Below are 72,089 nucleotides of genomic sequence, written 5' to 3'. Positions count from 1 at the left end.
ACTTATAATTCACGCGACAGCGGGTTATGAGTAATTTCGTGTCTTGGGTTAATAATCGGGAATCGTAACTTGCATGATAGAGGTTTAATTGGGTGTTGAATTATCGCATAGGGGGAAGATAAAATCCTAGATCCGTTCTTATATTGATACTTTTTCGTATTTATTTGCTTTCATATTTAGTTTAATTATTTAGTTGAATAATTTGACAACCTTGCATAGGCTGGATAAAAATCGTAATTGTTAGAATTTGGTACTTAGGATTAGGTAATTTGAGTATTCCCTGTGGGATCGACATCCGACTCTCACGAGTCCACTTTACTACTTGTTTACGATACGTGCACTTGCGTGTTAGGTATTTAGCCCACAGTCGGCCACTTGAAACGCAACAAATTATATATAGCCTCCTTTGTTGCCAACAAAGTGGTGGGGCTGAAAGACATCTTCGTTTTATCAAAATTGATCTCCTGGCCCGAGATCCGTGCATACCGGCCAAGTATAGTCTTCAAAGTATTGGCATCCCATTATGTGGCGCGACAAAATTGGAGAATATCATCCTCAAAGCAAAGATTCGATATAATCGGAGCTGTGGACTCCCGTCTTCCACGCCCGTTGTATCATGGTAATAATAATCTATGCACAAAAGATAAATAGATATGGGGATAGGAGATCGCGTTGCCGCAAGCCTCTAGTCGGCTCCAAAGAGCCAAACTGTGAACCATTGAACAAAAAGGAGTAAGAGACGGATGATACACAAAGCATAATCATTTCAAAAAACTCAGGAATGAAGCCAAAAGGGGTAAGATTTTTTCTCAAAAGAAACCATTCGCTTTGACTTTTGCTTTGCTAATTAATATCAAGTTTTACCGCCATGAAGTTTTTTCGACTACAGGTACTTGTTTTAATTGAATGGTTAATTTCGAATGCAACTAAGACATTAGGCGTCTCGGAGCAAAAGAGGATTGAGTTGGAGATATGACATTATTTAAGAATTATTTAAGGCGGTTAACTTACATAGGCTTAGTGGCGACGTCAATATTTTACCATTGGGGGGCCAAAAATGTATTAAAATATAACGTAACAAATTTTAATGAAAACAATGATTATTCCAACACCAGTGAATTTAAGATGTTGCTATATAGCGGACTTAATTTTTTGGGGGTTCGGGGGTAGCGCCCCTGAAAAAAAATCGGATTTTCTTTTAAAAACCCAGAAGAAAGGAAAAGAAGAACCTAATACTTTTTTCTTTTTTTTTTTTTTTTTTTTTTTTTTTTTTTGGACTTTAGGTGCACTAAATAATAAAAAAAAATGGTGGACTTAATATGTATAGAGGCGTAATTAGGGATGGCAGCGGAGCGGGTACCCTCGAAAAAGTACAATACCAGAACCATTACCATTTAATATAGCTCAAACCATGACCATACCAAACCCTTTTAATAAGTTAACGGAAATACCAGAACCATTACCATGAATATCCGGGTACCCACGGGTACCCATTTACCATTTAAATTATGGTAATAAAAAATAATTTTAGGTCCGATAATGTTTTAGTGACTCTCAGAAAAGAGGAAAAAAAAAAAAAATAAATAAATAAATAAATAAATTATACAAATATATCCTCCCTAAATTATTTAATACTTTCTTTAAAATTTTGCCAATTTTTTTTATTCAAATTGTTGAATATATATATATATATATATATATATATATATTTATATATATATATATATATATATATATATATATATATATATATATATATATATATATATATATATATATATATATTAAATGGTCGGGTACCCATGACCGTAGAGGTAAAACCAGAACCATACCAAAACCATGACGGTTTTCTTTTTTTTTACCAAAACCATTACCAAACCCTAATGGTTTCGGTGACGGATTTTAAACGGAGCGGATACCCGCGGATAGCTAGTGGTTCGGGTTTTTTTGCCATCCCTAGGCGTAATAGAGTGGAGTTTTTACAATTGAGGATGACTTGAGTCCATTACTTCCCAACGGTGGACTTGTCCTTAGTTCCAAGTCACAATTTGTTTTACAGGAGGACAATGCAACGACAAAAAACTATACATACACATATAAGTAATAAAAAAAAAAATTTGAATTTTGAGGGGGCCGGCCCTCTCTGGCCCTACACTGGCTTCCCCACTGCATAGGCTAATGTAACACTAACCTCTTAAACCTATATCTGTACATCTTGTGGTTGAGCATGTGCCTATTAATCGAGTCAATTTGAATTTTGATCCGGTTATTTATATATGAACTATTTTTGGGCCTGGGCCAAATTTAAGATTTCAAATTGATACCCATTGGTCTGAAGCTATTTGTGCATTTCAATGGAATTATGATCCAAAACTGGAACCCAGTTTATTAGATTATCACCGGAGATCAATTGAAACATTAAGATTATCCGACCAACGATCGCCGATTTTTTTTTATTTTTTTTTGGGGGGGGGGAGGGGTCGTATTTCCGTCACGATGATAAGTTTTATCGATCTCGATTCATCGCCGATGGCATATTCAGTCGAAACACTGCATTTTCATCCGGTGTTAACCAACCCTTTTTGCCACTATCCCTTGTTCGAAGCTCGGTAAGTTCCATTTACTCGTATTTTGATCAGTATTCACAAATCACAGTTTCAATGGCGGCATCATGTTATTAACTCCTGATCATTGTCTGTGTTTTTCCCCCTTTTTTTCTTTTGATTCATGGAACTCGGAGTCTAAAAGATTTGATTTTTTTGGTTGTATTCGGAATTGCTTGATGACGTCATTTTAGCTAATTAATTCTTAGAATTAGATTAGGGCTTCCTTATTATAATAAGAGTCTGCAAAGAGTAAAACTCAATGCCATTTGTTTGCTTTTGTTGGTATTGTTTTCCCCTAATTTAGTCACAGTAATTCGTACCTTAGAACTTAGTTTTTCGAATGTGTTTTATGGATGCATCCTAATATCAGTTCTTGAGAGGTTTGGGACAATGCTGCAGTTTAATTGGTTCAAAGACGACGGATTCTATTCAATAAAAGTTGTAAAATCGGGCATAGATTTTATAGTGGAACTTCTTACCTCAGTTATTCCGGAAAGATGCCTATTCGTAAAAGAGGAATGGTATATTCAGTGGCGTCGATATTCGATGATTTCCTTTATATATGCTTTCATTTGTTTATTATCTCTCTTTCGAACGGGTATTGGAATAACGAGATATTTCAAAAAGAAAATTTATTTTTATTTTTTTGGTCCTTGTAACGTAGATTACAAATTCAATCTGGTCACTGGTTAATTTTAATTTCATTTAAATTGCAGGCAAGAAACATGAATCTCGACGCCTTATTAGGAGTTCATATCGTTCATGTATGCCAGGTGTGTGCTCGTATTTGAATTTTTACGAACCGGTTGTTGCTTCGACCATCTTTACGAAAGATTCTCTAAACGTGTCGTCATATTACAATATGTAATAAAGTTGACCTCATCTTATTTCTAACGTACTCGACATTCTTATCTGGCATTGACGCAATTTTATTATCCTAATAAATGAAACGAGATTTTGCCTATATCATCATGGATTTCTAGATTGCTCCGCTGCTGCTTTTTTTTTCTTTGGTATTTATTCGGTGAATGTGTACTAAATTAGGTCAAGAGGGTCAGCTTATAATCTATAAGCAATCACTTCTTATTTACTCTTTCCTGAGGGGCAGCCGGAACGTTTCCATCGCAGACTCGTCCTGAAGATCTCTGGTAATTAATTAGCCTATAGATCTATTTTTGATAAATCCTGTCGTTTTTTTTTACCAGCACAGCTAAAATTCAAGTATGATTTAATCGTTCCTTCCGATTTCAGATCTGTTTGACATAAATAAAGCATTTGTTTTCAGCGTGAATATATTAAAAAGTTTTTATCTTTGTTTATCTTGGAATGGTTTATGATGTGGTAATGGGATGATTATTTCATATAGTTTTTGCATTTTTTCAGTAAAAGCGAACGATCTGTACGAGCATTTCTTTGTGTCAATACTTACGGATCTGCGGAGATTTGTTTTTTTGGAGGTTAAAAATAACTTTCGATTGTGTTTTGGATCTAAAAATTTATTTTAATTCCAAAAGCTTCAAAAAATTCGGAAAGTTATTTTTAGATTTTTTGGAATTTGTTTTGGAAATATTTGATTTTGTTTCGTAAAATTATAGTCTAAATTCTTTATGGTCTAAATTTTAAAACAATAATAATAGAAACAAATATTCAAGTATTTTGTGGAAAATATAATTTGAATTCGGTTCCAAAATCGGAATCTCCAGAATTTGTTTTATTAACTCTGATTGACCGATTCTTGATTTCTTATCCAAAACAATTCAAAAAATAATTAAAATAAAAATCAGAATTGGAAATTTCAAAGCTGGAACTTTTGGATCAGAATTGGAGGAATTCGGAAATTCCGTTTCGATTTCTACACCTTGTTATGATGCAAACTGAATTTTTTATAGGAAACCTCTGTGCGTCAGGTTCTTCAGTTATGAGAGGTTTGTCCATTTGGAAAGTGATTTTGTGAGTAATTCCTTAGAAAGTAGTGTTTCGAAAAGGAAAATGAAACGGAGTTGAAGAGATATTTGGATTTAGCCTATTGTGGTATATCTGTTCTCTCTCTCTATAATTACACGAACAACCAGGTATTGTTGTATCATGCAATAATCATGATTCTAATTTTCAGCTGTATCCATTTACAGATGGTACCCATGGCTGATTTAATTTCCGAGATTGAGAAGCGGATTAACTTGCTGTCAGAGTGGCTTCAAGTTGAGAAAGAATGCGATGAAGCTGAGGTGCGTCATTGCATTGAATTATATCTAACAATGATCTATGTAGTTGCTGAATTGTCTGAGTAATTAATTTTACATCTACGAATAACTTTTCGCCTTCTCATTTGCGTTTCCATTCTTTCCATAATCTCGGAAAATTTACACACAAGTCCCTCAAAGATGTAAAAAAAACATTTAGATCCTCAACATAAATGTTGTTTTTGCCTTGTCAATTCTATACATTTAGAATCCAACATGACTGACACGGAGTGACAACATTTGGGAAAATTACAACCACCTCCCTGAGCTAACGTGTAATTACAAAAAAAACCCTTTTTTGAGAAATTATATCCAGTCCCTTGCAGTTTGTAAATTTCTTACATCCCCCACAGAAGAGTGTTAATGTAAGTAATCTACAAATTTGCAGGGATGATGGATGTAATTATGGAAAACTGAGGGTTTTTTTTCGTAAATAGACATTACCTCAGGGGGGCGGTTGTAATTTACCCTTGTTTCAAAACATAGTTGATATTTGATAACATAGTACACTCATGGAACTATATATGTAGATATGACATTGCTCTATGGATTCATAGTACTTATCGGAGAATCTGAATTTCAATTTCCTTTTGATTTCTATCTGCAGGCGGAGTTGAAACAGATGGTTAAGGAAAAAGAGCATATGTATGCCGTTCTTGCTGAAGAAATAATAACATATGAGATTCGGAAAGCCAATTCAAGAGCTGAATTGATAAAACTGCGCCAAAAAGTGGAGATCGATACTCAGGTACTAAGGGACGACTGTCGAAGACTTGAAGACGAGTTGTCCCGTCTCCTCATCGCTCGGCAAACGCCAGATGTGCCACCGCAGAGTGGAGATTCCTCGTGCGATAAAGCCGAAGCAACATCTTCAGAACCGAGTGCTGTTGTTGAATCCTCCAAGAGAAGGGTTGCGCACTGGATATGCATGATGTGCTTGGAGAACGAAGTGTGTATGGTTTATTTGCCTTGCAAGCATCATGTTGTTTGCTTTCCTTGTCACGAAAGGAACTTGAATATAGTCGGAGCAAAGTGCCCGGCTTGCCATGTTGGAATTGAAGAAAGCCTCAAAGTGTTTGGTCGAAGCTCCTAAAAGACTCGGGAATTTTCAGGCATGGAAAATTGGTGTGGAATTTCATTTATTTTGCTGTTTAAAAGTATTGAAGATGGAGATGGAGTGGCCGTGTTTCGGACAAAAATGAAAAAGCTCGATTATTGGTTCACTTTCTTGGCTTATATTTAAAGACAAATATATAGTAACTGTTTTTACAGTCTAAAAAAGAAGCTACTGGGACCTGAAAATTCAGTAGCTATGGTGTTGCTACTGCGTAAGTTTATGTATTTTTTTTCAATTAATTTGTCGAATTTGTCCTTGAAAATTAGTTGAGTCAACATATTTCAGGCGTTTGTCTCTCTGTCCCTCTCTCTCGTCTAACCAAAAAAATCAGCCCAGTCAATCAAGTAATTTAATTTGAGTCAACTAAGGCGAGCGAATAAGGCGAGCGAATAAGGCGAGCATATAAACATTTATTGGTGGCGAATTCATAGTGAATTCAAAGTCGCAGTTTACCCCTTGAATGGTCGTGGTCTTTCTCTTCACCCAACTCATCGTGGATACATAATCAGTAGGTGGAGCGGGAAAAGGCTATTCCAGCCGGCCCCGCTGGCTCCACGACCGTAGTCTGGGCTACCCCAGCCACGGGAATCGAACTAACTTCTTGTTCTCCACAGTTTGAGTCGTACATAGAAAAAAATTGAAACAAATACGAGAGATTTTAATCGAAATAAAAAAAAGAAACTAAAAAAATGTTCATTGCCTCAAACTATTGTGCCTGAACGGTCGTTTTTGGAAGTGCTTGATAGAGCAGCTGGCTTGTTTGTATCTGAATACGGTGAGTGAACATTTTAACTAACTAATTTTGAGAAATTATATTGAATGGGTTAATTACAGTTTTCATCATTTATACTTGTCACCTATAATTTTGGTCCTCATACTTTCACCTCCATGAATTTAGTCTTCAAACTTATCAATTTTTGACACTTTTGGTTCGGCCGTCAAGTTTCTCAGTTAAGTTGAACGGAATTTTCATATGTGGCAGTCAAATCGAGCTAGAACACAGTCCCAATCCATTAGGCACAGTCTAAACATGAGGTGGAGTGACACCTCCTCTCCTCCTCTTTTATCCCCAAATCCTTAATTCCCTCTTATACATGATCCTCATGTGTGGCTCGTAAAATACCCCTAAATTAGATCATTCGCCGCAAAACTTCTGGAGCTGGCCCACCATATTGAAAAAGGGGCTATATGCCAAACACCCTTCATTGGGATTTTAATTCTTGATAAATCCTTTATTTATAAATGATATTTGAGATAAATCCAATGGGGCAGAAAAAACATATATGCCCCCACTAATTATTAGTTAGTATAATTATTTAATTTAAAAAAGAATTATACCCATAATCTACACTCAAATCTTCTCAAAAAATTATTCCCCTCATCACGCCAATTCAGTTTTTTTTCCTTTTTTTTATTTTGTTTAATGGTTTTCTTTATTTCAATTTAAAAGAAAATTTTGTATTTATTTTATTTTTTTATTTTCGGTTTTTTATTTTAATTTATTTTTTATTCTTATTTATATTTTTCGTGTTTTTTATTTTAATTTTAAAAAATGGTTTTTATTTTTACTTTCGTTTTTACATGGTTTTTCTTTTTTCTTAATTTCAATTTTTTTTAAAATGTTTTTTTTTTTATTTTCTTTCCAGTTTTTTAAATAATAACCACTCTATTAAACATGAAAACCACTCTTTTTAAACGGACATGTAACTTTGAAATCCGGCAATATATCAAAACCACTCTGTAATTTTAAAAGATCGATCGACTATATGCTAAAATCACATAACAATGGGGGAGAAAATCATGTGCATTCATATTAACATTATTTCGAACAATGTTAAAACCATGACTATTATGCACTTATACAGGTTGCGGAAAAGCACGAAAACCACTCTGTATTTTGTTGAGACAAACTTCCTGCTTAATTAGACTCTATATTTTGTTGAGACGAAAACCACTCTGTATTTTGTTGAAAACCACTGTATTTTGTTACGTAAATGCACAATTATACCCACAACTTAAAAGTAATTTTGAAAACCGGCATTGTGAAAAACCACTATGTATTTTGAAAACCGATATTGTGTGAAAACCACTCTGTAATGTGTGAAAACCGGCATTGTGTGAAAACCACTCTGTATTTTGCTTCCACCGGTTTCCTCTCTCCACCGCCGCCACCGACCTGGATTCTCGGAACTCAACCCTCCGGTTTCCTCTCTCCACCGCCGCCACTGGCCGATGGATTCTCGGAACTCAACCCTCCGATTTCCTCTCTCCACCGCCGCCACTGGCCGATGGATTCTCGGAACTCAGCCCTACTTTGTACAGACACACTAATATCCTAGGTATAGAGCCATTAATGAATAGCTTCATTGGAAAGGCCAATGCTTAATAGGTTAGACATTCTGAGCAACCATTGTTGTTGTTGGTTCTCGAAGCATTTAATTATTAAGAGAGAGAGAGAGACATATATTAAAATTACGATGATTAAAATTCTGCAATCAATAAGCGAGAATCGTGGAAAAGATATTATATATTGTTGGCCGAAAACTTACACGCAAGTGCACGTATCGTACAAGTAATATAGTGGACTAAAAGTCCGGATATCGAACCCACAGGGAATATTTAATTATCTAATCCTAGACGCTAAATCCTAGCAATTATTATCAAGCCCACCCTACACAGTCGAATTTAGAGAGAATTAACTAAATTAAACTAAATTAAAAAGCAAGCAAAAACAAGAAAGCAGTTTGAAACAAAGATTTAATCAGAGAAAACGAGCCTAGGATTTTATTCTTCCCCCTATGTGATTATTGTTCCCCCAATTCCTTCAGTCATGCAAGCAATTAACCCGGATTATTAACCTGAGATGCTAAAATAATCATAACCCGCTTCCGCGTGTATTACGATTCTAATACTCTAGATTCAATTACTATATTCCTATGCAATTAATTCTAGAACACAACATTAAGCATAAATCTCAATAATGGCTACCTAAGAGATTAACTATATTCCTATGTTAATACCACAAAGGCTCTTCTACCACAGTTCTAATTATTAACCCGATCTTCCGATTCATGCGATTAACAATAACATAAAAGCACATAAGTTGATCAAGTTCATGCACTTAATAAAACAAGTAGAAGAAATAATCCGGAATTAAAACTTGCATAAAATCATAGAAAAGGGTTCATAAATCCCACATAGGGTTCCAAACAAAATCCTAGAAATAAGAAATTTAGCTACTCATGATTAAAGGAAAAACACAAATAAAATAAATCATAAACGATAAATCGTTGCTTAGAGTCTTCGAATTCTTCGTTATTGCTTTGTTGCTCTTGAAATTGCGTAAAAAGCCCTCTCAATTGTGTGCTTGGTTTGGTCTTATATGTTAAAATATTAGATTTATTGTTTAGTTAATTAAATGATTAATATTAGTTTAGTAAAATAATTAGTCAAAATAGTATCCCGTGATTGTAGGATACTTAGTTAGTTGTTCGTAGTGGGTTAGTGTTCCCCTAAATTAGGATAAGTTTGTTTAGTTGTTTTCTATTTAAGTTGTAATACTCTGATTATGTTAAATGAAAAACACCGTTTATCGGTTTTTCCAACATGGTATCAGAGCTTGGATCCTGACCTGTGATCCAGCTCTTTTATTGTGAAAGGGTTCACATATTCTCGTTGGAGGAGATGTCTCGATACTTCTCTTTTCTAGTGTGTGAAAGGTGTATTTAAAAAAAAAAAAAAAAAAAAAAAAAAAAAAAAAAAAAAAAAAAAAGAGCAAAAAGAGAAGAATCGAGAGAGTCACAATTTTTGTGAGTGAATAGAGAGGGTTTGCAGAAGCTTCCCCATATGAAGAACAAAGCAGGAGGTTTGCAAAAGTTGCCCCATATGAAGAACAAAGCAGAAGGTTTGTAGGAGATGCTATTGAATCTTTCATACGTGAATGAAGGACTTAGGGTTAAGCAGCAGCTGCCTGCAAACCTTGATTTCCGCAGTGAACACTCGGTTATCCAGGTGAGGCGGTCTTCTTAATTTCGATGGGGCAGAGGCAGCCTAGATTCGGCAACTACGAGGCCGTATAAGGTGGAATAGAGTCGTGGATGTTGAGATCCATGCCAAAGACTTGAAGGATTGACGACATTGGCGAGGGCAAGATGAATCAGCCCATTTTTGACACCGTCGAGGCAGCCAAGGCCAAATCCGATACAGACGAGGCGACACTCGGCAAAGGACAGCACGTTTGGCAAACTCGGCGGGAAGATTAGAAGATTCGAGGCGGCGAATTACGATTGGAATACTTCTTCGAAATAGAAGTGGTGATATTAGCAGCAGCTAATAGATTTCTTTTTGCAAAAGAAATAATGTTGTCAATCATGAAAGATTGACGGAGGGCGGCTTTCGAAAAGTTTGTTCGTCCAAAATTGATGAAGTGTCAATCAATGAAGATTGGCAGAAAGAGGCGTTCGAAAAGTTGCGTTCGTCCAAAATTGATGGAGTGTCAATCGGTGAAGATTGACGGAGGCGTTCGAAAAATTGACGTTCGCCCGAGTTGGAAAGTTTGAGGCATTGGTTCTCAATGTGGAGAATTTGATATATGTTCTTTCGCAAAAGAATATATCGAAGTTGAACAATAAATCTCATTGTAAACTGTTTTCCGTAGAAATCAGTTTAAGGGAGGGTGTTAAAATATTAGATTTATTGTTTAGTTAATTAAATGATTAATATTAGTTTAGTAAAATAATTAGTCAAAATAGTATCCCGTGATTGTAGGATACTTAGTTAGTTGTTCGTAGTGGGTTAGTGTTCCCCTAAATTAGGATAAGTTTGTTTAGTTGTTTTCTATTTAAGTTGTAATACTCTGATTATGTTAAATGAAAAACACCGTTTATCGGTTTTTCCAACATTATATAGGGTGAAGAACTTTGGGAAGAAGGCAGTTTCCTTGTGCAATTAAAATCCCTTTACTGCGCTGTTTCGGGGTCTCGGACGGCCGTCCCATAATTTGAACTAAAACTCGGACGGCCGTCCGAGATTTAAAACTCCAGATTTTGGTTTTTTTCACTTTTGGCCCATATTTTCTCCAAAATTGCAGTTTTGACCCCATACTTTTCCAATTCTTCAATTTGTACCTAAAATACAATAAATCAACTTTTTAAGCACCAATTATCATTAAAACACACCAAAAGCTCAAATAAAAAGATACGATAAAGTGTAAAAATATACACTTAACACACCCCCAAACTTGAACTTTTGCTTGTCCTCAAGCAAAATCTACCAATAAGCAAATAACTCAACTATTACATCTCATCACATTGATCAATGATCAACTTCACGTTTTCAGAACTTGTAATTATAATGACAATTCTTAGGCATTCGCAAGCTCAAAATTCAACAACACTTAGTCACTCACCATTACCAAAAACCACAATTCATACAATTGCTTCAAGCATCCAATATTTGCAAATTAAAGATAGAGAGAATTTATACTTACATGCATATGCTTGACTGCAAATACTCACCAAATTATTCTACTCTACTAATATCGAACATTAAGCTATTGGGATCATTGGAGCTTTGTGGCTTTCAATTGTTAGGCTCTTTGGTTCGAGGTAGGAAATATGGGTATATGTGGCTATTCTTCTTGAATTTAGGTGATTACGCCAAAATTTGAAAGATAGGCGTTTGAAACAATGAATTCACCTCTACGGACTTTAGTAAACTCGATTCTCAAAAGTTCAAAAGTCTCCACTTTTGCTTTTGAGGCAAGGGATCGAGTTTTCAAAGATAATTCAACAACTAGTCCTTATTTCTCCCTTCTAATCTCTTCTTCTTCTTCTTCTTTTTCTCTCTTTTTTTTTATTTTTTTATTTATATATATATATATATATATATATATATATATATATATATATATATATATATATATATATATATATATATATATATATATAGAAGCATAGATATTTGCCTTCTTTTCGTTTTTTTTTCGTAGAAGAAGAAGGACCTTAATTATAAAAAAATTCGACCGAACTCCAAGGGATAATTTTTTTTCAAGAATCTCTACCTATTCTACCTTACACATGGCTAAAAGAAAGAACACCTTTTCTCCGAGGCTCAAATCAAGGTTCTACGGAATTTCGATAAAAAGGTCGGCTTGAAAGGCTCAAACGGTTCAAAGAAGGCCCAAATCATATCCCAAATCACTTACTACTCAATACTTCGTATCATAAATTTCCTAAGGTGAGTCTTAAAACCGAACATAGCATGATCTAGCACAAATTAATTCCAAATTTAAAATACAAAACATTCAACAAAAGCAATGCACAAAATGTGATTCCTAGCAATAATTCGCTTCTAAGTCCCGTTGAATCGAAAGCTAAGCAAACATCAAATCCTTATCACATAAAACAAGCAATTTCATCATCAAACATTGATCATCTCTCATCATCATAAATCATAGATGCCTTCGACTCAAGCAATTTTTTTTTTTTTTTTTTTTTTTTATATTCCGGAAAAACGAGAAAAACAATAGAAACGAATAAAACCTAATGCATGCAAACTAAAACAAAATTCAAACACAAATAAAGCGCACATAAAATAACACAAGTAGTTAACCACCCCCAAACTTAAAATTCACATTGCCCTCAATGTGATTCGCCCAAAGTTTAAGGATAGAAAACACATGTTTAAGCGTCGGTTTTCTTGCCCTTCCCCTTGCCTTTAGAAGTGCTTTCGCCGTGTGAGGTGCCTTACCCGTCACGTCCTCGTTTCCCCATAAATTTGAGAATGCTTGTGGAGGAGATTTGGAGTGAATTGGTGTGCAAAATCTCCCCCAAACTTGACTTGGGCAATTCGTCGAACACCTTGTGGGCGTTCTTGGTGGAATGGGTTTGTGGAGAAATTTGCACCTTGCTTGAAGCTTCCCTGCACAAATCAACAAGAATCCACCAAGATTTAGTAGTATGTGTGTGTAGTTGGTGAATTTTCGGTGAAATTGGTCCAAGAAAATCGAAAATTTTGAAAAGAGGGGGTTAGGGTTCGAAGTGGGAGAGAAAGAGGGGTTGGATTTGTGAAGATTGGGGTGTGGAAAACCCCTATTTAATCTGCCCGATTTTCCTCTCGGACAGCCGTGCGGGATTTTGGCCTAAAATCCGCACGGCCGCACCAATTATCGGTTTTGGGCAGTAGCCCCTTGAATTCTCGGACGGCCGTGCGACATTTAAGGGCAAAATCCGCACGGCCGTCCCATTTCCGGATTTTGTACAGTAGCCTCCCGAAATCTCACACGGCCGTGTGAGATTCCTCTCTTTTTCTTGCACGGCCGTGTGAATAATTGCATTTAGGTCCCTGCAAAATAAAAACTTCTTATTAGTGCTCCTGAAACTTTTTTTTTTTCAAAGCTGAAATAAAAAAAAACGAACACCAACAAGCTAAATAAATAAAAACAAAAATAATAAAAAAAAATAAATAAAAGAAAGAAAAACGAAAGCTCGGGTTGCCTCCCGAGAAGCGCTAAGTTTAAAGTCTTCAGCCGGACGTTGCTTCTTTATTTTCAAGCAAAAGTGACCGAAGTCACTTGGCATTCTTCACTCGCTTCCCAATACGATTTGAGCCGGCTCCGCTTCACGTTGAACGTATGATTTGAATCGCGCTCCTTTATTTTGACCACCTCGTGAGGAAGAATTTCTTGGACAATAAACGGCCGCGACCACTTTGATTTGCGCTTCCTTGGAAATAACCAAAGACGGGATTTGCACAATAACACCAATTGTCCTTTGTGCAATTCCTTTTTGATTTTCTCCTTACGACCACAATAGCTTGACTCATCCTTCTCTCGTGACTTGCCCGAGCCTTTGGGTGGCAACATCTTCCTTGCATTCTCATCGTCGTTATGACCTCGACTCGCATGACTTTCTCTCGGAGGATTTAAAAGTGAGTCCATGAAATAAACTTGCTCCGTCCGATTCCCGTTTCCGCCATCATCTCCTGCACTCAAAGATGCTTTCCCATTGTCCAAGATCAAAACATCAAACTTTTCATTATTTGTAAAATCCATAAGCTCAACAGCAAAACAATCATTATTATCACATGGATTTTTATTAGCACTAAAAACATTGAATTTGATTGTTTGGTCATGCACAGTCATTGTAAGATCACCACTAGCACAATCAATTAGCGTCTTCGACGTGGCTAAAAACGGCCTCCCTACGATAAGAGGTATCTCCCTATCCTCATATATATCTAGTATCACGAAATCAACAGGGAAGATAAATTTATTGACTTTCACTAGCACATTCTCTAAAATACCTTTTGGGTAAACTAAAGATCTATCGGCTAATTGAAGAGTTATAGCCGTCGGTTCAATTTCTCCTAACCCAAGATTTTTAAAAGTAGAGTACGGCATAAGATTAATGCTAGCACCTAAATCAATGAGCGATCTAAAATTTTTACCTCCTATAGTGCAAGGAATAGTAAACTTACCTGGATCGCCGAGTTTTTGTGGAAGAGGCCGAGTAAGAATTGCACTAATTTGCTCCGTGAGTTGGATCATCTCGTTCCCTTGCAATTTCTTACTTTTCTTCACGAGGTCCTTGAGGAACTTCACCCACTTTGGCATATTTTGAAGTGCTTCAATGAAAGGAATATTTATGCGAATTTCCTTCAACTTGTCCAAAAATCTTTGATATTCGGCATCGAGCTTCTTCTTTATAAACTTTTGAGGATAAGGAATTGGAGGGACTTGTAAAGGCACTGTTGATGGTGGCTCTTCATGAGTTGATTCTTTTTCTTCATTCACTTTCGGCTTCTCGATTACCGTGTTTATCTTCACTTTTCGTGGGGCTTCCTCCAATTGCTTACCGTTCTTCAAGGTGACTGCTTGGCACGTCTCGACCTCGATCTTTTTCGTTAGCAATCTTTGTGGATATGGGATTGGCTCGACCGATTCGGCTACAGTGACTTGCGGCTTGACTTGAATTTCTTCTTTTTTCTCGATCTTGAAATCGATAGCTTGGCACGTCTCGAACTTTTGCTTTCGAGGATCTTCCGTATTCGATGGCAATGCTCCCGGCGGACGTTTCTCTTGATTCACAACGAATTGAGCGAATTGATTCTCCAAATTCCGCAGCGAGGCTTGGGTAGCGGTCATGAATTGGGCCAATATCTCATCCGTATTTGATTTTTGGGCCGGTGGATTGTTGCCTTGATAGCTTTGTTGAGGAGGGGCTTGATTTTGGAATTGACCTTGAGGTCTTTGATACCCTTGGCCTTGTTGATTTCCTCCATATTGCCCTTGTGATCTCCACCCTTGATTTTGGAATTGGCGAGGTGCATTGTTGACGTAGTTGAGCGACTCCGCATCTTGTTGGCATTGGAGCGTGTAGTGATTTCCACCGCAAATTTCACAACATGGAGACTCAACGGCTTGGACTTGTTGTGGTGGACTTGCTTTGATGTGCTGCAGAAGGAGTTGATTTTGTTGAGCAATTTGGGTCACTTGAGCTTGAAGAGCCGTAATTGCATCTAACTCCAACACTCCGGGAACTTTCTTGGATCCACTAACCGTCCTCTCGCTTGACTTGGCAAACCGATTTTGAGCAATTTGATCTAACATGATAAATGCATCCGGTATCGATTGACTCATAAAATTACCTCCGATTGAGGCATCTAAAACGGTTCGTGCATTCTCGTTGATCCCTTGGTAGAAGATGTGGATTTGCCGCCATTGTTCGACTCCATGTGTTGGACACTGCCGCAAAAGAGTTTTAAATCTCTCCCATGCTTCGTATAATTGCTCGCCTTGCTCTTGGAAAAAAATATGAATTTCTCGTCGGATTCTCTCGTCCTTCTCGGGTGAGCTATAAACTTTCATGAAAAGGTTGAAGAGTTGAGGCCACGACGAGATAGAGTGGGGGGCTTGGGACATCAACCACTGGCGAGCTCTTCCTTGTAGGGAGTGCTTGAAGAGAATTAATTGAAGCGCCTCTTGGGAAACGCCGTTTTGACGGTGAGAATTACAGGTATCTAGAAAATTGACAATGTGAAGATGGGGATCTTCACCTGCCAACCCACTAAATAGCCCGTTATTTTGGAGCATCGTCAAAAGGCCTTGCTTGATCTCAAAATTGTGCGCCTCAATGGGTGGATATTGGATGCTCGGGCGGAATCCGTCTAGAGTTGGGATTATGTAATCTTGAAGTGCCCGTGGCCTAACTGCTGGCTGTGCTGGAAGTTGAGGGGGGTGGGTCTTGGACTTGGTTTTCGTTGGCCCCGAGTAAATTACCCGCTGCCCTGCGTTCTTCGTCCTCCATTGTATTGTATTCGCGTTGAAGTCTCCTAGCGGCTCGAAAAGTACGTTCGATTTCGGGATCAAACGGTTCTCTAGCAAGATCGAGTCCCCTACGCATACACAGTACCTAAAAAGAAAAAAAAAATAAAAAAAAATTAAATGGGTGAATCGTGAAAATTGTTCAAATTTAGAGCTAGAATAAAATAAATAATTAAAATATTCCCCGGCAACGGCGCCAAAAACTTGTTGGCCGAAAACTTACACGCAAGTGCACGTATCGTACAAGTAATATAGTGGACTAAAAGTCCGGATATCGAACCCACAGGGAATATTTAATTATCTAATCCTAGACGCTAAATCCTAGCAATTATTATCAAGCCCACCCTACACAGTCGAATTTAGAGAGAATTAACTAAATTAAACTAAATTAAAAAGCAAGCAAAAACAAGAAAGCAGTTTGAAACAAAGATTTAATCAGAGAAAAGGAGCCTAGGATTTTATTCTTCCCCCTATGTGATTATTATTCCCCCAATTCCTTCAGTTATGCAAGCAATTAACCCGGATTATTAACCTGAGATGCTAAAATAATCATAACCTGCTTCCGCGTGTATTACGATTCTAATACTCTAGATTCAATTACTATATTCCTATGCAATTAATTCTAGAACACAACATTAAGCATAAATCTCAATAATGGCTACCTAAGAGATTAACTATATTCCTATGTTAATACCACAAAGGCTCTTCTACCACAGTTCTAATTATTAACCCGATCTTCCGATTCATGCGATTAACAATAACATAAAAGCACATAAGTTGATCAAGTTCATGCACTTAATAAAACAAGTAGAAGAAATAATCCGGAATTAAAACTTGCATAAAATCATAGAAAAGGGTTCATAAATCCCACATAGGGTTCCAAACAAAATCCTAGAAATAAGAAATTTAGCTACTCATGATTAAAGGAAAAACACAAATAAAATAAATCATAAACGATAAATCGTTGCTTAGAGTCTTCGAATTCTTCGTCTTCGTTATTGCTTTGTTGCTCTTGAAATTGCGTAAAAAGCCCTCTCAATTGTGTGCTTGGTTTGGTCTTATATATGGTGAAGAACTTTGGGAAGAAGGCAGTTTCCTTGTGCAATTAAAATCCCTTTACTGCGCTGTTTCGGGGTCTCGGACGGCCGTCCCATAATTTGAACTAAAACTCGGACGGCCGTCCGAGCTTTAAATCTCCAGATTTTGGGTTTTTTCACTTTTGGCCCATATTTTCTCCAAAATTGCAGTTTTGACCCCATACTTTTCCAATTCTTCAATTTGTACCTAAAATACAATAAATCAACTTTTTAAGCACCAATTATCATTAAAACACACCAAAAGCTCAAATAAAAAGATACGATAAAGTGTAAAAATATACACTTAACATATATCTTTTAATATCAAAATTAAATATATATTATTTTTTAGTTAGGGGTATAATTGTGATAATTAATTATTTTTAATTAATAAAAAATGTTTTGGATTTATCTTAAAAGTATAAAATAAAATTGGACTAACTGTAATGACACTTGTATAATGGGTGGGGGGCTTTTGTCAAATTATCCCATTGAAAAAAGTGTTTGAATTCCAATAGCCCTTGGAGAGGGGCTGTCACATGCAAGAGCTCGGACAAGTTATGAACTATCCCCAATGATTCCTTATGAAAGTTCCAAATCCACAAAGGTTTCTAAACTGTGAACGATTGAGTGATTTTGGTGTTGCCTTATTTCACTTCAATTGGAAGTTTCGAAAAGGAAATTTAGGGGCATGGTTTACGTTCATAAGGAATTATATGGAATTAGGGATATGAGGATAGAAATAGGAGGAGATAATAAGGGTGTTACTCCACCTCATAATTAGACTGCAAAATGGACGGGAGGACTATCCAAGCTCGATTTTTACTGCCACATGTGCTATTCCATCTAATTTTGCTTAGAAACTTGACACTCGAACCAAAAGTATCAAAAGTGGTAAGTTTGAGGATTAAAATCGTGACAGTGAAAGTTTAAGAACTAAAATCATTTTCAGTAACAAGTATAGGGATGAAAAGAGTAATGTTGCGGTTATATGCAAGACTAATTCCACTTGTGCAAGACCAAATTAAATATTTTAATGTATAAATACTATAATACCCTTACTTGTTAAAAAATAGAAAATTTCAAATGTGCAATACTAAAAACTCAAAAACACAAAAACCCAAGCACAAAACCACAAGACCAACTCCCATCTTCTCCATCTTCCAAAACCCACCAAACATTTCTCCTTCCTTCTCCATAAACCCACAAAACCTAAACATTCAAAATCTTCAAAACTTAACAAATCTTACAAAGATGGCAAGTATGGAGTCAGAAGACATCAAAATAGAAGATTCTACGGTGGAAGAACCCACGAAGGTATGCATTTATGTGTTTTTTTAGGTAGAATGTCGTTTTTCCAAAAAAAATCCCGCGCATATGCATTCGACATGTACATGTCGAATTTTATAGGTAAAAATCGACATTGAGATGTCAAATTTTTAGTACAAAATCGACACCTTAGTGTCGAAATTTAACTGTTAGCAAATTAGTCCAAATATACTAAATTTCAACATTAAGGTGTCAAATTTCTGGACATATATTCGACACCTTAATGTCGAAATTTAGTTGTTTCATTTTTTTTTACTTTCTATTTTCCAATTACTTTTTATTTCAATATTTATTTATTTATTTTTTATCGCAAAAAGCGAGTACGAAGACGCAATTTATTGACCAAATTAATCCAATGTTTTAAAAATATGTACAAGACATAAAAAACGTTGCATCATGAGCGGCGGTCGGCGGCGGAGCTTGGGCGGCAGAGATTGGGCGGCGGAGCTTGGGCGTAGGGTAGGGTTTCACAGGGGATGGGTTTTTTTAATTTCACGGTTTTTTTTTTTTTTTTTTTTTTTATTATTAGTTATTTGGTCTTGCATGAGCAAACAAAAGTCAATATAATTTATGGGTATATTTGTCATTTCATCTTAATAAAATTGAACCTTTTAGAATATTTCTTTAATTTGGTCTTGCGCAAGTAAAATTAGTATTCCATATAGCCGCAGCCAAACAGTAATTATCCCAAATTTTCCTTTTGCTAATGAGAGTCTGCATAGTGTAAAAAACATTATCATTTTTTCGGTTTTGTTAATATTGTATACCATATCTATAATTATCTCCTTCCTTCCTCTCCTACATGATTTTGATTACGTATATGACTTTAATGACAAACTAGTAATCTTTTAAGGAAAATCTATAGTTTTCATCATTTAAGTTTGCACATATTTTGTATTTGGCTACCCATTGTTTACAAAAAAACACACATGGTTCCTCATATTTTAATAATTTAACATTTTTGATCTTTTTCGTTAATTTACCGTTAGTCTCTTAGTTGAGTCAGTGATGGACACACGCTTGATGAGTTGATTCCAATAATAATAACGGAAAATTGTCGGACATGACTGAAGTGTTGAATTTTTTGAATATAAGGGTCCAAATGTTTTTTGTGAACATGAGAGACTAAATGTGAAATCGGTGCAAACTTCAGGGATGAAAGCTGTATTTTTCCCAATGTTTTAATATTATACAAGTAGTTTAAAAATTATTTTTTTTAGGGGTGTAAGTCGGACGGATCGAAATTAGTATTTCAGAAAAAATGCAATTTTTTTGGCAAGTGAAAAATTAATTCCAATTCCGTTCAAAAAAAAATATCGGGAAAGGTTGGAAATCAGAATTTCGAATTGGATCGTAAGAACTTGTTCAAAATCGAAAATTTTCGAATCAAAATCGTCGGAATTCGAAAATTTCCAATTTTTGCTCACCTTAAATATAAAATGCATATTGGTACTTTAATTGTAATATCCGTACCATAAAAAAAAATTGTAATACTTGGAAAAAAATTGGAATTTTTGGAATTATTTTCGGAACTTTAATCGGATTGGAAATTGGAAATCATAATCTCATATATATTCCAACTCCAATCCAAATAATTTTGAAAAAATCAGAAGTCGGTATTTCGGATTGAAAAATATTGTTCCAAAATAAAAAAAATTCTGATCGGGGTTAGCGAAAATCGAAAATTTCGTTCCAATTTCCACCCATAATTTTGTTAAACATACCATTCATGTAAACTTAAACTAAGAGACAATATTAAAAAGAAAAAAAAAATAATGAGAACATAATTATTAATTAAAGTGCATGTTAATTTATATGCCTATAGAAATCAGTTGATCTAAGTTGTAACAGTTAAGTTGTGGAAACAGTATTTAGTTACAACTGTAAATCTTGTGTTGGCACAGTTATATTCTACTTAAAGTAAATAAACAGAACACAAGAATTAATGTGGTTCAGACACAATTGTGCCCTACATCCACGTGGACCTGCAAACACGATTTCACTAGTTCAGATTTACAATGTACATTAATAGGACTTATTAAAAACACTAAAGACTCCCTCTTTATGTAATATGCCGTTCTTGTACACAACTCGAACTTCGTGTTTCTTCCAACAGCAGCTCCACACCGCGTGCCTAGAACTCCTTTCTGGCCTGAACTCCCTTCAGTGACGCGGTTGATCTCCCAAGAGATCTATACAGCCAATCTGTATAAGTTGACACATCCAACGATGGCACAGTTCTGTTCAGCAGAACGTTTCAGCGATTCTTCAAAGCAACGGAGTGATTTTTCTCCCAAAAAAAAAGTGTCGCGGTCTTTGTGAGGTGAGGAGCCTTATATAGGCGTGAGATGGGCCTCCAAAGACCTGTCTTCCAAAGGAATCGAATAACTAGGAAACAGAATCTTAGTCAATATCTAGTTCTAATCTAGATAGCCATAAAAGATTCCTAACAAGAATGAAGTACTAGGAAATAAATCTAAGTCCTAAAGTATTACAAAGGTAGGACTCTAAATTTCCAAAATAAACATGGGAACAAATCTTTAGCCAATCTTTACTTCCCAAGTGAGGCGGATTTCTTCCTTCGTGGAAATCTGGCGCCAACAATCTCCCCCTTTGGCATAGATTTGGTCAGAACCCATGTTTAACAAAAACTCCCCCTGCAGATAAGACGGAAAGAGAAAAGACTCCCCCTGCATCACAGACTGTTAGCACTCCCCCTGCATCACAGACTGTTAGCACATAACATCACATACTGTTAGCACAGTAGCAGTGCTACTTTAAGTATTTCCTGCAGTGAGACAAATAAGAGAGATATAGAATCACTCCAAAATTAACTCAAAAAGTAGTTATCAATGCAGATAAAGAGATAACATATAGAGTCAAAGATGCAAAAAGAAAATAATACTAGCTATTACAGACCAGAAGTAATAGCAGATAGTTTTTAAGAAAAAAAACATGAAAACGAAAAACATAAATCTCTGCTTTAGTAACTAAAGCCAGAGAACAAATCATCATCATCACGAGAGCTGGGCTGTGGAGGAGTGAGGAGGGATGCCTGCTTTTTGCCTTTATCTTTGGTCTTGGTGGAAGCCGCAGGAGTTGGAGTTGTTGCTACTCCCCCTTTCTGACCAGAATGTGCCAAAGTCCTAAGCAGCTGATCCTGAATAGAGGCAAACCCTTGAGCGAGCTGAGCCTGGATAGACTCCTGAAAACGAGTGAGCTCATCCTTGGTGACCACATCAACCGGCGGCGGAATAGAGGCAGAGACAATTGGAGCCTTCTTCGCACGAGGGACTGTCTGAACAACAGAAGGATCGACAGGAGGCAGATCAGCAAAATGTTCAGAGAGGACCTTACCGTGGATAGTAATTGGACGGCCAGGTGGGTCCAACAGGGTGGCATCACGAGTAGGCAGGCCTTGTTTGATCAGAAGCTGATAGATCAGAGAAGGAAATGGCAAATGCTCACGCTCAGTGCGGGAATTGGCTAACGCACCAATCTGATTGAAAATCAGTTCACCAATATTGATCTTGAGGTCGTGAGTGATGCACCATAAGAACTCAGCTTGGGTTGGATTGAGAGTAGCATTGTGAGTAGTGGGAAACCAATTTGAAATGCCTATCTTAAACAGGACCGAATAAAGCTGAGTCAGCTTAGAAACATGAAAAGAGGATTTCGGACCGGGCCATTTCTTTAACACTTTGCCAGTGAGAACAGAGGCCATAGAATCTTTTGAAACAGAGGGTTTGTGAGACACCTCGTTTGGACATTTATAAAACTCATTGATCAAGGCAGGAGTCACAGAAAAGAAGGAACCCCTCACATACACTTTCCCATACCCACGAGACCCCTCAACAGAAAAACGATCAGACAAATTTGCATAAAACTCAACAATGGCAGACCTTTCGAAAGGTTGTGCACTCACAATAGTGCCCAACAACCCTTGAGATTTAAGAAGACGGAAAATCCCAGACAAAGCTAACACAGCCCTAGACAAAACACGCTCAGGAGAGCACGCACGCTTACTCATACTATCCCAATTTTCTTTAGCAAGAGCGGAATAAAAGAGGTTTGAGAAGCAATTACCAGCAGAGAGTTGAGAGCCCACAGATGAATCAGAGGATTCAGAACGCAGAGGGTCATCCTCAGGAATAGGCTCAGAAGAAGAGGATTGTTGACCTTCAGACACGGAGGCAGGAGTGGAGACAGATGGGCCTTCGTGTTTTCGATTAGAGCGGCGGAGTTGAACAGGAAACTCAACATGGCGGGGGGTAACCTCTGGATCTGAGGGCAGATCATCTTGTGGGGTTGCAGAGAGGCTATCACCGTCAAGAGCAGTCACGCCGGTGTCAACATGGTCAGGCACATCACTAGTCTTGAGACTTGGTGAAGGGGAAGCCACTGGAGTAGAAACGGGGTCCAGATCTGTGGTGACAGGAACAGGAGAGACATCCACAACAGTAGGACGGACTTTCTTTGAGGATTTTCTGGACTTCTTCTCAGCGGGCGAGGCAGATGGAGTGTGGCGTCGCTTCTTGGAGCCCTCAGCAGATCGATTCTTGCCCATGGTGAATAGAGAACACAGAAAGAAAAAAAAACAAGAAAATAAAAAGGAACGGCGGAAGAAAAGAAGAGGAAGAATAAAGTGTGAGAGGCAAACCCAAAAAGAGGCGGATATTTAAAGCACAGGGACCGAGAAAATAGGCAGAAAAAGAGAGGACTCTTCGGATACTGGATATTTTCAAATCAGAATAAGATCCCACAAAATCCGCCACCAATAACAAGCAAGATATTCTCCACACGAAACATCAAAAAAGAAAGAAGGCAGATGACATGGCTATAGCCACGTGGCCAGAGACAACTAGAGCCAAAAATTCACAAAGCCCAAAACAAAAATGTTAAAAATTTTAAAAAAAATTTTTAAGGAAAAGAAAATCAAGATGATCACAAGACTAAAAATTGAGGGTTTGGTTTTCATGAATTAATTAGATAATCTTAAAGAGAATCACAATAGAAGGCCACCAAACAAGCTCTTGGATGCACGATATAACTATAACCCCATAACCATACTCAAGAAATCATAATTTAGGTAATTTTTAAGGGTTATGAATGCGTATGCGATTAGCACAGCAATTCGATCGTGTACTTCAAGAAGAATTTCCTAATATATGCTTGAATATCATCCCAACCTCTCCTTTTTTTTTTTTTTTTTTTTTTTTTTTTTTTTTTTTTTTTTGAGTATGAACTAATTTTTCTTCTCCTCCCTTTTTTTTGTTGATATGATGTTCAAGCAGACATTAGGAGGGCAACCTTCTTAAGAATCCACATAGCTTTTAAATAGAAGTCAGAGATGCATATGCGGTAGCATAATTCTCCCAATAGAGGTATGATCTTTGAGATGAATGAGGTCATAGTCATTGATCACTCCCGATAGAGGGGGCAGCACACTTCTATCATGGTTATCTGTGGAAACAAAAATTAATTCACAAAAACTAACGCACAAACAATTAGTCAAAATGAACCTCCAATCATTCCTAGTCCAAGAACAGTGATGTCACATTTGTAGGTGACACATATAATGTCCGATTAAAGAATTCAAGTGCAATCCGGACACAAACTCTAATTGCACTTATCATAGAAAATTCAGTTTTGCACATGGCAAATCCCAAGCGCTTTACGCAAGGAATCAAACCTAAGGAAATCAAGGGGCTTTGTAAAAATATCAGCTAATTGATTGTCTGTGGACACATAATCTATAGTCACACGTTTCTGCTCAACTAATTGCCTGATGAAATGGTGTCGAAGATCTATGTGTTTGGTTCTAGAATGCTGGACCGGGTTTTTTGAGATATTTATGGCACTTTCATTATCGCAGAATATATGAAGGAGTTTTTCATGAAAGCCATAGTCATTCAACATATGTTGCATCCAAAGAAGTTGAGTGCAACAGCTACCTGCAGCTATGTACTCAGATTCAGCTGTTGATAAAGAGATGCAGTTTTGTTTCTTACTGTACCAAGATACTAGGTTGTTTCCCATGTAGAAACAGCCTCCAGTAGTACTTTTTCTGTCATCCACATCTCCTGCCCAGTCAGCATCACTATATCCTGCAAGACAAGTATTAGTATCTTTCGAGTACCATATCCCTAGTTCAAGAGTTCCACTCACGTATCGTATGATGCGTTTGACTGCACTTAAATGACTTTCTTTAGGATTTGATTGGTACCTAGCACATACTCCTACACTGAAACAAATGTCAGGTCTGCTAGCAGTAAGATAAAGTAAACTTCCAATCATACTCCTGTATAATGTGGGATCCACGTCTGTGCCCTCACAGTCGCGTCCCAACTTTTCAGTAGGACTCATCGGAGTTTTTAGAGGCTTTGCATTATCTAACCCAAATTTACTTACCAGATTCTTGGCATACTTGCTTTGTGTGATGAAAATTCCATCCTTCATCTGCTTTACCTGCAAGCCAAGAAAGTAAGTTAGCTCTCCAACCATACTCATTTCAAATTCGTTTGACATTTGAGAGATAAATTCATCTTTCTTGTGGTCAGATGTAGACCCAAAAACAATATCGTCCACATAGATTTGAGCCAAAAGGATTTCGTTTTTAAAATTTTTGACAAATAGTGTTTTGTCTACCCCACCTCTTCTATATCCTTTTTCAACTAGAAAGGTCGTAAGTCGCTCATACCAAGCCCTAGGGGCTTGTTTGAGACCGTATAGGGCCTTTTTAAGTTTATAGACGTGTTGAGGCTTGAGTGGATCTTGAAAACCTTTTGGTTGTTCGACGTACACTTCTTCATTTAAAAGACCATTTAAAAACGCACTTTTTACATCCATTTGGAAGAGTTTAAACTTTAAAGCACAAGCAACTGAGAGTAAAAGACGTATTGACTCAAGACGAGCTACCGGAGCGAATGTTTCATCAAAATCTACTCCTTCAATTTGGGTGTATCCTTGAGCAACAAGACGAGCTTTGTTGCGAGTTATATTACCAAGTTCGTCCGTTTTGTTTTTGAACACCCATTTTGTACCTATAACGTTTACCTGGTCGGGTCGTGGAACAAGTTCCCACACTTCATGTCGAGTGAACTGCTCAAGTTCCTCTTGCATAGCTTGTACCCAATATTCATCAAGAATTGCTTCTTTGATGTTTTTTGGTTCTATAGTAGAAGTATAACACACATACCTGACCATTTCTTGGTAATCAACTTTGGGCTTATTTCGAGTTTTCATACCTTCATCAACTTCTCCTATCACCTGTTCAGAAGGATGATTCTTTACAACTCGTTTTGATGGTCTTTTTCTTTCTTCTGTGTTTTCCTTCACTGTTGTCACTCCTTCTGTGCTTTCTTTCACTGCCGTCACTTCCTCTGTGCTGATGACTGGCGTTTGTACTGGTACAATGGTTTTTCCAGGATTAGAGTCTTCCTCATCCATTCCTGCAGATAAAACTTCGTTAAAGGTTACATTAATGGATTCCATAACAGTCATTGTACGTTCATTATAAACGCGATATGCCCTGCTGTTTAAGGAATAACCAAGAAAGGTACCTTTGTCTCCTCTTGCAGAGAACTTACCGAGTTGTTCTCTATCGTTCAGGATGTAGCATTCACACCCAAAGACATGAAAGTAACTTAAGTTCGGTTTCTTACCTTTCCACACTTCATATGGAGTTTTCTTTGTACCTGGTCTGAGGTGTACACGGTTTATGGTGTAGCAGGCAGTGCTCATAGCTTCAGCCCAGAACTTTGTGGCCACTCTTGCTGAGATGAGCATTACGCGAGTCATTTCTTGAAGAGTTCTGTTCTTTCTTTCTACCACACCATTCTGCTGTGGTGTCTTTGGTGCTGAGAATTCGTGGGAGATACCGTGTTTATCACAAAATTTTGTGAATGAAGAGTTTTCAAATTCTCTCCCATGATCGCTTCGAATTCTTCCAATATTGCTGAATTTTTCAATTCGCAATTTCTTGCACAGAGTTTTGAACTCATAGAAGGTATCTGACTTTTCCCTGATGAAACGTACCCAAGTAAACCTTGAGAAATCATCAACACAAACTAGAACATACCTTTTTCCACCAATGCTCTCGGTTTGCATTGGTCCCATTAAGTCCATGTGAATGAGTTCCAGGGTCCTGCTGGTCCCTGCACGATCTGTGTTCTTGTGAGATGTGCGTACTTGTTTTCCCAGAGGACAGTCACCACATGACTCTGGTGTGTCAGTCTTCAGTTGTGGTATTCCTTTCACACAACCTGTATTAACAAGACGAATTAGATCATGAAAATTTAAATGACCTAGTTTCCGATGCCAGAGATCAGTGAGATCAGAAGAAGTGTGATGACATTGATCCGATTTGTCAATCTGATCAATTTTGTAGCAATTGTCTGATGACCTGTATCCGGTTAAAACACAATTTTTGCTTTCATCAAAAACTTCACACTTACGCTTTGTGAACAATACAGAGTCGTATAGATCACACAACTGACTTACACTCAGAAGATTTGATTTCAAACCTTCCACATACAGAACATTGTTCAAGTTTGGCAATCCTCCAACATCTAAGTCTCCCTTTCCCTTTACATAAGCCTTATTTCCATCTCCAAAAGTAACCTGTCCACTAGACATGTTATGTAGATTTGATAAGAAATTCCTTTCACCTGTCATGTGTTTGGAGCATCCACTGTCAAAATACCAAGAGTTAGTAGCACATGCATTTAAAGATAAAATAGCAGACCAGCAGTTAGTACTATCATTTGTCATCCTTTGTTTATGAGAGTTGTTACTTTGAGAGTAAGTAACCCACGCAGCGGATTTGGATGTCTGATATGCTAACTGTTTATTTATCAATTTCCATCTTTTAAAGCATTTAGGCCTGACATGCCCTATTTTGTGACAGAAGTGACAGATAGGAATAAACTTAGTAGGATGGGTTTGGTAGTTCACACAAGAAGATGTTGAATTGACAAATCTGATTTTCTGGTTTGACCCAGTGTTAGCACTAGATTGTCCATCAGTATACCCTAACCCAATTCTTTTGGAATTGGAAGGATGAGCATTTATGATTTCATCTAATCTATTTGAGGGAAGAAATGCAGTGCGATTTAACTTACTGACAGTAGCATCAAACATTGTGCTAACAGGCTGTGTAACATCTTGGTGATCATTAGCATGCACTTTTGGAAAAAGATTTTTCCTCATTCTTTTTGCTCTTTCACCATCATAGTCCTGCCAATATTTCAACAAATCTTTGAGATTGTCGATGTCTCTTTGTGCAAAGTCCTGTTCCACTTCAAAGACTTCAATCTCCATCTCAAGTTCATCAATCCTGTCATTCAGTTTTGTGACAACTCCTTTGTTTTCTTCCTCTTGTTCTTTGATTCTTTCTTTCAGGAGTTTATTTTCATTACGAACTTCATGACATTGCTTCAAGAGATCATCCAATTGTTTTTGAAATTGTTGGATGGACTCTTCACTTTCATCTTCTGATTCGTCACTTCCTGTGGACAGAAAAGACATATTTAGATTTTCATAATTTTCATTTTCCTGTGTGACATACCTGAGATGTGGCGGTTCTGTGCATGTGATGTCCTCAAGTGTGGCTTCTGTGATTCTGCAAGTTCCACAGAAATCATTGTTTGTATCATCGTCACTAGCTTCACTTTCATCATCAGACTCTGAGGTGTCATCACTCCAAGTTGTGGCAAGTGATTTTCCTTGTTTTTTCAGAGTGTTAGCACATTCTGCTTGGATATGACCATAACCATGACATTCTCTACATCGAATTCCCTTCTTGACCTCTGGCTTGTCTGTAGAGGTTCTGGGTTTTCTCTCAAAGTTTGTAGGCTGTCCATTTCTCTTGATGAATCTCCCGAAATTTTTTGCTATTAAGGACATGGATTTTGTGAGCTTGACTTCAAGTGCTGACATAGGAGCAGTAGGCACAGATGTTGTGGTGTCTGATACAGACTGCAGGGCAATTTTCCTTTCCTTGTCCATTCTGCTGATGTTCAACTTGTTTTCAAAAGTTTGTAGATTTCCAATCAGATCCTCAAGTCGTAATGAGTCCACGTCACTTGCTTCCTCTATGGCAGTGATCTTGTACGCGAATCTGTCTGGCATGGATCTGAGCACTTTTCGTACAAGTTTAACTTCAGGATAAGTTTCACCGAGTCCATGAGCTTCGTTTGATATGTCACATAATTTGGAGTTGAATTCGCTCACGGTCTCATTTTCTTCCATACGAAGATCTTCAAACCGGGTGGCAAGCATTTGAAGTTTGGACAGTCTGACTGAAGCAGTTCCCTCGTAAGCTGTTTGGAGTTTCTCCCATGCTTCTTTAGCACACTCACACGCAGAGATTATCTTGAATTGATTGATATCAATTCCATTGAATATAGCATTCAAGGCCTTGGAATTCATGTTTGCTGCAATTTGTTCGGCTTTGCTCCAGTCTTTCTCATGCTTCTCAGTTTCAATCCCTTTCTCATCTGTGGCAACGGGTCGCTTCCATCCAGTTAACACTGTTCGCCATGCATCTTCATCCATTGATTTTATGAACATCTTCATCTTAGTCTTCCAATAGGAGTAGTTGGTTCCCGTGAGTAGTGGTGGGCGAGTCGTGGAACCTCCTTCCATATGAGAACTCATAGTACCTACGAATAATAAATGGCAAATAAATCAAATTCCCAAAATCACACACTATGTATATCTAGTGAGAGGCTCTTGATGCCAATTGTTAATTTATATGCCTATAGAAATCAGTTGATCTAAGTTGTAACAGTTAAGTTGTGGAAACAGTATTTAGTTACAACTGTAAATCTTGTGTTGGCACAGTTATATTCTACTTAAAGTAAATAAACAGAACACAAGAATTAATGTGGTTCAGACACAATTGTGCCCTACATCCACGTGGACCTGCAAACACGATTTCACTAGTTCAGATTTACAATGTACATTAATAGGACTTATTAAAAACACTAAAGACTCCCTCTTTATGTAATATGCCGTTCTTGTACACAACTCGAACTTCGTGTTTCTTCCAACAGCAGCTCCACACCGCGTGCCTAGAACTCCTTTCTGGCCTGAACTCCCTTCAGTGACGCGGTTGATCTCCCAAGAGATCTATACAGCCAATCTGTATAAGTTGACACATCCAACGATGGCACAGTTCTGTTCAGCAGAACGTTTCAGCGATTCTTCAAAGCAACGGAGTGATTTTTCTCCCAAAAAAAAAGTGTCGCGGTCTTTGTGAGGTGAGGAGCCTTATATAGGCGTGAGATGGGCCTCCAAAGACCTGTCTTCCAAAGGAATCGAATAACTAGGAAACAGAATCCTAGTCAATATCTAGTTCTAATCTAGATAGCCATAAAAGATTCCTAACAAGAATGAAGTACTAGGAAATAAATCTAAGTCCTAAAGTATTACAAAGGTAGGACTCTAAATTTCCAAAATAAACATGGGAACAAATCTTTAGCCAATCTTTACTTCCCAAGTGAGGCGGATTTCTTCCTTCGTGGAAATCTGGCGCCAACAGTGCAAAATACAAAAAAATAGTTGGAACAGAAGACAAATCAGTTTGTTTTCTTTCACTTAAGCCGAATCACCAAAAACTTGGAAAAATTTGTTAAGATCATATTACCTACATTCATAAATCATAATCATAACTTCATAACCAAAAAACCTTAACATCAAAATACTATGAGGTGCATAATTACATATTTATCCATGCAAGAAAGAGTGTCTTCTTTCACACGTCCATTGCAATTCCACCAAAAACACAGTTGTTAAAAGTACTCATCATCACCGTAATAATCATCGTTACCGGACCAACTAGTTTCTGGAGTCGAATCCGAACGAGACCAAACATCGGTTATTCTTACAGAGTGTTCCACCCTGTAACAAGTTAAAAACATTGTATTAATTAATCAACTCTCTAAATAGAAAGTTAATTAATCGACTCTATAAAATAAATTAATCAACCTTGCATCTGCCTTGTTCTTCTTTATCGTCGTCTTCCTCTTCCTCTTCGTTCCAGCCGTAATTTTCACGGCAGCAGCACAACTTTCATCCAGTCGAAAAAGACTCCCCGGGACAATTTGAGAAGTGAAATTATGCGGTAGCCCATGAACAATAACTTTCTTCGCCGAATCATTCGCAATATCCAACCAAAAAAAGTCATCGTCGTGCTGCAGAAAAACGTGCCCTCTGTTCTTGAAATACGCAACGGGCCTAAGCCTCCCCATAGCACCAATATTAGCTAGTTCCCCGAACGAAAACAACTTCGCCCACGAATCACCGACTCCGTAATCCTTCATCACCCATCCATCCAATCGAGTGATCATGTAATAGTAGCTCACAACTAAGCACCCGCCCAACACGTCTAAATGCGTTTCGAAGAGCTCCGCTATCCCGGTCGGTTCGGGCAACGGAAGTTTGTGGTAGCGTCCGGTTTCGAGAACCAGCACGATTACGGAGTCCCGCGATAGCCAGTGGAGTGCGCCGTTCAGGAAAACCCCGACGATTTGATTTGGCCAGATACAATCACAAGGGTAATTCTCGATAACCCTCCATGAATCGGATTTCAGGCCGTAAATACTAGTTCGCCGTACAGTTTTACGGCAGCCCCAATGATCATCTAGCCTAACAACTTTGTAGTCGTCGGAAACCGAATCGTAGCCGAGCCCACTACCTATTAATCGCGAGTGGCCCTCGAATTCCGGCAACTCGTGGAATTGCCGGGTTAGCGGGTTCCATATGACCCAGGTTTTGTCGATGTCGTAATGGGAATTGAGGATCAGGCCGTTGCAGGAGGCCACCGGAAGAACGGGGGCGCGTGGCACGCCGGTGCGGTACAGTGCCTTGACCGGGGTTACGTCGATTGTTTGGTGGTCGGCGTCTTCAAAGTTTAGGGAATCTAGGGTTAGAGAACAAAAGCGAGTGCCGATTGAGTTTCTGATGAGGAGGGTGGTGGAGGAGGTTTGATTGGCGGCGTGGGTTCTGATGAAGGATGGGTTGTCGATGAGGCGGCGCCACCCCTTGCAGACGGCACGCAAGCGGAGGAGAGACTCGGCGGGGAGTCGCCGGAGTATTTCGTGTGCGAGTTCGGAGGGGACGTCGGACATTTTTTTCTCGAAAAAATCAAGGCGGTGGTGATTGATGGCTGTGGGCTTTGGGGATTATGGGTTTTTCTCGCCCGAGTGTGGTGTGTGCGACTCTGTGTGATATGTATGAATAGAAGTTGCAGGAAATCTGCAAAATCTAAAAGTTTGACTTTGTCAACGCGCATTTTCCCGCCCTTTTTGCGATAAAATATTCCTTTTCCCTCCTAATTAGAAAATATATTATTTCTCAAAAAAAATATATGGGGATTATTTGGGGGCTTACTATTCATAGTGCATTTTTTTTCGGTTACAGTGCGAAATAATTCACGAGCTCGAGCTTCGGACGAGCTCGAGCTCGAGCCCAAAATTAGTTGTTCGGCAGCTCGCGAGCCGGCTCGCGAGCTGCCTTCTTAATTTTTTTTTTTTTTTCTTTTTTTCTTTTTACATTTATATATATATATATATATATATATATATATATATATATATATATATATATATATATATATATATATATATATATATATATATATATATATTATTCTTATTATTATTAACTAAATAGTAAATAGTCTATAATAATAAATATATCTAGTATTTAAATAGAAACAAATCTATATTACTTAAATAATTCATAATAATATAAAATATAATAATAATAATAGTAGAAAAAATGAAAAATATATATAACTAGAGTTCATTATTTATTTTATAATTTTTTTTATTTTCCTATGAATATTTTTTAATAAAAAATAAAATGATTTTAATAAAAAATTAAATAATAATAATAATAAAAAAAAAAAACAAAAAAATAAATTAATTATAAGCTCGAGCTCGAGCTCGAGCCAAAAACAATTGGCTCGATGAGCTCGAGCTCGAGCTCGAGCTCGGCAACATGGACTCGAGCTCGAGCTCGAGCTGGCCAAAAGAGCCGAGCTCGGCTCGTTCCCACCCCTAGTTTGAACCCAACAATTATCAAGATGGCCAACATCGACCCCGTCAATGAGGTAAGAAATTACGTTTTTGTCTGATATTTTTCGATTATTAGTCGTTTCGTGTACAATATCACGAAATTCTTCAATGCGTTTCGTGGTGTTCTGTATGAAATTAATATCATATTCATGTTCACCAATAATTTCTTACAAAACAATACGAAATGTTGACCCGTATTTCGTATAAAATAATACGAAACAGACACTAAACTGTTTGTGTTGTGTGTTTCGTACAAGTTTACACGAATTGTACACACGTAGTTCGCGTACTTATACACGAAATCCCTATTTTTTTTGTTGTATCTAACTTATATATCTTTTTTTTACGCAGCCACATGAAGACAACATGTATTTTGATCCCGCAGTTTTAGAGCGAAACGAATATGAAGATTTCTCTCACTTCTTCCATGTTGATATTGTGTTCGATAGTAGGGAAGAATTAATCAAGTGGGCCAAAGCAACTGCATTTAGTCATTCTCACCGTTTGATTTGTTAGTCTAGAAGCGAGAATGCACAGTATTTGATGTGTGACAAATACGGACATGGCCGGCAAACGAATATCGATGTGGAAGATCCTAGAAACACTGGAACAAAAAAATGTGGTTGTCCGTTCAAATTGATTGGCAAAAAGTCAAGGTTTGATGAATTATGGCGGTTGACTGTCAGCGATGGCAAACATACCCATCCTCCGGCTTTGTTTCCTCACAGACATGGTACGACTAGTCGTATAACTCCACAACAGAAAGCAAGAATTAAAGAATTGAGAAATTCTCACGTGAAGCCAATGCTAATCATGGATAGATTACGGAAAGATGATCCGACGATACAAACCTCTATGAAGCATGTTTACAATGAGTTGGCCAAGATTAAATTTGAGGAAATGGAGGGCATGACTGTTATTCACATTCTGATGCATAACTTCAACAAGGAGAGTATCGATATTGGCATCGCGTAGATAGTGAAACAAGCAACACAATAACGGATGTTATGTTTGTATGTCCCGAATCTATTAAGTAACTATGGCTGTTCCCTTATGTTATATTGAGGGACTGCATATACAAAATCAATAAGTAAGTAAAAAATACGATTGTTTAAATTATGATTGTTTTGTTATAATGTATTGTATTGTTTAAATATGTAAAAAAAACATTGATGTAGGTATGTAATGCCTCTTTAGGAAATAATTGGGATAACTCGAGTTGGGAGGAATTTTAGGATTGCTGTTGCATTTATGTCACATGAAGATGCAAACACCAACGAGTGGACTTTGAATTATTTGAGAGAGTTGTTAGATGGTGTCGTACCTGATGCGATCTTGACAGACATGGAGTTGGGTCTCTTGAAAGCACTGCCAAATGTCTATTCATGTTTTGTATCATATGTTGTGTATATTCCATATAAACAGAAATGTTGAGGCAAATGCAACGAAATTTATGGGAGGCAACAAAGACCAAGGTCTATAAAAATTCCGACTTGTGTTGTGGGCTAAGCTGGTGAAATCAGAAACCGAAGAAGAGTATCATTACAATTACAATTAAATTGTTGGCTAGTATGCAGGATATCCTAGACTGATACAGTATTTGAATGATACATGGTTGATATACAAGGAGAAGTTTGTCCGAGCCTATACCCGCATGTGTATCATTTTGGCAACACGAGCACCAACAGGTATTACATGTTTTAGTTATTTAAATGATAAAATATATTATATAAAAATAATATTTATTTTGTAATTTGATTGTCGTTGTATATTTTGATTGTTGTTGTAATCGGATAGGGTGGAGAGTGCTTATTCTTCTACAAATGGTTGGTTAAATTCTTAACGTGCAGGAAAAGCTTCGGGACCAAGTTTATATCCAAATTAGTCAGCTGAAGTGCGACTTTTCATTATCATCCAAGATAAGGAAGCATAATGCAGCGTGCCTGTGTTTTTAGGGTTTGATTTGTTATGTTACACATATGACATTGAAGAAATTGGATCAAGAGTGGAGTCCCCAACGATGCAAGATCCGAATATTTGCACATACTATCTTTGGAATACTCATGGACTCCCTTAGACGTGCAAAATTGTGCAGAAAATGGAAGATAATGACACGCTCGTCATTTCAGACTTGCATCCATTCTGGAATACCATGGCAGTTGAACCTTCGGAGCTACCTGAGTATCAAGTAAACCGCGAGGCAATTGTGGATAGACAGATTGATGACCTGAATTGGAATTTGAAGAAGATGAATTACACGAGCAAGATAAATGTCGTGGCCTCATTGCGTGGCATCGTTTATCCGTCTACGTTGCATCTGTCCGGGCCATCATTTGTTAAAATTCAAAGGACGACCAAATAATAACTCGACAAAGAGAGACCCTTCCGGGTGGCAGTATCATATTGATGAGGAGACAATTAAGTCGTCTTGTGGTCCCAAGGGTCGCCAATACTCCCCTAGTGCAAAGATTCCTAAAACAAAGGTTGATAGAAGCACATATATGGAACGCCTCAATTGAAGATGAAATGTCGTGGTTCTCGTATTCCCACACAAGAATATGATGCATGTACAATACATGAACACGAAGGAATCGACTTCTATTCTTTAGTGCCCAGATTATGGTCCGTCTTATTCAAAGTTATGTTAACGTGATGGCGGATGACAATTGTGGACATCGGTGCGTTGCTCAAGCCATGTACGGGGATCAAAAAAGATGGCCGCAAGTGAGAGGGGAGTTGCTTATTGAGTTATACGAGTATGCTAATGTGTACACGGCGATGCTTGGCAGTACTGGATACGTTGAGGTCATACGCAAGTGTGACTGGTCCTCAGGGCCTTGTCCACAAGCTTATTGGATGGACATAAATGAAATGGGATTGGACATTGCTACCAAATACAGTGTATAGTGGTACTTTTGACCCAAGTAGGGAGTATGACTTACCTTCCTATGTTTGACAGGGCACTTATCATGTATGATTGTTGTGACATTGCACAACAATCATTTCATGCTTGCTAATTTGGTCGCGAATAGTCCTCTACCACCTATCCATCCGGCATGGGTACATCATAGAGTTAAAAACCTGAGGCACTTACTCAAAATGTCCAAACCCCGACTACTCTTGTACAAACAATTAAAGTTTGGTTGGTAGTTCAATTTGTATTTGTATTTGAATTTTAGTTCACTTTGTATTTGTATTTGAATTTTAGGTCAATTTGTATTTGTTTTGAATTTTAGGTCAATTTATTTTTTTTACTTGAGTTTAAGAATATTTATGTTAATTTATTGTATTTATTTGAATGCTAACAAATAAGTTGGTAAAATTAAAAAAAAAAAACTCAATTAGTGATTTCGTACTATATTGTATGAATCGTTAACTAAAATTTAGTGTAATATTCCACGAAATATAAGGTGTCATTTCGTCTTTTTTGTCATGAAACTAAAGAATTTTTTCAATCCCCCAGCCCCGTCCTCCTTGTTCTATAGTGACAAACACGTAAACTTCGTGTAAAAATACACGAAACTGTTGAATGCATTTCGTAATATAACCAACGAAATAGCGGGCAAATTTGGGTTTTTTTAGGGAAAGTTACAAATGAAATAAGTCGCACTGCAAGCAAGTAAAAAAGTTCTATGAATAGCATTTTAGTTATTTTGGAGACCCCCTTATTTCGAAATTATATATGACTAACTATCATGCGGATTACACACTAGTGCACACCCCATCCATTTCGATAATAATTTGACATACCCCCTTCGGCCACCCTGGAGTACCTAAATTTCTCTTTTAAAATTAGTTTTAAACCCTAGCCACTCACAATCGTCTCTTTCTTCCTCTCTCACTGCTCAAATTCAAATCCCGCTCCCATAGATCTCCAACCGGTGAAATTGCTTATCGGAGTCATAACTCTCTTTGGAGGTCGGAATTCGATGGTTTAACTACCATAGGATTCATCTTGTTGAGCTCTTTCTTTTAGTGGTGATTTCATCCAGTTTGCAGCACTCGATCTATTTCTGCAATTGTTTTGCAGTCCGTACGTATTTCGACAATGGTGGATTTGGTCGGATGTGTAATTTGTGTTCCGGCAGTTGAAATTTGACGGACTACCCACCGTTGGATTCCTCTCGTCGAGATTTATATTTTGATGGTAATTTCGTTCATTTTTTTTTATTGTCAGATTTATTTCTATAATGTTTTTTTATTTGTGAGCGCGGAACCTTGGGTAGTTAGCGATGACTAGGGTTTTGGTAGGAGACGTTTGGGGTGAAGAGTCATTGATGGGTTGGTCTAAAATTCGTAGCATTTCGCAGCTATGGCATCTTTCTCTATCTCTCGGTCTCGTAGTGTTTGATGATTTTTGAGTGTTTTGATGTTTCTTCAATTTTTGTTGATTTGAACTAAAATATTTTTTTGTTTTTATTTTGCTATTACAGATTAATGAAAGCCATTATCCTCTTCTTAAACGTGTGAAAAAAATGGAGTTTTGTTCGTGTGTATCAAGAATGATTAGAGAGTGATCCGAAAAACTAGAAGAAATGTGGTAGATTTTAGTATTAAGGAAAAAAATAGTCCATCCTTGATTAGCTACTGCCCGACCTATTCTTTCACAAATAAATAATTTACCAAAACGCTTATTATTCTATGTAAAAGGGTGGCCACTAAATCCCAAGTCCATGAGGCCGCAGTTCATAAGACAGATTCGGAAATTATTGATTTTATTAAGAGATGTTTTTAGTCCCCCCCCCCTCATTAACATGGAGAATTAGTTGAAATCTCCACTAGCAATCCAATTATAAGAAAATGAGTTCGCAAGGTTAAGAAGGTCGTTCCATACCTCAGTTTGCCTATAAGATCAAGATGATTGTAAACAATTGAGACCATGAAGGGAGGAGTATTATGCATGGATAGATCTGTCAGTGACTCGCACACAAGATAGAGTAATCTGATGAGGTTTCCATAACATCCAAACGCCACCTGCGAGACATGAAGAGGAAACCAAAATATGGTCATCAAAGTGTAGACTTTGTGCAATAATACTTGCACGATTTGCATGCATTTTAGTGTCTAGTATGATAAGAATGTGAGGGTTGTATCGATTTACGAGGTCTTGTGTATCGGTGATAGGTTTGTTAGCCCCTCTAAAGTCCAAGAAAGGATCCGCATTAAGTGGGGGATTGGTGGGATTTGTTGATAAGTTTGGGTTAAGCTGCCATTTGGATGAATCTGGGTCACGTTCGCAGAGTCGCTAGGGTGCATTGATGTAGTCTGGGATGGGCGGTGGCCGTTTTATTGAGTTGTGAGCAGTTGGAATTCTGGAGTATTTGTGGTGTGTTTTGGGCTTGGTGTGGTCTCACTGGGGTGGTTGGAAGAAGTTGCAGTGTTTGACGAAGGGATGGATGAGTCTGTGGCGAAGAGGGTGTTGTGGCTGGAGTGGGGGAGTTTTCCGGTGGTAGTAGATTCATGGTGTTCTTGATTTTCAGGGTTTTCTTGAAAGTTTTGGGAAAGTTGTTTTGATGATGAAAGGGTTACACTTTGCATGGTATTTAAACAGTCTTCTTCAGAATTAGTGCTAGAACTGTAGACGCATCATTATGGGTTTCAACTTTTCTCGAAAAATCAACTGTCACTTTTTTATTTTCATACGAAATGTATTTTGGTGGGATTTCAAGGTTTGTTTTTTCTGCAGTGGGCTTTTTGGTTCTCTTTGTCTCTTTATTATTTTGTTTTTTTATTAAAAAGATTTGGACATCTTCTAGGCTTTTCCATTTGCTGCCACGTGGTGTACTACTAGAAAAATGCCATACGGACATATTTGTCGCTAAATTGCGAAAATCCATCGCTAAAGAGGGTTTAGCGACAAATTTGGTCCGTTGCTAGTGCCATCGATAAACACTGCGTCGCTAATTTTTAGCGACGACGAGGTAGAATCCGTAGCTAATTTGCAACGGCGATAAATTGTTGCGATATCCGTCACACATTTAGCCATGGAGTATGTTGTCGCCAAATCCGTCGCTAATCTTAACAAATACTTTTTCCATCACTACTATGGATAGATCCGTCCCAAATCTATATTATGTTTTCAATTTTATTAAATATTTGAACACAAATAACACCTATTCAAATTTATTTCCTGATGCATATATACTCTTAAAAAAATATCACATTTTCCGAGAACATAACATTAAATCAAGCAAATGATCTTATATATAGCTTTGCATGTGTGATAAAAATCATAATACAACATCCAACTAGAACATCTTACAATCTTCTAACCGTTTGCAATATAGTCACAATAAAAAAAAAATAATCCTCTAATTGCAATGTTGACATGGTATCTCTAACAGATCCTTCCGGTTGAGTTTAGTGCTCGATGGCAGTATGAAATATTAGCTTGCGCTCTTGAAAAGTTGTTCCTTTTTATCTTTCATCCAACTACCTCAACCCAAAGTGCTGTCTTCAACTTGTTTATATAACCACTGTCACTAATGTCTCATCTCCATTAACATCTCCTGTATTAGGTAAACCAAAAGAAAAAAATAATTCAATGGAACAAAGAAAAAAGGACAGAGCATAGAAAAGAGACAAAATGTGAAACTTATGACAATATCTGATAGATCATAACTTTGTATGCAACACATAGCGTGGTAAAGCAAGATGCATCGTGTAGAATGAGTATAAAAGAATAATCAGAATATTAGATTTATCATAAAGATAAGAGAAGAATTGTAATAAAATGTATGACTTAAAATTAGTAAATTATTGAAGTAGCATACCTTCACCACAGACACAGGTTGCTCAAATTCTCACTCTCATCTTCGACATCTTTGCATGTATTGCAGAACTAGAAATTAAACATGAAATTTAACTTAAAATTATTGCACAATAAACAACAAATAATTCTAAAATAAAAGGAATACGAATAACCAAACCATTTTATTTCAACAACTAACCATCATTTGCTGCAAATACAATCTCAAAATCTTCTATCCTCGGTACGTAATTATAGGTATCATCTTTGTATACCAACATGGTCGACTTTTTAAACCTTCACTTCTTCCTAAAAAATATTTATAATATAAATAAAAAACAAAAACAAAATCAAAATGATATAATACACTAAATGTTACCTGCTCAATTGCACAAGTGTTTCAGCCTCGGTTATTTTTCCCCAACTAATTTATGTTAGTTCTTATTAACATACAGTCCAGACACACAATTTTAAACTCAAAACCTGGAACTAAATAATATATAATTAATGTGATTAGTAAATAATATAAACCAAGCACAAAAAAATGAATAACATTCATTCTCCAAAGTAATTCAAAAACTGAAATTGAATAACCTTTCTTCTTACAGTTGTCTTCAATCTGAATATTTGTTCTCTAAAGCTTCAAAATCTTTGTCACTAGTAATACACAAACAATTTATTCAACATAATAATAATAAATAAATAAAATAAAATAAAATCTATCATATCAGCTAGAATTTATGTCAGTAATCTATGTACCTAATTAGAAATTAGGGTTTTTACCTAATAAGACATTAAATGAAATAAAAGAGTTTACCCAATTTAAGATTATGGTTTTCTTTCAAATATGGCTAGCGGCTCTAATGATGGGAATCTATACAGGCGAACGACTAGGGTGGCGTGCCGCAACGGTGTTTGGTGGGAATTAGAGAGATTGCCTTGTGGACGGCGGCGGCGGACTTGAAAACTAAGAGCCTTTGGGTGTTTGCCTTTTTCAACCGGCGACGAGATGGAAAATGGGGAATGTTGATCTGCGAATAGGAAGATGGTGGACCGACTGAGACTTGAATGGGTATTGAGGGAGACGAAGGGGTTGAGGAGAATTTGGGAGTGTGGGGAAATGCAAAGAAATGGGTTTCTTCATTTGAAATGAAAAGTGAAAAATGGTGAATATTGATGAATTCATGAATTAAATAACTAATACTTTGTTTTAGTCACGGATCTTTGGCTGTCACTACAATCATTGCTAACTATTTATTTTAGAAACGAATTTATTGTCCGTAGCTAATTTGCGTAGCTACTGTTCAAACTAGGGACGATTTTGTATGCCATCACGAATTCCGTAGCTAAGTATTAGTTTTAGAAACAAATTCATTATCCGTTGCTTATTCCCGTGGCTAAATGGCGTTTTTCTAGTAGTATGGACTTTGTTCTTTGGTGGCACGTGACTCTGGTGGGAAATTTTGATTCTTTGTTGCCGTTCTGATCGTCGGACATAGTTATGTCGCCATCGTCTTTTGGATTAGCAGTCTCATCTTCTTCCATGCATGTATTCGATGTTTGATTATCCTCCATTATATCTTCAGTATCTAAAATTTTGAACATGTTTCCTTTGTTTCTTTCACAATCATTGTTCACTGTCCTCGAACTTTATCCATTTTCGGGACTCATGTGATTCTTCATTTTCCATACGTGGGCGGTGCGTTTACTTTAATTTAATCTTTAATATTTCTATTCTGTCCTTGTGGGTATGAACTTGGTGGATTTCTAGGCAGTCGTTATCCTGTTCTTCTTCTATCTATTATGATGCTCCATTCGTTTTTATCTTCCAGCTTGTTTGTGATTTTGTCTTGGTGTATGTTATTTGTGTTTTGTTCCTCCACTAATGTTACTTCTCTACACTGATTTGGAAAATGGCCAACGCGTCCACAAGAGGAACAAAAGCATGTGCTAAGTTGATAAGTTATTTTTTGTTTGAAGTTATTTATATAAACAAAGGGAGGGAGAGGTTTTCCCGCTAAAATTTCAATACAGCCTCGCGCATATCTTCCTCTTGAAATTTCATCAGTATGTAGCAACGGACCAACGCTTTGATCTCCCTCGAGAAGAACCCGACGACAGTTATTCTGTTATGTTATTCTGTTATGGCGGCTGTGCTGACGATGTCTTCTCCAAGAAGTATAAAGTCGTCAGCACGTGTTGTTCTACGTATAACGGTTCGAAGATATGGAGCTGCGCGGTATTGACCGTGGGAGTTGACAATTCTTGGAGAAATCTTCGTACGGAACACTTATCCGTCAGTGAACCGTTGACTACTGAAGGCTTCGTTCATTGGCCTCACAACGAGGCCGAGGGCGCGTTTAGCAGAAAGAAAGAAAAAAAGAATTATGTCGGTGATCCCAAATTTCATTATCTAGTGAGTTAATTTATCACAATCATACCAAAGTATAATTCAAATTAATTTAAAGGTGAAAAATACATTTTACTAAATGTAGCATTTAAAGAAAAACAATTAATTAATATATGGTGATTAATTCATGGTTGTGACAACTGATATGTGATGCATCATAACATGGAACATGTGCATCGTGTTGCTCTTTAATCAGCCAATGAAAGCTAAAGTTTATCCATTTTTATAAGCCTGCCAATCGCATTTGCAAGCTTGAACAAAGCAGCTTCTTGAAAATATTCGATTGGCAGATCGGGGAACTGGACCCAGATAATAACTTTTCCTTCTTTAAAATTTTGTTTTCATTGAAAAGTAGCAAGGTAGTACTGAAACATATACCACAGACCACCCGCTAACGCCATAAAGTATTCATCTGGTTCAGTAAATTTAATCACATAAAATCCTTCTCCGAGGTCGGTAGTATCCAGAATATCCTTTGTTTTCCATATTTTATGAAGTCGAAAGTAATTGATATCCACAATAGATTTTTTTAGTCCCATAGTTTGTACAATAAGACTTCTCTTTCATGATTTTCTTATTTCTGTTACTTCATGATCAGAGAAAGAGATGTGTGAAACTTGGTCAGCGGAACGGGTAGAGAGGTATGGTATTTTGATGGGGTGGTTTGACTGGGAGTCTGGCGAAGGGGTTGTGGATTGGTGATATGGTTGATAAAAGGATGGTGGTATGGGAGGTGGAGGTGGTTCCGACGGTGGGTTGGAAGCAAGGTGTTGTTTAGATGTTGATGAAGATGGTTCCATCCTAGATAACAAACTGAATCAATAAATCGAATAATTTAGGCTCTTTCCAGTTTTATTTCACTCGATTTGTGTTATTGATACATTTTAATGACAAAGGCATTAGATCGGGTGTTGAGACGGATGAAGAAGATGGCCCGTTCGACTTTGCCCCTAAATGATGCTTATGCAATGGTTCCGTATGGTGGGGGTCGGAACGAGGAATACGCCATTGTGTCGTACGAGGGTGTGAACGATGTTGAGCCCGTAGGTTACTATATCGACGAGACCGAGGGGTTCTCGGGGCTTAAGGATCGTTGAAATCGAGTCAAGTAGCTCGTTGCTATTAAACTTTGGATATGGTGTGATGACGACGCACAACTTTAACTTCCAATTAACAAACATCTATATCACCCTAACTTAACTCTTTTCATAATCTAACTTAATTAAACATTTGTATGCTTAGTTGTTGATTCGCTTTTCATGCTTTAATTCCATATTCAAAATGGGTAAAAAAAAATTAATGAATCAGGGACAATTTTAAATTCTTCACAGTAGTATATTAACTGGAAAACAAATATTAATAAGAACACAATTATTTAAATACTTCACACTAGAACACAAATATTAATAAGAACATAATACATGCATGAACAAATCTATAAATATATATTAACCAAAAAACAGTAGTATCAACAAACTTAAACAAACAATACTAATATATATTATGGGTGAAGGGTACTAAACATGATAAATAAAATTACAAACCAAAATAAAAAGGCGGAAAAATTTAATAATAATACCAAAAAACTTGCCGACTACATGGAAGTGGAAAAATAATACGGAAAATACTAATATTAATAATACGAAAAATATTAGGAAAAACTAGCCGAGATAATGGAGATTGGAAAATTTGGACTCCCATTGTTCAATGAAGTCTCATCTAGTAATCGTTTGCCCCTGTCGATTGGCCCCTTGTCGTCAATCCAAACAAATTTGCGTTATTTCGGGGCCTCGACAATAATTTATCTTTCGGCTTCAAAGGTGATGGGCCCCCATCCGGGTTAGCCGTTGTCTACGAAGTTTGGACCGCAACACTCGAACCACAATAGCAAATAAATGGGTGGTTATGCCCATTAACTTCATCACAAACCGGTGAAGTACTGAACAACCGACAATCAGTGCTTGAGCTGCTAAACGTCATAGCTATTAAAGTTTAGAATATTTTTTTTTCTTTTTTGTTTTAACCTCCTACAAAATTTGAGTGTTGGTTTTATAATTACAGAAAAATTGGGTGATGTCTGAAGGAAAGAATGACTCATTCAAGCAATATTTTCCAAATTGTCACGTATGTAATATAATAATAAGGGTAAATTACACCCACACCCCTGAGGTATGCTTAAATAACTGTAAGGTCCCTGTGGTATCGATAATTACACTCACCCCCCTGAAAGTTACTTAAAAACTCTAACGGGATAATGTATTGGATACATTATTCCGATAGGGTTCTAATGGACTATTACTTTTAGCTAGTTGTAGAGATAACATAGAGTTATAGGGAGTTATGGGGTGACATGGCTCCCCCAATATTTCTTAAATCACCCATAACTTTTTGTTGTCTTCACCACTTCCTGAAACCAATAGTCCATTAGAGCCCTATCGGAATAATGTATCCAATACATTATCTCGTTAGAGATTTTAAGTACCTTTCAGGGGGTGAGTGTAATTATCGATACTACAGGGACCTTACAGTTATTTAAGCATACCTCAGGGGTGTGGGTGTAATTTACCCTAATAATAAAAAGGGTTTACAAGGAGTACTGGTAAAGTAATTAACCAAATTATCTCACTCAATCAACCCAACTATTCATGAGTTTGGCTCATCCAGATTCAATCCCACATATCCGGATCCAACCAACCAAAGCGAAGATCCCAGCCATCTTACTAATCCATACAGTATAATTTCAAAATGAAGCCCCAATCCGATCTCACCCCATTCCTCCAACCAAAAGGGCTTTAAAGGATAACATATTTTATCATTTTTGTTTATTCAACCCTTCTGATTTTGATTTCTTACATATATTTTTTTAATTAATTGGTCTAATTACATTAAGTTCTTTTTAATGGCAATCCTCATTTTAAGGTAAACCAACTAACAAAAATGAAAACAAGTGGTTTGGAAATATTTGATCGTCCACCATTTTCGTCAGTAAAAAAGGGAAGTAGTTATGTTATGTCTGAATAATACAGTATAAAAGGGGACGAGCCCCTCTGAACAAAAACACCTCCCCATTGTCTCAATCTTCTAAATCGTACCGAAGGTGTAATAACTCATATGGAAAGGAGATAGAGAGATTTTTCCCCTCTCAATCTCTTTTCCTTCCAAACCCTAACAAAAAATAACTTAAAAAAAAAAAAAAAAAAAAAAAAAAAAAAAAAACCACCAACCATGGCTTCAGACTTGGAAGATATAAAAAATGAAACAGTTGATCTCGTAAGTATTTTTCCTTTTTTCTATACGTAAAATTTTTCATACGGGTTTTTCGGTCTTTTCATGCACATGCAATTACGTAAAACGTGTTTACGCATGCAGGAAACCATCCCGATTGAGGAAGTGTTCACACAGTTGAAGTGTTCAAAGGAGGGATTGACTTCAGATGAAGGAGCGAAGAGGCTCGAGATTTTCGGGCCGAATAAACTCGAGGAGAAAAAAGAGAGCAAGTTCCTCAAGTTTTTAGGGTTCATGTGGAATCCTCTCTCTTGGGTGATGGAATCTGCTGCAATCATGGCTATTGTTTTGGCCAATGGAGGGGTAATAATTATATCTCATCTTCATTCATTTTTTTGGTTTTTTTCTATTTTTTTTAATATTAATATAATGAAATTAAAAATATTTGTTTGAATGAATCTATAGGGGAAGCCACCGGATTGGCAAGATTTCGTCGGTATCATGACGTTGCTCGTTATCAACTCGACGATTAGTTTCATCGAAGAAAACAATGCCGGAAATGCCGCTGCAGCTCTTATGGCTGGCCTTGCTCCCAAGACTAAGGTTCTTTCACATAATCAAATCATTAAAAAAAAATTAAAAAAAAATATATTGCAATTTGTTGATTTTATTTTTGTATATGTATGTTTGATAATTAGGGTGGTTTAATTATTACAGGTTTTGAGAGATGGAAAGTGGTCTGAGCAGGATGCATCAATCCTAGTACCGGGTGACCTCATCAGCGTGAAGTTGGGTGACATCATCCCCGCCGATGCTCGTCTCTTGGAAGGCGATCCCTTAAAGATCGATCAATCCGCCCTCACCGGAGAGTCCCTTCCGGTGACAAAGCACCCCGGAGACGAGGTTTTCTCCGGCTCCACTTGCAAGCAAGGTGAGCTCGAGGCGGTGGTTATTGCCACCGGGGTCCACACCTTCTTCGGCAAAGCCGCTCATCTCGTCGATAGCACCAACAATGTCGGCCACTTCCAAAAGGTACATTAATATTTTTATAAAGAGATTTGTTATTTTTCAATAGTGCAATATGAGAGTGAATCTAATACACATCTTGTTCGATTTCGATTAGGTTTTGACTTCGATCGGGAACTTCTGCATCTGCTCGATCGCAGTGGGGATGCTGATCGAGGTGGTGGTGATGTACCCGATCCAGCACCGTAAGTACAGAGAAGGGATCGACAATCTGCTAGTGCTCCTCATCGGAGGTATCCCGATCGCTATGCCGACAGTGCTGTCTGTGACAATGGCGATCGGGTCCCACCGCCTGTCGCAGCAAGGCGCCATCACCAAGAGGATGACAGCCATCGAGGAAATGGCGGGAATGGACGTGCTTTGCAGCGACAAAACCGGTACCCTCACACTCAACAAGCTCACTGTCGACAAGTCCCTCGTCGAGGTTTTCCCCCAGAACGCCGACCAGGACACCGTTTTGCTGCTCGCCGCTCGCGCTTCGAGGGTCGAGAATCAAGATGCCATCGATGCTTCCATCGTCAACATGCTCGATGACCCCAAGGAGGTATATATATATATCAAGATTTGAAATTTATGTTTCATTTTCCTAATTAGATCTAATCTTTGTGTGTGTTTTTGTTAGGCAAGAGCAGGAATTACGGAAGTGCATTTCTTGCCGTTTAATCCGGTGGATAAGCGTACCGCTATTACATATTACGACACCGATGGAAACTGGCATAGGTGCAGCAAGGGTGCTCCTGAGCAAGTATGAACACAATCACATCTTTACAAAAATTGTTTCTTTCATCATACAATTTTATTTTGCTAATTAATGTTTCTTGTAATTTGATAGATCATTGAACTATGTGAGCTCAAAGGGGAAGTCTTGAAGAGGGCTCATGAGACAATCGATAACTTTGCAAACCGCGGTCTTCGTTCACTTGGTGTCGCTCGACAGGTTTGTGTTATACGTATCTATAGATATATATATATATAGTTTGAAGTGTATTCTTTTATGAATGTGTGTAATTTCTTCTTGTTTTATGTAGACGGTTTCGGAGAAAACGAAAGAGAGCGCCGGCGACTCGTGGGAGTTTGTGGGTTTATTGCCTTTGTTCGACCCTCCGAGGCATGACAGTGCGGAGACCATAAGGAAAGCCCTAGACCTAGGTGTGAACGTGAAGATGATCACCGGTGATCAATTAGCCATCGGCAAAGAAACCGGACGAAGGCTCGGTATGGGGACCAACATGTACCCGTCTTCGTCGCTCCTCGGCCAGAGCAAGGATGAGTCCATCTCTTCAATCCCCATCGACGAACTCATCGAAAAAGCCGATGGTTTCGCCGGAGTCTTCCCAGGTATTTAAATTTAAAATGCACGCTTCCACTAAATTCGCACCGAATCAAAACTAAACGAGAAAAAAAAATGATTTATTTCTAGAGCACAAATACGAGATTGTGAGGAAGCTGCAAGAGCTAAAGCACATCTGCGGTATGACCGGAGATGGTGTGAACGATGCACCGGCTTTGAAAAAGGCCGACATAGGCATAGCAGTGGCCGATGCAACCGATGCCGCTAGGGGCGCGTCGGACATTGTCTTGACCGAGCCGGGGCTAAGTGTGATCATAAGCGCGGTCCTTACTAGCCGAGCCATCTTCCAGAGGATGAAGAACTACACCATCTACGCGGTCTCGATCACCATCCGTATAGTCATGGGATTCATGCTCATCGCGCTTATCTGGAAGTTCGATTTCTCGCCGTTCATGGTTTTGATTATCGCCATCCTCAACGACGGCACAATCATGACCATATCGAAGGATCGGGTTAAGCCGTCACCCGTGCCCGATTCCTGGAAGCTCAAGGAGATTTTCGCTACCGGGATTGTGCTCGGAACTTACATGGCTCTCATGACTGTCATTTTCTTCTATCTTGCCTCTGATACCGACTTCTTCTCCGTAAGATTTTTTTCTCTCCCGAAAATACCCCTCAAAATTTTGCTTCCTATGGTTAGTAAAAATACATTAATTTGTTATTGGTTATAAATATAGGATACATTCAATGTGAAATCAATGAGGGGAAACCCTAATGAGCTAACGGCTGCACTCTACCTACAAGTGAGCATTATCAGTCAAGCATTGATCTTCGTGACGAGATCGAGAAGCTGGTCGTTCGTCGAACGACCAGGTTTCTTGCTCTTGGGAGCTTTCTTGATTGCCCAATTGGTGAGTTTTATTTATAAGAAGCAAATCAAAACTACCAAAATAAATAAATAAAAAAATCGTCAAAATTTGATTCTTGATTTTAATAACTAATAGAGCAATGGAATATTATATTTCAGTTGGCAACGGTGATAGCGGTATATGCAAAGTGGGAATTCGCAAGAATCAGCGGCATCGGATGGGGATGGGCCGGAGTTATCTGGATCTTCAGCATCGTTACGTACTTCCCGCTCGACGTTCTCAAGTTCATGATTCGCTTCGCTTTGAGTGGCAAAGCTTGGGATTCAATGATTCAGAACAAGGCACGTACAACTAAACCTCTATAAATTAACAGGACCAGCCAAATTTTATTAATTCAGCGAAATATAAATTTAACGAAATATTTTTTAGCACTTTGCATGCTTTCGAGTTGGGATCGAGAAGACATATTAATTAAAAGAGACAAAAAAATTAAAATTACTATTGAAATTTCAATTTAATATATATTTTTTTTTTGCGTCTTCCCTCCAAATATTCATTTTGAAATATATCTGTATATCTTTGTTTAGACTGCTTTCACTACAAAGAAGGATTACGGAAAGGGCGAGAGAGAAGCGCAGTGGGCCGTAGCTCAACGAACCCTACACGGACTATCGACTACCGAAAATGCGGCCCTTTACAACGACAAGAACTACCGGGAATTATCCGAGATCGCTGAACAAGCAAAAAGAAGAGCTGAAGTTGCAAGGTATATATATTATTTTACATTACATTATTCTTTTCGAAAAAAAAAATGATATTTGATGAAAAAATTTAATCATAGTTTTGATATTCTTAATTAAAAGAAACATGTTGCAGGCTGAGGGAGCTCCACACACTTAAGGGACACGTGGAGTCGGTGGTGAAGCTGAAAGGATTGGATATTGATACAATCCAGCAACATTACACTGTGTAACATTCATTACAAGTGAAGATTGACAGACAATTGTTTTTTATTTGGTTTGTAATACTTCTATGCCGATGAATAATTAATCCTGGGAGAAAGGATATGTATTTGTGCATTGAAGTTTAATATAAAGAAATTATTAATACATGTCCCATTTTCTATTCGGTCTATTTTCTTATTGAAGCCTTTAATTTATTTTTTTAAGAGTTTCTACCCGAAGAAAGCTTACAAATAAACTGAGAATAAATATTAGTAAACAGTATGCAAAGTGTAAACAAATATGAACAGAAGTATTGATTTGAAGACAGCTCAGTCTTCCAAACCAATTCACACAGAGATTCACTAAGGTCTCCACTTGTTACACACACACAGTCTAGGATTGCACCATTCTCAGAATATCAATCCCTCTCTCTGCACTCAAACCCTAAAACCACCCCGATTCAAGGTAAGACCAAGAAGAAGATGCACTCAGCACCTAACCCACTCACCACATACCCAACTCACATAAGAAGAAGGCAAGGCATTTTAAATTAGGGTTTTTTTGGTCTAGTTCTTACTCTCTGTCACTCATCTCTCAGCATTAAATAGGAGCTCCAGTCAAAGGAAGCCGTTGAAGGGGCAACCACAGGGACAAGCACGGCCAGGGACGGCGGCGGATGGCCCATGGTTGCTGGAGCAAAAGAAGAAAGAAGCAGAGGTGGACCAAAGGAGAGAACAGAGATTGTCTAGGGCACAAAAGGGAAAGGAGTACAAAGAGAGAGGGAAAGTCAGCTAGAATGAACGGCTGAGATCAATCTAGAACCAAGGGTTCAGATTTAAGCCTTCTAGCATATTCCCACTAATGGGCTTATTCTGCTTGGGCCGTTCCTATAGACAAGTGTGTGTGTATTGAGATATTGGGCTATAGGCTCAAGACACATTGGGCCACAACCACTACAAATCTCCACCTTGGACCAAAGTGTATCATTAGTGAATTTTATGGGTTAGTGGAAGTCATCATTGCTGTTTTTGATATACATGTAAAACACAAAGTAGTACTAGTATATCTTTCTGATTTCACATAGAAGGTCAGAAGAAATTGTCACACAGACAAAGCACATTGCAGTTCACAAAGAAAAACATGCACACAATCAGTCACACAGACAACACACAGTCAGCCACACAGACTGTAGAAATAGCACACATCATTTTAATCTTGGGAAATTAGGTTCAAGTTTTTCAAACAAGAACGAAATTTCTCAACTGGTAAGCACTTAGTACCCATATCAGCAGGGTTGAACTCTGAGGGAATTTTTTCAAGGTCAATAATCCCTTCTTTCACAATTCTCCTAATAAAGTGAAATTTGATCTCAATATGTTTAGTTTTATCATGGAAGACAGGGTTTTTGAACAATTGTATTCCAGATTGACTGTTAGAAAACACTACCACTTTGTTCCTATAAAAACCAATTTCAAGCAACAGACCTTTAAGCTAGATAGCTTCTTTGAAAACCTCAGTTGTGGCTACATACTCTGCCTCAGTAGTAGACAGAGCCACAATGCTTTGAAGCTGAGATTTCCAGCTTACACAGGAACCATTCAAAGTAAACACATAAGACGTAGAGGATTTTCTGCTATCTCTACAATTTGCAAAATTAGAGTCCACATACCCATAGAGTTCACTTTCAGTTTTACACTTAGAAAACAACAAACCAAGTTTAACAGATCCTTTTAAATATCTAAGCAACCACTTAAGAGCCTCCCAATGAGGCAAACCTGGATTAGACATATACCTACTCAGATAACTCACAGAATAAGAAATATCTGGTCTGGTGCTGACCATTAAGTACATGACAGACCCTATAGCATTAGCATAAGGCACATTTTTCATCTCAGACATTTCAGGTTCAGTCTTGGGAGATTGTTCCCTACTTAACACAAAATGGGCAGCAAGAGGAACAGATACAGGTTTTGCAGATTGCATAGAAAATTTCTAAAGGATTTTTTCAGTGTAAGAAGATTGATTCAGAAACAATGAACAGATTTTTCTATCTCTGATTATGTCCATGCCAAGTATTCTTTTAGCATTACCAAGCAATTTCATGTCAAATTCATCACTAAGACATTTAATGACATAATTGATTGTTTTAATACAAGGACTGGTCAGAAGCATATCATCCACATAAAGGAGCAAGAACACAGGAATTTTGGCAGAGTGTTTGAAGTACAAGCATGGATCATAAGAACTTCTCAAAAAATTTAAGGACTTCATGCATGCATCAAATCTCTTATTCCACTGTCTAGAGGACTGCTTAAGACCATACAAAGATTTTTTCAATAAACACACATAATCAGGATGTTTCTTATCAAGGAAACCTTCAGGCTGTTTCATGTATATTTGCTTATCTAATTCACCATGGAGAAATGCAGTTTTCACATCCATTTGTTTTAATTCCCAATCAAATTGAGCAATTAAGGCAAGCATTATTCTCACAGTAGTAAATTTCACAACATGAGCAAATATTTCTGTATAATCAATTCCTTCTTTTTGGGTGAACCCCTTAGCCACTAGCCTAGCCTTATATCTAAGTGAATCAGATTCATGTTTTACTTTAAACAACCATTTACAGTCAACTAATGAACATTCAGCTGGTTTTGGCATAAGAGTCCAAGTATGGTTAACATGCAAAGATTCAATTTCTTCATTCATAGCATTTAACCAAGAAACAGATTCATTAGATTTAAGAGCTTCCCTAGAAGACTTAGGTTCTTTACCATCCAGAGACTCAAAAACATGAAACACATAAGATGCAAGCTGATAATCATCTAAATGATGAGGCCTAATGACGTTTCTTCTACTTCTGTCCCTAGAAAGTTGGTAATCACCAAGATTTTCCACATCAGGCACATTAGTATTAACATTTTCATCAAACACATCATTTTCAGGCACATTATTATCAGTTTCACTATCAGAATCAGATATAGTTTCATGTTGAGCAGGAATAACAGGGGAAGTCTCCACCTCAGTAGAGGTAGACTCAGAAGAAATAACAGACAAACAAGGAAACTCATTTTCATTGAATATCACATTTCTATTTATCACAGTTTTATACCCCTGTTCCCCCTTAAGCCAGCACCTATAACCCTTAACCCCCTCTGGATAACCCAAAAAACACATTTAACAGACCTGGGATCAAGTTTATCATGTATCTGGTGCACAAAGGCAAAGCAACCAAATACTCTAAGATTAGACAAACTAACAGGACTACCAGACCACTTAGTTTCAAGTAATTCACCACATAGAGGCACAGAAGGTGATCTTTTGATCACATATGCAGCAGTTAAAATAGCTTCACCCCAAAACATTTTAGATAAGCCAGATGAATTTAACATGGACCTAACTCTATCAAGTAATGTCCTATTAATCCTCTCAGCAACACCATTTTGCTGAGGGGTGTAAGCTACAGTTTTATGCCTCTTTATGCCAGACTCAACACACAAAGCATCAAATTCAGCATTACAGAATTCAGTTCCATTGTCTGTTCTCAAGGTTTTAATTTTCTTTCCAGTTTGGTTTTCAATTAAAACTTTCCATGCTTTAAATCTTTGAAACACATCAGATTTATTTTTCAGCAAGAAAACAAACACTTTTCTGGAAAAATCATCAACCACAGAGAGAAAGTATCTATTACCACCATGACTAGGAACTGGGGCAGGGCCCCACACATCAGCATGTATATATTCAAGAATATCAGTGCATTTTGAAGAGTTAGGGAAAAGAGACACAGGAAATTGGACCTTAGTCTGTTTTCCTAAAATGCATGAGTCACATATGGGCAGTTCAGACACACAGTCATTATCAAGATAATTGTTTTTATGCAATAGCTCAAGCCCTTTAGAACTTATGTGACCTAACCTCCTATGCCAAAGACTAGAATGATCATGTTTAACAGAATTAGCATGCAACAAGGGTTCAACAGAACACACATACAAATTTTGCATTCTAACAGCTTTGAACACAAACTGATCATCTTTCATAATATTTTGGCAACCATTTCCCCAACTTCCATGCAGACCACTATCCTCAAGTACAGCCACAGAAAGCAAATTACTACTCAAATTAGGAACATGTCTCACATTTTTAAGCATAAGTTTAAAACCAGATTCAAACTTAAGGATAATAGTTCCTAAACCAACCACATTTATACAACTACTATCAGCCATAGACTCATTGTCATTTTTCAGTTCCACATAGGATGTAAATAAGTGTCTATTTGGTGTCATGTGGTGTGTGCATGCAGAATCAAAGATCCAATCATTATCACATAGAGATGAAATCACAGAGTTGACACAATCATGCACAGACTCACCAATCATGAAAACATCACCCAGATTATCAACAACAACATTAGCCTGTTCATTATTCTTATCCTTTTTAGGTTCAGTACATTCATTTGCATAATGACCAGGTTTACCACAGTTATAGAATTTTCTGCCTTTGATCTTGTTCTTACTCCACTCTTTGCCCTTTTTAGGTTTTTGAAAAGACTGATTTTGGTTGTTATTACCGGAAGAGGCCTTGTTTTGAAACTTGAATTTAGGCTTTCCTTTCACAAAGTTAACATCACCAAAAGATTTGTTACCCTTATTGGTTTTTAAATCCAGTTCTTTGCTTTTCAAACCATTTATGACAGTGTCAAGAGTAACCTGATCTCTACCATACTTAATAGCAGATTTTACATCACTATAAGTGTCAGGAATTGCATTTAAAAGCACAATAGGTGTATAATCATCAATGTTTTTATCTCCAGTTAATTTAATGTCCTGAACTAGCTTTGTAAAAATATCCAGATTCTCATCTATATCTTTACTCAAATCTAGTTTAAATCTGAAAAACTTTTCAAGTAAAAATATTTTTGAGGGCAAAGAGGTTTCAGTGTACAGATCTTGCAGTTTTTCCCATAAAGCTTTAGCATTATCTTGCTTTCCTAATTTTCTAATCACAGAATCACTCAAATTCAAGATCATCAAGGAGTAAGCAAGTTCATCAAATTCAGCTTTCTTAGCAGCAGGTGTGGTATCTTCATAGTTTAGAGTAATAGCTTTAAAACATTTTTGCTGAACCAAAACACCTTTCCTTTTTTGTTGCCATATAGAAAAATCACCTTTCCCATCAAAAGGAGCAATAGGATATGCATTCATGATTCACACAGATAAGAGGCACAGAATCACACAGAATCACAGAGAATCACACAGAATCACAAAGAATCACACAATGGATAATCAGATTGCCCCCCCCCCCCCCCCCCCTTTCCAGATTCCTGCGACACTAAGGCGGTCCGGACAAGGAAGGGTTGTTGAGAGCAATCCTAAGCTACACTAACAGTAGGAATAATTGCGGAAAGATAAACCACATAGAGAGCTGGAAAAATAAATCAAATATGAGCACATCTGCCACACAGGGCCAAGTAGTGCCACACAAGGCCTCCACGCCACACAGGGCCAACTCAATGGCACACAGGGATCCCAACCTCCACAGATAAACCAGGAAACGAAAAACTAGGGTTTCAGAGTGACTTACCTTATTAGAACCAAGTTAGGTTCTGTAAGCCTTCTTCAAGCAGATCTTCGAGCAACCAAGCTCTTGATACCACTGTAGAGTTTCTACCCGAAGAAAGCTTACAAATAAACTCAGAATAAATATAAGTAAACAGTATGCAAAGTGTAAAGAAATATGAACATAAGTATTGATTTGAAGACATCTCAGTCTTCCAAACCAATTCACACAGAGATTCACTAAGGTCTCCACTTGTTACACACACACACACAGTCTAGGATTGCACCATTCTCAGAATACTAATCCCTCTCTCTGCACTCAAACCCTAAAACCACCCAGATTCAAGGTAAGACCAAGAAGAAGATGCACTCAGCACCTAACCCACTCACCACATACCCAACTCACATAAGTAGAAGGCAAGGCATTTTAAATTAGGGTTTTTTTGGTCTAGTTCTTACCCTCTGCCACTCATCTCTCAGCATTAATTTAGTTAAACATTTTAGTCGTGGAAGCCATAAGCACATGCCCGATAAATTAAATCAATTAATTGCGTACCTTTGCGCTTCCAGCGAAATTAAAAACAACAAACATGCTAAAATGTTTAACTAAATTTAAACCAATTAACATGCTCGCGTTTAAACCAATTAACATGCTTGCAACGATTAAAACGATTACACATAATCACATAAAATCGTACGAAAGCAAACATGAAAATATAGTTTAAACGTAAACGAATCGAAACAAGGGATTCGTGTGTTTACCTCTTGAAGCGTGAGGTAGGAGCGCTTAGCAAGTCGAGATTGCTACGGAAACCAATCCGTACAATCGGGGAAGTGGCAGCAGCGGTGAAACGGCCACGCCGGCGCGTGGATTTCACGCGCGGTCTTCCGGGGCGGCGCGTGGGGTAGCGTGCGGCTTCGGCTCGTGCGCTGCTCCTCGATTCCTCGATCTTCGATCTTCCTCCTCTCGGATTTCACCTTGTATACTTCGATCTACTAAACACGTGGCACTAGACACGTAATAGTTAGAAAAACGGAAGAAAAAGAGAAGGAAAGAAACTACCGAAGCAATCGGCCGACGAACGGCCGATTCCGGTGAGATTTCCGGCGACGGCGCCGGTAACGGCCGCGGGAGAGAGAGGCCGAGAGAGAGAGGTGGACGGCTGCTAGGGTTAGGGTTTTCACTTGTGTGTGCAAGACCTATAAATCTTGTATTTATAGTGTCTTGCATAAAACCCTAGCGGGCTTAAGTTGGACCGGGCCCAACAGCTTAAGTTCGCTAGTACTTTTACTTGCTCGTTTCTCTCAATCCAATGACCGAAAAATTGCAACGATTACATTTTCGGAGTCATTATAAAGTCCTCGTCATTACGAGTGCCATCTCTCATTTTCCAACTTTCCAAAAGTGGAAACCCTAGTTCAGTGCACTTTCTAAATTTGGAAACTTCCTGATTTAGAAAGTTCACTAACATGTTCGCCTATTCTTTTCCTTTTCCTATTCTCATTCATAATTCCAAATTACGAATGTTGGATCCAATCATATTGACTTCCAATCATGCAAAGATAAACTATTTTATCTCTGACCGTTTATTCAAAGATCTCATGTGCACGAGCAGTGTGACCCTCGATGGTTCAGGTGTAAGCTAGCCGTGGGCCCACAACTCTTTGTGGTCAAAACTCGTCCCTTAGAGTTACGATTAAGATGAAGCTCGTTTCACCTTAATCACCCAACGAATCAAGATTGGCGTCTAGCAACTACGCGTCATGATTCCCTAGATACAAATGAAGTGCCTGCAAGAACCTTCAGATATAGTTAACGTACAGTACGGTCCCTTCGATTCATATGTCCCGATCGAACTAGAGGCATTGGTTCATCGAGACCTCTTTATATGTTCGATGACGGTGCGATCGTTCCAAGTGTTGTAATCGTCACGTGCATGACTTAGAGAATCGAATTCTCTAATCATCACTTAGTCAGCTCTGGCCAGAGACTTAGAATGATTACAAACTTTCAGAACACACAGGACATCCAAGACTATTCTAGCGATCGAATCCCCGACTACAATGCACAGACCTCCCACTAGATTTCGGACTGCACGAACATTGGCCCTTGGGATGGTCCTCGGTGGAACTCAGGGACAGGTCACGATACAACTGGTCCTCTAGTGAAGTCACGGTGATGTCTAGGTCATAAGGACTAATGGTGTACAACTATACCATAGATATCTCTACTCGATTATTGGGAACCACTTAGAGATTTCTAGGGTGAGGGAGTTCAGTGAACTCTTCAACTTACGAGCACCCACTTATGCATGCCGATATCACAATACCGTTTACTGATGAGATGCAGTACACATACACTAAGTGCTAGTCTTAATGGGAAAGGCCGATATCCTCATTAGTGGCGTAACCCTTTGACTAGGAACACGTTTAACAGTTATAATACTTGAGTAAATATCTCACGATCCTAACGATCAATTACTAGTACTTGTAATAACTGTAAGGACTATATCTATGCTTGTGACAAAGGGACAAAGATATAGAATGCCAAGGTGTTTTATCATTAATACGAATAAAGGTTCGTTTATTACAATAATAAATACGAAAGACCACAGCCACATGTTGGCTTGTTGGTCACCTACTCTAACAATCTCCCACTTGACCTAAAGCCAACTACCCATAAATCGCAATCCCATCGACTCTCGATGTTTCTTATGGACCGATCTCGGTAAAGGCTTCGTGAAGGGGTCTGCAACGTTCTCTTCCGAGGTGACTCGTTCAACCTTAACTTCACCTCTATCAATGATCTCTCGGATCACGTGATACTTCCTCAGAATATGCTTCGACTTCTGATGAGATCGTGGCTCCTTAGCTTGCGCCACGGCTCCGGTGTTATCACAGTACAACGGTACTGGATCACTAGCATCAGGAATTACACCCAACTCTTGGATGAATTTCCTTATCCAAGTCCCTTCTTTTGCAGCTTCGGACGCTGCAATGTATTCCGCTTCGGTAGTGGAATCGGCCGTCGTGCTTTGCTTGGAACTCTTCCAACACACGGCACCACCATTAAGCGTGAATATAAATTCCAGAATTCGACTTTGAGTCGTCCACATCCGATTGAAAACTAGAGTCAGTAAAACCCTCTAATTTCAACTCAGCACCCCCATAGACCAAAAATATATCCTTAGTTCTTCGCAAGTACTTGAGGATATCTTTCACGGCTTTCCAGTGAGCCGGGCCGGGGTTAGACTTATATCTGCTTGTGATACTCACAGCATACGCAATATCGGGTCTCGTACATAGCATGCCAAACATTATGCTTCCTATGGCAGAAGCATAAGGCGTCATTTTCATCTCCTCGATTTCACTAGGTGTTTGCGGACACATAGAATTCGAGAGACGAACCCCATGGGACATTGGCAAGAATCCCTTCTTGGATTCTTCCATGCTAAACCGTTTCATAACGGTGTCTATGTACAGGCTTTGGGATAAGCCAAGCATCTTTCTCGCTCTATCTCTATAGATGCGTATTCCTAATACATAAGATGCTTCTCCCAAATCCTTCATTGAGAAACGTGTGGACAACCATGCTTTCGTTTGTTGCAGCATTCCTACGTCATTCCCAATGAGTAGAATGTCATCAACGTAAAGCACTAAAAATATCACTGCCCTCCCACTAACCTTCTTGTATACACAAGGTTCCTCCGGATTCTTCTCAAAATCAAACTCTTTGATAGTTGAGTCGAACCTAATGTTCCAACTACGGGATGCTTGCTTCAATCCATAAATGGATCGCTGGAGCTTGCAAACCTTTTGCTCACTTCCAGAAGATATGAAGCCTTCCGGCTGCGCCATGTAAATTTCTTCCTCAATGTCTCCATTAAGGAAGGCGGTCTTCACATCCATTTGCCATATCTCGTAGTCGTACCACGCAGCTATGGCTAGCTAAATCCTAATGGACTTCAGCATCGCGACTGGCGAAAAGGTTTCCTCATAGTCAACACCTTGCCTTTGAGTGTATCCTTTTGCTACCAATCTAGCTTTATAGGTTGATACCTTTCCATCCACTCCAATTTTCTTCTTATAGATCCACTTGCAGCCTATAGGAACAATTCCTTTGGGTGGATCTACCAAGGTCCATACCTTGTTGGAGTACATGGAGTCCATTTCGGATTTCATGGCAGTTAGCCAATGTCCCATGTCCGCATCCGATACGGCCTCATTGTATGTTCTTGGATCTTGTCCACGATCACCATGATCTTCATCATTTTCGAGGAGCAATAACCTATCCGGCATTTTCCGAACTCTTTCGGATCTACGTACCGTAGGTTCAGGAGGTATATTAGTGGTTTGTTGTATTGGTTCGATTACTTGTTCTTGCGTTTGAACTTCACTTTGTGGTTCTTGAACTACTTCAAGTTCTATCATGCTGCTCTTTCTATCGGATAGAAACTCCCTTTCCAAAAAGGTGGCATTTCTCGAAACAAACGTCTTTGCTTCTCTGACATAGTAGAACTCGTATCCCATCGAGTCTTCGGGATACCCCACAAAATAGCACAAGTCGGATTTACTATCCAACTTATCTCCCACTAATCGCTTCACATAAGCGGGACAACCCCATATCCTAATATGTTTGTAGTTGGGTTTCCGGGAATGCCAAAGTTCATAAGGTGTGGATTTAATTGCTTTGGTGTTAACTCTATTCAGCAAATACGCGGCAGTACGAAGTGCATTACCCCACAAGTATGCCGGTAAGTTTGTGAACCCCATCATTGATCGAACCATATCTAATAAGGTTCGATTCCGACGTTCGGAGACTCCATTAAGTTGAGGAGTTCCCGGTGGAGTCCATTGGGATTGTATCCCATTCTCTTTTAGATAGTCAATGAACTCGATGCTCAAGTATTCTCCACCACGATCGGATCGCAGCTTCTTAATACTTCGTCCGAGTTGCTTTTCCACTTCGTGTCTAAAATCTTTGAACTTTTCAAATGTTTTAGACTTGTACTTCATCAAGTACACATACCCATACCTAGAATAATCGTCGGTAAAGGTAGCGAAGTAGTTATATCCACCCTTCGCACTAACACTTAGTGGACCACATACGTCTGTATGGATCAAATCCAAAAGACCCTCGGCTCGTTCCATTTTCCCTTTGTAGGGTGACTTGGTCATTTTCCCTTTAAGGCAAGATTCACAAGTTTGCAGTGATTTCACGTCCTCCAAAGAGAACAATCCTTCACTGACAAAATCGTTCATCCTTCTTAAAGAGACATGACATAATCTAGCGTGCCAAAGTTGTGCGGGGTTTTGATCTATCTCCTTACGTTTTGCTGATATAACATTAATAGGTATTTCATTTGGATTTAGTTCATACAAGTTGTTTAATAGTCGTCCTTTGCAAATTAAATTCTCATTCTTTTGTATAATGCAAATCGAATTTCCAAAAACAAAAGTAAAACCTTCAATATCTAATACAGGAATAGAAATAAGGTTTCTAATGAGGGACGGAACAAATAAACAATCGTTCAAAACAATAGGAAAACTAGAATCCAAAACATTTAAGTAAATTGTGCCAATGGCTTCAGCAGCAACTCTTGCTCCATTCCCCATCCTTAGGTAGGTCTCACCCGCTCTAAGCCTTCGACTTCTTGTCATTAGCTGCAAATCATTGCACAAATGTGAGCCACAGCCCGTATCCAATACCCAAGAAGAAGAGTTGACAGACAAATTTACGTCAATGAAATACGTACCCTTTTCAGAACCTTTCTGCTTTAGGTAAGCCTTGCAGTTGCGGCGCCAATGTCCTTTCTTTCCACAGTGATGGAAAGCATCATCAACTTGCTTGCCAACCTTTGTTTTGGGGCCCCCACTACCTTCACCCACTTCGAACTTGCTGTTTGGGAAGGGAACTCTTTCCTTTCTCTTCTTTTGGAAAGAACTCTTCTTTCCAGAAATAGCAGCAATGAGAACAGACTTCTCTTTCTTAATGGTGGACTCGAAGCTGACCAACATGTTCATTAACTCATCCAATGGAGGATCTAGTTTGTTCATGTTGAAGTTCTCTATGAACGATTCATAGGAACTAGGAAGGGACAACAGGATCAAATCCAACGAGAGCTCGGTCGGGAGGGTGACATCAAGATTCACTAGCTTTTCAAGGAGAGTGATCATTTTGAGACAGTGCTCGTGGACCGAAGTCCCTTCGCGCAGTCTCGCTGTGATCAACTCCTTTGTAGCAGCGTACCTCGATGCCCTAATATTCTCACTATACATGCTATCGAGATGAGCCTTTATATCAAAAGCATGCATGTGAGACTCATATTTCCTCGCAAGCGCGGGCTCCATGGCGGCTATCATATAGCACCTAGCATGAGTGTCATCTTTCTTCCAAACTTTATAAGTTTCCTTTTCAGCATCAGTCGCTGTGGCAGGTATAGTGGCGGGAAGCCTCTCGTTCAAAACATAGAGACGCCCCTCAACAGTTAGCACAAGCTTAAGACTACGCAACCAATCTAGGTAATTAGGGCCATTGAGTTTATTGTCGAGGATTGACATTATGGGATTCTTAGACATGATTATCTGAGACATATAGAGAAGAGGATTATTAGAGATTCGCGTTAAATGATTGTTACAATTAAATGTTTGGACTTATGTTATTTAATTGTTCTCCCACTAATTTTATCGAGTTCCACTTCCCTCTAGTAGACAAACGAGAAAACTGATTTTTCTTAATGGGCTTTAGGTCCAATAGACAAATATAACCCGTAGTTAATCTAGCCCGATTATATTTGCCCAAAGGTAGATCACAATCAATCATATCCACAATATGACCCTAAATTAATTTTCCTCACACTTGATAATGACCTAAGTTAATCTCGCGAATATCAAAATCGTCGTGTGTCAAGTCTAACCTACCAATCAAAGATGCTCATAGAACTTGATTATGCCAAACTAATGCAGTCCCTAGTTAATCTAGCCGACCACGTTAATCCAACATAACCCTTTTCTATGGCTACCTTCATCAATATGTCAATTGAATTACAGCTTACTCTACCATAGCACTCCCCGCTAACACGGCTTACTGCACTACAGCAAAGGGCTACAAATAATCCAACCGTTGGCAGAAGGAAAGAAATAACTCAACATATTGGGTTTTTTCTTTATAGCTTGAAATGATTCTCAATTAGATTAAGAATGAGGGGTTTTATTAAAAGTTTTTTTTTTTTTTAATCTCATCAGAAGGTTCGGATTGGTCTATGTGATTCCTACATCTATGTTCTCTAAAGGTATATGGAAACGCATATTGTCCTAAGAGGAACATACGACCTAATTTCATAATTAATTACATTAATTAATTATCGGGTTTTTCAAAATAATTATAGAACCTCAACCAGCATAAATCATTCAAATAACGTTGAGGTACTAGTAATTAAGTTGAACTATAATCAATATTATATATGTGTTCTATTAATTGAAATTAATTTAACAATTTAAATTAATTATTTAATCTAACACCTATTTACTAAAATAGATGATTGTCGATCCAATTATCTAATTGGGATTAATTGAAAATAATTTTCCAAAAATTAAAATCAATTTGTTTTAAGTTTAATTTTAGAAATCGGAAATAATTTTTTTTTTTTTTTTTTTTTTTTATTTTCAGTGAACCGGTTCGGCCCAACCGGTCTGACCGGTTCGGACCGAAGCGGTCCGGTTCTGCCCGGTCCAGCTGACCCAAATCAGTGGGCCGAGTCAGTCGGACCGGGAACCGTTCTGACCGACCCGAATCCACGTGGATTCGGTCAACTAGATCGCACACAACCATCGAACCGGCCGGTCCGACCGGTTCGATCCGATCAATTAAAAATCCGACATTTTTAAAACAATTTCAGATCCGATTTTCCAATTTTAAACAATTTTAAAGCTGGAAAAATTCTAAACAATATTTCAAAAATATTTTAAACTTACGAAAACTCCCAATTACATAATACGACAATCACTACTTTAATAAATCGAACATGCATAAAATCATAGCATATTAAAATGAACGCAATTAATTGCGCAACGAGCTCTGATACCACTGTTGGGTTTCAGGCACGCGTACGCAGCGGAAAACAAAAATTTTATGCGATTTAAACGACTTTAAAACACATAAGCACATGCCCGATAAACTAAATCAATTAATTGCGTACCTTTGCGCTTCCAGCGAAATTAAAAACAACAAACATGCTAAAATGTTTAACTAAATTTAAACCAATTAACATGCTCGCGTTTAAACCAATTAACATGCTTGCAACGATTAAAACGATTACACATAATCACATAAAATCATACGAAAGCAAACATGAAAATATAGTTTAAACGTAAACGAATCGAAACAAGGGATTCGTGTGTTTACCTCTTGAAGCGTGAGGTAGGAGCGCTTAGCAAGTCGAGATTGCTACGGAAACCAATCCGTACAATCGGGGAAGTGGCAGCAGCGGTGAAACGGCCACGCCGGCGCGTGGATTTCACGCGCGGTCTTCCGGGGCGGCGCGTGGGGTAGCGTGCGGCTTCGGCTCGTGCGCTGCTCCTCGATTCCTCGATCTTCGATCTTCCTCCTCTCGGATTTCACCTTGTATACTTCGATCTACTAAACACGTGGCACTAGACACGTAATAGTTAGAAAAACGGAAGAAAAAGAGAAGGAAAGAAACTACTGAAGCAATCGGCCGACGAACGGCCGATTCCGGTGAGATTTCCGGCGACGGCGCCGGTAACGGCCGCGGGAGAGAGAGGCCGAGAGAGAGAGGTGGACGGCTGCTAGGGTTAGGGTTTTCACTTGTGTGTGCAAGACCTATAAATCTTGTATTTATAGTGTCTTGCATAAAACCCTAGCGGGCTTAAGTTGGACCGGGCCCAACAACTAAAGTTCGCTAGTACTTTTACTTGCTCGTTTCTCTCAATCCAATGACCGAAAAATTGCAACGATTACATTTTCGGAGTCATTATAAAGTCCTCGTCATTACGAGTGCCATCTCTCATTTTCCAACTTTCCAAAAGTGGAAACCCTAGTTCAGTGCACTTTCTAAATTTGGAAACTTCCCGATTTAGAAAGTTCACTAACACATTCGCCTATTCTTTTCATTTTCTTATTCTCATTCATAATTCCAAATTATGAATGTTGGATCCAATCATATTGACTTCCAATCATGCAAAGATAAACTATTTTATCTCTGACCGTTTATTCAAAGATCTCATGTGCACGAGCAGTGTGACCCTCGATGGTTCAGGTGTAAGCTAGCCGTGGGCCCACAACTCTTTGTGGTCAAAACTCGTCCCTTAGAGTTACGATTAAGATGAAGCTCGTTTCACCTTAATCACCCAACGAATCAAGATTGGCGTCTAGCAACTACGCGTCATGATTCCCTAGATACAAATGAAGTGCCTGCAAGAACCTTCAGATATAGTTAACGTACAGTACGGTCCCTTCGATTCATATGTCCCGATCGAACTAGAGGCATTGGTTCATCGAGACCTCTTTATATGTTCGATGACGGTGCGATCGTTCCAAGTGTTGTAATCGTCACGTGCATGACTTAGAGAATCGAATTCTCTAATCATCACTTAGTCAGCTCTGGCCAGAGACTTAGAATGATTACAAACTTTCAGAACACACAGGACATCCAAGACTATTCTAGCGATCGAATCCCCGACTACAATGCACAGACCTCCCACTAGATTTCGGACTGCACGAACATTGGCCCTTGGGATGGTCCTCGGTGGAACTCAGGGACAGGTCACGATACAACTGGTCCTCTAGTGAAGTCACGGTGATGTCTAGGTCATAAGGACTAATGGTGTACAACTATACCATAGATATCTCTACTCGATTGTTGGGAACCACTTAGAGATTTCTAGGGTGAGGGAGTTCAGTGAACTCTTCAACTTACGAGCACCCACTTATGCATGCCGATATCACAATACCGTTTACTGATGAGATGCAGTACACATACACTAAGTGCTAGTCTTAATGGGAAAGGCCGATATCCTCATTAGTGGCGTAACCCTTTGACTAGGAACACGTTTAACAGTTATAATACTTGAGTAAATATCTCACGATCCTAACGATCAATTACTAGTACTTGTAATAACTGTAAGGACTATATCTATGCTTGTGACAAAGGGACAAAGATATAGAATGCGAAGGTGTTTTATCATTAATACGAATAAAGGTTCGTTTATTACAATAATAAATACGAAAGACCACAGCCACATGTTGGCTTGTTGGTCACCTACTCTAACAATCTCCCACTTGACCTAAAGCCAACTACCCATAAATCGCAATCCCATCGACTCTCGATGTTTCTCATGGACCAAAAATATATCCTTAGTTCTTCGCAAGTACTTGAGGATATCTTTCACGGCTTTCCAGTGAGCCGGGCCGGGGTTAGACTTATATCTGATTGTGATACTCACAGCATACGCAATATCGGGTCTCGTACATAGCATGCCATACATTATGCTTCCTATGGCAGAAGCATAAGGCGTCATTTTCATCTCCTCGATTTCACTAGGTGTTTGCGGACACATAGAATTCGAGAGACGAACCCCATGGGACATTGGCAAGAATCCCTTCTTGGATTCTTCCATGCTAAACCGTTTCATAACGGTGTCTATGTACAGGCTTTGGGATAAGCCAAGCATCTTTCTCGCTCTATCTCTATAGATGCGTATTCCTAATACATAAGATGCTTCTCCCAAATCCTTCATTGAGAAACGTGTGGACAACCATGCTTTCGTTTGTTGCAGCATTCCTACGTCATTCCCAATGAGTAGAATGTCATCAACGTAAAGCACTAAAAATATCACTGCCCTCCCACTAACCTTCTTGTATACACAAGGTTCCTCCGGATTCTTCTCAAAATCAAACTCTTTGATAGTTGAGTCGAACCTAATGTTCCAACTACGGGATGCTTGCTTCAATCCATAAATGGATCGCTGGAGCTTGCAAACCTTTTGCTCACTTCCAGAAGATATGAAGCCTTCCGGCTGCGCCATGTAAATTTCTTCCTCAATGTCTCCATTAAGGAAGGCGGTCTTCACATCCATTTGCCATATCTCGTAGTCGTACCACGCAGCTATGGCCAGCAAAATCCTAATGGACTTCTGCATCGCGACTGGTGAAAAGGTTTCCTCATAGTCAACACCTTGCCTTTGAGTGTATCCTTTTGCTACCAATCTAGCTTTATAGGTCGATACCTTTCCATCCACTCCAATTTTCTTCTTATAGATCCACTTGCAGCCTATAGGAACAATTCCTTTGGGTGGATCTACCAAGGTCCATACCTTGTTGGAGTACATGGAGTCCATTTCGGATTTCATGGCAGTTAGCCAATGTCCCATGTCCGCATCCGATACGGCCTCATTGTATGTTCTTGGATCTTGTCCAAGATCAACATGATCTTCATCCTTTTCGAGGAGGAATAACCTATCCGGCATTTTCCGAACTCTTTCGGATCTACGTACCGTAGGTTCAGGAGGCATATTAGTGGATTGTTGTATTGGTTCGATTACTTGTTCTTGCGCTTGAACTTCACTTTGTGGTTCTTGAACTACTTCAAGTTCTATCATGCTGCCCTTTCTATCGGATAGAAACTCCCTTTCCAAAAAGGTGGCATTTCTCGAAACAAACGTCTTTGCTTCTCTGATATAGTAGAACTTGTATCCCATCGAGTCTTCGGGATACCCCACAAAATAGCACAAGTCGGATTTACTATCCAACTTATCTCCCACTAATCGCTTCACATAAGCGGGACAACCCCATATCCTAATATGTTTGTAGTTGGGTTTCCGGGAATGCCAAAGTTCATAAGGTGTGGATTTAACTGCTTTGGTGTTAACTCTATTCAGCAAATACGCGGCAGTACGAAGTGCATGACCCCACAAGTATGCCGGTAAGTTTATGAACCCCATCATTGATCGAACCATATCTAATAAAGTTCGATTCCGACGTTCGGAGACTCCATTAAGTTGAGGAGTTCCCGGTGGAGTCCATTGGGATTGTATCCCATTCTCTTTTAGATAGTCAATGAACTCGATGCTCAAGTATTCTCCACCACGATCGGATCGCAGCTTCTTAATATTTCGTCCGAGTTGCTTTTCCACTTCGTGTCTAAAATCTTTGAACCTTTCAAATGTTTCAGACTTGTACTTCATCAAGTACACATACCCATACCTAGAATAATCGTCGGTAAAGGTAGCGAAGTAGTTATATCCACCCTTCGCACTAACACTTAGTGGACCACATACGTCTGTATGGATCAAATCCAAAAGACCCTCGGCTCGTTCCATTTTCCCTTTGTAGGGTGACTTGGTCATTTTCCCTTTAAGGCAAGATTCACAAGTTTGTAGTGATTTCACGTCCTCCAAAGAGAACAATCATTCACTGACAAAATCGTTCATCCTTCTTAAAGAGACATGACCTAATCTAGCGTGCCAAAGTTGTGCGGGGTTTTGATCTATCTCCTTACGTTTTGCTGATATAACATTAATAGGTATTTCATTTGGATTTAGTTCATACAAGTTGTTTAATAGTCGTCCTTTGCAAATTAAATTCTCATTGTTTTGTATGATGCAAATCGAATTACCAAAAACAAAAGTAAAACCTTCAATATCTAATACAGGAATAGAAATAAGGTTTCTAATGAGGGACGGAACAAATAAACAATCGTTCAAAACAATAGGAAAACTAGAATCCAAAACATTTAAGTAAATTGTGCCAATGGCTTCAGCAGCAACTCTTGCTCCATTCCCCATCCTTAGGTAGGTCTCACACGCTCTAAGCCTTCGACTTCTTGTCATTAGCTGCAAATCATTGCACAAATGTGAGCCACAGCCCGTATCCAATACCCAAGAAGAAGAGTTGACAGACAAATTTACGTCAATGAAATACGTACCCTTTTCAGAACCTTTCTGCTTTAGGTAAGCCTTGCAGTTGCGGCGCCAATGTCCTTTCTTTCCACAGTGATGGAAAGCATCATCAACTTGCTTGCCAACCTTTGTTTTGGGGCCCCCACTACCTTCACCCACTTCGAACTTGCTGTTTGGGAAGGGAACTCTTTCCTTTCTCTTCTTTTGGAAAAAACTCTTCTTTCCAGAAATAGCAGCAATGAGAACAGACTTCTCTTTCTTAATGGTGGACTCGAAGCTGACCAACATGTTCATTAACTCATCCAATGGAGGATCTAGTTTGTTCATGTTGAAGTTCTCTATGAACGATTCATAGGAACTAGGAAGGGACAACAGGATCAAATCCAACGAGAGCTCGGTCGGGAGGGTGACATCAAGATTCACTAGCTTTTCAAGGAGAGTGATCATTTTGAGACAGTGCTCGTGGACCGAAGTCCCTTCGCGCAGTCTCGCTGTGATCAACTCCTTTGTAGCAGCGTACCTCGATGCCCTAATATTCTCACTATACATGCTATCGAGATGAGCCTTTATATCGAAAGCATGCATGTGAGACTCATATTTCCTCGCAAGCGCGGGCTCCATGGCGGCTATCATATTTCCTCCCACTAATTTTATCGAGTTCCACTTCCCTCTAGTAGACAAACGAGAAAACTGATTTTTCTTAATGGGCTTTAGGTCCAATAGACAAATATAACCCGTAGTTAATCTAGCCCGATTATATTTGCCCAAAGGTAGATCACAATCAATCATATCCACAATATGACCCTAAAGTAATTTTCCTCACACTTGATAATGACCTAAGTTAATCTCGCGAATATCAAAATCGTCGTGTGTCAAGTCTAACCTACCAATCAAAGATGCTCATAGAACTTGATTATGCCAAACTAATGCAGTCCCTAGTTAATCTAGCCGACCACGTTAATCCAACATAACCCTTTTCTATGGCTACCTTCATCGCTATGTCAAATGAATTACAACTTACTCTACCATAGCACTCCCCGCTAACACGGCTTACTGCACTATAGTAAAGGGCTACACATAATCCAACCGTTGGCAGAAGGAAAGAAATAACTCAACAGATTGGGTCATTCTTTATAGCTTGAAATGATTCTCAATTAGATTAAGAATGAGGGGTTTTATTAAAAGTTTTTATCTCATCAGAAGGTTCGGATTGGTCTATGTGATTCCTACATCTATGTTCTCTAAAGGTATATGGAAACGCATATTGTCCTAAGAGGTACATACGACCTAATTTCATAATTAATTACAATAATTAATTATCGGGTTTTTCAAAATAATTATAGAACCTCAACTAGCATAAATCATTCAAATAATGTTGAGGTACTACTAATTAAGTTGAACCATAATCAAAATTATGTATGTGTTCTATTAATTGAAATCAATTTAACGATTTAAATTAATTAATTAATCTAACACCTATTTACTAAAATAAATGATTGTCGATCCAATTATCTAATTGGGATTAATTGAAAATAATTTTCCAAAAATTAAAATCAATTTGTTTTAAGTTTAATTTTAGAAATCTGAAAAAAAAAAAAAAAATTATTTTTTTATTTTCAGTGAACCGGTTCAGCCCAACCGGTCTGATCGGTTCGGACCGAAGCGGTCCGGTTCTGTCCGGTCCAGCTGACCCAAATCAGTGGGCCGGGTCAGTCGGACCGGGAACCGGTCTGACCGACCCGAATCCACGTGGATTCGGTCAACTAGATCGCACACAACCATCGAAGCGGCCGGTTCGACCGGTTCGATCCGAACAATTAAAAAACCGATGTTTTAAAAATAATTTCAGATCCGATTTTCCAATTTTAAACAATTTTAAAGCTGGAAAAATTCTAACAATATTTCAAAAATATTTTAAACTTACGAAAAATCCCAATTACATAATACAACAATCACTACTTTAATAAATCGAACATGCATAAAATCATAGCATATTAAAACGAACGCAATTAATTGCGCAACGAGCTCTGATACCACTGTTGGGTTTCGGGCACGTGTACGCAGCGGAAAACAAAAATTTAATGTGATTTAAACGACTTTAAAGCACATAAGCACACGCCCGACAAATTAAAATCAATTAATTGCGTACCTTTGCGCTTCGAGCGAAATTAAAAGCAACATACATGCTAAAATGTTTAACTAAATTTAAACCAATTAACATGCTCGTGTTTAAACCAACTAACATGCTTGCAACGATTAAAACGATTACATATAATCACATAAAATCATACGAAAGCAAACATGAATATTTAGTTTAAACGTAAACGAATCGAAACAAGGGATTCGTGTGTTTACCTCTTGAAGCGTGAGGTAGGAGCGCTAAGCAAGTCGAGATTGCTACGGAAACCAATCCGTACAACCGGGGCAGCAGCGGTGCAGCGGCAGCAGCGGCGAGACGGGCCGTGGCGGCGCGTGTAACTCACGCGCGGTCATCGGGCGGCGCGTGGGGTTGCGTGCGGCTTCGGCTCGTGTGCTGCTCCTCGATTCTTCGATCTTCGATCTTCCTCCTCTCGGATTTCACCTCGTATACTTTGATCTACTAAACACGTGGCACTAGACACGTAATAGTTAGAAAAACGGAAGAAAAATAGAAGGAAAGAGACTACCAAGGCAGTCGGCCGATGAACGGCCGATTCCGGCGAGAATGCGGCGACGGCGCCGGTGATGGCCGCGGGAGAGAGGCCGAGAGAGAGAGGTGAGCGGCTAGGGTTTTGATTAGGTCTTGTCTGTTTGTGCAAGGCCTATAAATCAAGTATTTATAGTCCCTTGCATAAAACCCTAACGGGCTTAAGTTGGACCGGGCCCAACAGCTTAAGCTCGTTAGTTCCTTTACTTGCTCGTCTCTCTCAATTCAATGATCGGAAAATTGCAACAATTACATTTTCGGAATCATTATAATATCCTCGTCATTACGAGTGCCATCTCTCATTTTCCAACTTTCCAAAAGTGGAAACCCTAGTTCAGTGCACTTTCAAAATTTGGAAACTTCCCGATTTAGAATGTTCACTAACACGTTCGCCTATTCTTTTCCTTTTCTTATTCTCATTCATAATTCCAAATTATGAATGTTGGATCCAATCATATTGACTTCCAATCATGCAAAGATAAACTTACTTTATCTCTGACCGTTTATTCAAAGATCTCATGTGCACGAGCAGTGTGACCCTCGATGGTTCAGGTGTAAGCTAGCCGTGGGCCCACAACCCTTTCTAGTCAAAAATCGTCCCTTAGAGTTACGATTAAGATGAAGCTCGTTTCACCTTAATCACCCAACGAATCAAGATTGACGTCTAGCAACTACGCGTCATGATTCCCTAGATACAAATGAAGTGCCTGCAAGAACCTTCAGATATAGTTCGATGACGGTGCGATCGAACTAGAGGCATTGGTTCATCGAGACCTCTTTATATGTTCAATGACGGTGCGATCGTTCCAAGTGTTGTAATCGTCACGTGCATGACTTAGAGAATCGAATTCTCTAATCATCACTTAGTCAGCTCTGGCCAGAGACTTAGAATGATTACAAACTTTCAGAACACACAGGACATCCAAGACTATTCTAGCGATCGAATCCCCGACTACAATGCACAGACCTCCCACTAGATTTCGGACTGCACGAACACTGGCCCTTGGGATGGTCCTCGGTGGAACTCAGGGACAGGTCACGATACAGCTGGTCCTCTAGTGAAGTCACGGTGATGTCTAGGTCATAAGGACTAATGGTGTACAACTATACCATAGATATCTCTACTCGATTATTGGGAACCACTTAGAGATTTCTAGGGTGAGGGAGTTCAGTGAACTCGTCAACTTACGAGCACCCACTTATGCATGCCGATATCACAATACCGTTTACTGATGAGATGCATTACACATACACTAAGTGCTAGTCTTAATGGGAAAGGCCGATATCCTCATTAGTGGCATAACCCTTCGACTAGGAACACGTTTAACAGTTATAATACTTGAGTAAATATCTCACGATCCTAACGATCAATTACTAGTACTTGTAATAACTGTAAGGACTATATCTATGCTTGTGACAAAGGGACAAAGATATAGAATGCCAAGGTGTTTTATCATTAATACGAATAAAGGTTCGTTTATTACAATAATAAATACGAAAGACCACAGCCACATGTTGGCTTGTTGGTCACCTACTCTAACACATGGTTGCTGGAGCAAAAGAATAAAGAAGCAGAGGGGGACCAAAAGAGAGAACAAAGATTGTCTAGGGCACAAAACGGGAAAGGAGTACAAAGGGAGA

General features: G+C 38.5%; 4 protein-coding genes and 1 long non-coding RNA gene across 9 annotated transcripts; 3 read left to right on the top strand and 2 right to left on the bottom strand.

The window, feature by feature from the left end:
- The first annotated feature begins 2,490 nt into the window (after positions 1-2,490).
- Positions 2,491-6,261, top strand: LOC105971517 (MND1-interacting protein 1). Of its 4 annotated transcripts, none has more exons than XM_012996371.2 (5): positions 2,491-2,609; positions 3,323-3,379; positions 3,651-3,754; positions 4,736-4,831; positions 5,454-6,261. In XM_012996371.2, exons 4-5 carry the CDS (start codon positions 4,736-4,738, stop codon positions 5,937-5,939), a joined length of 582 nt encoding a protein of 193 aa, XP_012851825.1. In that variant the 5' UTR covers positions 2,491-2,609; positions 3,323-3,379; positions 3,651-3,754; the 3' UTR covers positions 5,940-6,261. The 4 variants fall into 4 exon arrangements, with proteins under 4 accessions (XP_012851825.1, XP_088680386.1, XP_088680388.1 ...); XM_088824260.1 differs by having other exon boundaries at positions 4,720-4,831; XM_088824262.1 differs by lacking the exons at positions 2,491-2,609; positions 3,323-3,379 and having other exon boundaries at positions 3,524-3,754.
- Positions 6,262-30,305: 24,044 nt separating this feature from the next.
- Positions 30,306-31,916, bottom strand: LOC105971497 (F-box protein CPR1). Its single transcript, XM_012996351.2, has 2 exons — positions 30,684-31,916; positions 30,306-30,596 (listed from the first exon to the last, which is right to left on the bottom strand). Exons 1-2 carry the CDS (start codon positions 31,823-31,825, stop codon positions 30,488-30,490), a joined length of 1,251 nt encoding a protein of 416 aa, XP_012851805.2. The 5' UTR covers positions 31,826-31,916; the 3' UTR covers positions 30,306-30,487.
- Positions 31,917-32,784: 868 nt separating this feature from the next.
- On the top strand, positions 32,785-33,751 carry LOC148767664 (uncharacterized). Its single transcript, XM_088824743.1, has 3 exons — positions 32,785-32,811; positions 33,128-33,205; positions 33,293-33,751. The coding sequence occupies exons 1-3, from the start codon at positions 32,785-32,787 to the stop codon at positions 33,749-33,751; spliced, it is 564 nt and encodes a 187-aa protein (XP_088680869.1).
- A 6,228-nt stretch (positions 33,752-39,979) lies between these two features.
- On the bottom strand, positions 39,980-40,682 carry LOC148767663 (uncharacterized). The gene is made up of 3 exons (XR_016034089.1): positions 40,342-40,682; positions 40,131-40,181; positions 39,980-40,013 (listed from the first exon to the last, which is right to left on the bottom strand). It is a non-coding gene; the product is annotated as an uncharacterized LOC148767663 (long non-coding RNA).
- Positions 40,683-44,909: 4,227 nt separating this feature from the next.
- LOC105971546 (ATPase 8, plasma membrane-type) lies at positions 44,910-49,456 on the top strand. 2 transcript variants are annotated; one of them, XM_012996398.2, is made up of 13 exons: positions 44,910-45,204; positions 45,304-45,522; positions 45,625-45,762; positions 45,877-46,191; positions 46,283-46,729; positions 46,808-46,930; positions 47,018-47,122; positions 47,214-47,523; positions 47,606-48,120; positions 48,214-48,387; positions 48,504-48,686; positions 48,933-49,111; positions 49,209-49,456. In XM_012996398.2, the coding sequence occupies exons 1-13, from the start codon at positions 45,160-45,162 to the stop codon at positions 49,243-49,245; spliced, it is 2,790 nt and encodes a 929-aa protein (XP_012851852.2). In that variant the 5' UTR covers positions 44,910-45,159; the 3' UTR covers positions 49,246-49,456. The 2 variants fall into 2 exon arrangements, with proteins under 2 accessions (XP_012851852.2, XP_012851851.2); XM_012996397.2 differs by having other exon boundaries at positions 44,921-45,204; positions 49,222-49,456.
- Positions 49,457-72,089: the final 22,633 nt, after the last annotated feature.

Source organism: Erythranthe guttata, chromosome 10 (assembly GCF_056151865.1).
Source record: "Erythranthe guttata isolate IM_541 chromosome 10, IM_541, whole genome shotgun sequence".
NCBI lineage: Eukaryota > Viridiplantae > Streptophyta > Magnoliopsida > Lamiales > Phrymaceae > Erythranthe > Erythranthe guttata.
The sequence above is the reverse complement of the archived record's forward strand: the minus strand, read 5'-3'. Positions and strand labels throughout refer to the sequence as shown.

Excerpts from the sequence above, each read along its gene's own strand:
- LOC105971517 (XM_012996371.2), top strand. The coding sequence starts at position 4,736 with ATGGTACCCATGGCTGATTTAATTTCCGAGATTGAGAAGCGGATTAAC. Across the intron at positions 4,832-5,453 it reads AAGAATGCGATGAAGCTGAG|GCGGAGTTGAAACAGATGGT; the intron begins GTGCGTCATTGC and ends TTCTATCTGCAG.
- LOC105971497 (XM_012996351.2), bottom strand. The coding sequence starts at position 31,825 with ATGTCCGACGTCCCCTCCGAACTCGCACACGAAATACTCCGGCGACTC. Across the intron at positions 30,597-30,683 it reads AAGAACAAGGCAGATGCAAG|GGTGGAACACTCTGTAAGAA; the intron begins GTTGATTAATTT and ends AACTTGTTACAG.
- LOC148767664 (XM_088824743.1), top strand. The coding sequence starts at position 32,785 with ATGGCCAACATCGACCCCGTCAATGAG. Across the intron at positions 32,812-33,127 it reads ACATCGACCCCGTCAATGAG|CCACATGAAGACAACATGTA; the intron begins GTAAGAAATTAC and ends TTTTTTACGCAG. Across the intron at positions 33,206-33,292 it reads ATTTCTCTCACTTCTTCCAT|TCTAGAAGCGAGAATGCACA; the intron begins GTTGATATTGTG and ends TTGATTTGTTAG.
- LOC105971546 (XM_012996397.2), top strand. The coding sequence starts at position 45,160 with ATGGCTTCAGACTTGGAAGATATAAAAAATGAAACAGTTGATCTC. Across the intron at positions 45,523-45,624 it reads TTGTTTTGGCCAATGGAGGG|GGGAAGCCACCGGATTGGCA; the intron begins GTAATAATTATA and ends ATGAATCTATAG. Across the intron at positions 45,763-45,876 it reads GCCTTGCTCCCAAGACTAAG|GTTTTGAGAGATGGAAAGTG; the intron begins GTTCTTTCACAT and ends TAATTATTACAG.